Source organism: Diadema antillarum, unplaced genomic scaffold (genome assembly GCF_040938485.1).
Source record: "Diadema antillarum isolate AM-2024a unplaced genomic scaffold, OU_Dant_1.0 seq00001915_RagTag, whole genome shotgun sequence".
Taxonomy (NCBI): Eukaryota; Metazoa; Echinodermata; class Echinoidea; order Diadematoida; family Diadematidae; genus Diadema; species Diadema antillarum.
The window spans coordinates 35,001-101,865 of NW_027272578.1; the positions used below are offsets into that span (position 1 = coordinate 35,001).

Sequence of the window (66,865 nt, forward strand, 5' to 3'; positions counted from 1 at the left end):
TCATAGGAGATCAAGGGGTGCCCCTCTTGGGGGCAGGGGGGGGGGGGGGGGGGTTGGTTGGGAAGGTCCAAATGGGGACCTGAATTGTACATTTTCATCTTCTTCCTGAAAACCTCATGATGTATTTTCATCAAACTTGGCAGGTAGCATCCCTAGGGGGTCAGGATCTCAATTTATAAAAATGGGCACCATGCCCCACCCAGAGGGCCCCAGGGGGCCCCAATCCCCCCCCCCCCCCCCAAAGAAAAATTAAGGAATCTTAAAAAATTTGGGCCCTTATTGTACAGTTTCATCTTCTACTTGAGAATGCCTGGTCAAATTTTGGTAGAGCTGTGAATAATTTAGATTAGTGACTGTGTGAAAGGTGAACTTGCGATACTCAGGTGAGCGCTAGACCCGCGGGTCTCTTGTCTGTGGAAGTTTCCATTAAGATTGACCATTTCATTTCTCATGTATCATTTTAAAAAGCAGTGATGCTGTGGTTTCTTGTTAAACATAATTCTAGCGAGCTCAATGTACAAGTATAATGTGTTTTATGATCAGAAGATTTCTGAGTTCTACATTGTTGTATAGATGAGTGTACGGTATGATTTGTCTGCAGAGCAATCAATTACTTTTGTCACCCTTAATGCATTCTATGGAAGGCCTACAAGTAGCCTTTTCACAAGGCTTTGTGGCTTAGGGAGGAGACTAACTCGCCACCTGAGCATTGAGATAAACGAGTGGCGCAGCCAGGAGTTTTTTTTTTTCTTTTTTTTTTTGAAACCTGATATTTTTTTTTAAATGCCTCTGCCACAAAGTGTCGCTGGAGGCAGTATGTTTTGGGGTTGTCGATCTATCCGTCTGTCCGTCCGTCCTTCCATCCTTAATCGATGTTGTGGACAGCATAGCTTAAAAAAATCCTTGTCAGGTGTCATCATATTGCTTGGCATATGTAAGCTGTATGTATTAGTGGACAACTTTGGGTGCACATACTTAACCCTAATCAGGCTGGGCTTTTTTGGCTATGCTATATCTTGGGGGGGGGGGGGATTCCAAAGTCAAAGGTCAAGTGGAATTTCACCTTTTTTTTCTGTCTACATCTCAGAAATGCATCATGATTATTTTGAAATTTAGTGCATGTTCATGTACTGCCTGACATTACATACCCTGAGTATTCTGGGATCATGGGATCAAAGGTCAAGTGTCAAAGGTCAGGATAAAATGCTAAAATTGTACTTCTTAATGCTGAAATTACACCTTTTCTCCGTAACTTGGAGATTACTCAATGCATAAACTTAATAAAACTAGGGATATACATGCAATTCCTGAATACTTACTATCTTAAACAATTTTGCTATCCATCCGAATGTCACCTAGTTCAAGGAAAGTAAACACTCAACACATTTGTGACAGACATGTCATGGTATTCCCCACCCCCCCCCCCCCCTTTATGTGAAACTGTCATCTCACATTGTGAAGACATACTCTAGACATACTGGGAAAAACCATGTATAATTTATAGCAAAGGCATACCAGTTGCCATAATGACAATTCTATTTTTTTCCCGTTTTGCACATTCTTTTATGTAAGTAAAAAATGTATGAATTATTCTTGTGTTCATAAGTCAAAATTCCAATTGGTATGCTAATGAATCATGTGCCAACACAGGCAGCAATGGCAGCTGCTGCAGACAGTGCGGGCTGGTCTAAAAAATGAAGCAAGCTGCTGATATGCATTATGGTCTTATGCATATTGATTATATGCTGACGTCATTGCAAGCAAAGCAGTTTCCGATTGGTAGCTACCTTTTTCATAGCAAAATTGATGAGAAACAGGGTTCAAAATATTAAAAGAAATTCATGTCTGGTTCCATGAGGCTTTCTGGCTGCACCACTCGGTCTCGTGTTCACTCGTTCCCTTGCTGGCTATGAGGTCTTGTGAAAAAGTCTATATATGGTACCATGGGTACAGGGAAACCTCATTATTAAGAGGTCACAGCCCCCTCTTATAACAAAATGAGTTTTTGAGGACCCAACTGTTTATGTTACTTTATTTCAGTACAATTAGAAACCTGACACATGTATAGCAAGATAATTGTGATGGTTTGTGAGTCTTCTTTTCAACAAATTCTCATGTATATATGACATGGAGAAAAGTTCATAAGGATTGATTTCACAAATAATGTGCTCTTCAGTCGTAAATTACGCAATATTTACTTTCCACATAGTAATGCCGGGAATGTCTACATTATGAGTAGGTTTTGCATATCTACACTGGTATGTAGGCTTGAAATATATTCCATTGATATGAAGAATTTGAATTATATTTGTTAGATACAGAGCAAGCATCAGTGAATTTGTATGGGCTTTGATATGTGCAGTTCAAAACCATAATGCACCATGCCTCAGTTATTTTGATAGAGTATAAACTACTACAATCTTTAATAGAGTGTATAAACAAGTGCTAAGATATCCCCCCCCCAAAAAAAAACAAACAAAAAAAACCAAACATATATATATATATATATATATATATATATATGTATATATTGTATATACGCTGTATGTCATTACCGCATTTGTCCACCTTTCATTTATTTGTTGATGGATGCCTATTTTGAAAACCTAATTGCTGTCTGTGATGATTGGTCAAGATGACCAGAGCAAGATGAGCTAATATGGGTATCTTGATTACAAGTATGAACCTTTGTTTTCCTAGGTGTGAAAGTCGGGGTAAAAAGTTTAGGATTTTTTGTTTTACTGTTTTTTGTTTGTGGATGAAACAATTGGAAAAACAAAGAATTAATTTTGTGTGATTTAATACCTTCACCAAAAGGCTAACTTTTAATGCAGGTGGAGGTGACTTGTTTCTTCAAAAATTTCTGCCATTAAAAAAAAAAAAAAAATGGGAATGAATTTTAATGAAAATTTAAGCTGGGGTCCTAAACTATGATTTTACGCCAAAAACAAAATTAATCTGCAAAGGAAGGGTGTAAGAAAACTACAGTATCTGAACCCTGGATTGTTTTTTTCGTTACGACAGATATGTAATAATGAGATGGGGAGAGTTTCAATCTTGACGACGTCGTTACACCTCAAAGAATGCCTATCTTATAAGATGCTTGCTTAAAAAGAAAAGGAAAACAAAACAAAACAAAATAAAGCAAAACAAGGCAACTTTGTAACGATCATTGACCACTGCCAATTTAATCTTTTGCTTTCTTTTTGTAAAGTGCCTTGATTTTTATACTGCATTATATAGTTGCGTGATATTTTTTTGGCAAAGAAGCTGCCCTGGCATCGACCTGTACTTTCTAATTCACTTTCAGGTGATTATAACCACTCAGTATTTTGCCTTTTCAATCGCAACAATTTTATTGTTATATTTTTGTACAAAATCAAGAACCGCTGTTTCGCAGAATCTCAAAATAAAGTGCAAATATAACTTTAAATGTTGAAAATCATTTTTTTTTCAACAAACTTTACTGACCTCATGACCTGTGTTTCTATACGCGTAGTATCAGAAAGCAATGCTTGCTGTCTATATTTGTTTTCCTTTTACATATTGTATTCTATTAAATATATCGATTAGTTTCCCATATTTGGTGTGTTTTCGTATGATTGTGTATAAGTGGTCTTCATGATTATTTCCTGTCCGTGGTTGTGTGATTGAGAGCGTCTTACAGTATGTGACACGAAGCTGGCCGAGGCGTGATGACGAATGTTCGATTATGGGATGTGTGTTAATCTCTCAAGGCTTGAAACAAACATATACAATCCACACACTTATGTACACAGAAATCGCCAAACTAGAAACGTGGACAAAGTAGCTTGGAAAAAAGGAATAATGGTGCGATGAAAAAAGAAATTATACATTCGGTGTGTGTCAAGGCTGGCTAACACAGTACAAACTAGTGTACTTGCAGTCATGTTGAGGGGAAACAAGGGGGTGAACATACAACTATAGCGTTGCAAATTTTCACCTCGAAGACATGTACTACCATGGGTCAAATGGAAAAGCTTTATCCAAAGAGACCCCGTACAGTGTATCCATTCCCCAATTTGCCTAAATCCAAATTAATCGAGAAGGGTATAAGTACAGTGTTTTGTTTACTTTGGGGGATTGAAAAAGAAAGTCATTGCATAGCTAAATCATGAAAATCATCTGAAAAAAAAAATAGACCTCCATTACAGAATCGTTAAAACGGTTCAAGTGGCCCCGTTGTGGCAACAAGACGTAGCTGCAAAGGCTCCTAACTAAGAGTGACTTACTAAATTCCCAATTTTTTTTCCCTTCTCTTCGGAAGTGCATGTAGTGGTATTCAAACTGCGGGAATTATTTTTAGACCTTGTAAAATTATTGTGCATGATTATGTTTTTAGGTGGTCCCCAAATACATAACTGTATTTAGGATAATAGCATACCAGAATCTTGAGATTGATAATGACCACTATATGGACGTTGATTTAAATGTTAAATAAATATGAAAGTGTGACCGCTAAGCACTCCAAATCTTCTCTTCTAATCGACCGTCTTAAAATGGAAAAACAGTAATTTACGTTTGAGTTGATGTCCCATTTCCCAGGTCTGAGCTGGAACTCAAACGCCATATTATGTTTTTAACGGACTTTGGCGATGCGCATTTTTTTATTTTAATGACCTTTCAAAATAATGGTCTAAACCACCTGCTGAATGACAGCATTCCTGCACTTGTTTTCCTGATTATGTACGGTGTGCATATGCTATATTCTCTGTGAATCTTATTATTTTCAAAGGAATTACCACTGTTACAGATCATATAATCTCCATTAGCTCTCGCTCTGAAGCCATTGTTCATCATTTTCAATCACAGTCATCTCGTAGTGAGATTACCACATTTATATAATAATAAATAACATGTTCTCGGCTTATGTAATTCTGCCTACCAAGCAAGTACATGCATCATTTTTTAGCTAGGTCAACAGAGAAGATTTCACTTCTTTCAAGGGTCCGTCTGTTTTTATCCTTTGTAAACTTCATACATAGGCGAAAAACAAAATTTGCAAAGTGAAGGGTGAGAAAACTATCTGAACCCTGGATTTTTTTTCTTCTGTATAATGGATTTGTAATAAAGAGATTTGGATAGGAAGCTTTGCGAACTTCAATAATCACCTGGTCCGCCGGTATTATGTATGTACGTGAAAGTTTGTGCACATCTGGTCCATTGGTGCAGAAAATAATCACTTTTGGTGTGTCCATATGAAACGAGCCATTTTTAATAAACGAAGAGTTTGTTCGCAAAAACCGATAACTCCATTTTTGAAGATTTTGAAGTACGGTCTCTGTCATAAAGTACAAAATAATACCTTTCAAATGAAGAGTTTGTTCGCAAAAACCGTAAGTCCATTTTTGAAGATTTTGAAGTACGGTCTCTGTCATGAAGTACCAAATAATACCTTTTAAATGATATATTGGTCACTATAATTATATAAGGGTACATTTTTTTGAAGTTATGGTCAAAAGAAGCAAAAATTTTCTTATTATTCTCTTTATTTTTCTTGACCTTTAATCGCAACTATATCCATTTAGCAAATATGGACTTATCGGTTTTTTTGCGAACAAACTCTTCAAATAATGATATACCCTCCTTGAGCGTAAATACGAAGACACTACTTCCAAGTTTGTGGGTAAAAAGTTATAATGGAAGGCATTGTGATTTTTACGACATGCACGTCCTCTTTCAGCACCTTTTGTAAATTCGCAAACTACTGACCTTTCACACAGTACTGTCCCAATTGTACACAGCATGCTTTAAAAACAAAACAAAAATCAAAACAAAAACAAAAACAATAATTGGACAGCTGAATACTTACATTTTGTTTCTTGTATGTCTTTGTTCTTTATTCATATAACTCGCGTATATATAATCTCATCAAAAACAGTAATGTATTTATCAACACCGACAGAATATACAGGTGACATTTCAGGTGTGTATACAAAAACGAGTCATGTGACTATAGATATCTCACAAATTGATATACTGTGGTTTGCATAGTATTTATGAATTTCGACACAAAGGAGTTGGCATTTACGATGCAATATTGTCTTCTCCTCGCAATTATCCGTCACGGCTAGCACAGTGTGTCGACAATATCATTCACATATAGTTGCATGTATTTCTGTGACTTACCAATGATCCCAACCTGAAGCACCAGCAATTTTTCACCTAATACAAGTTTTATACTTGTCACTTTAATCAGTGCCAACATTCCAACAGGTAGGCCTAAATGATTTAAATGTATAAAGAATATTGCATAATCTTCCAATAATGTTTTATTTTAAATACAAGTCAGTCTGTAAATGCGCTTGAAACTGAGATCTCGGAGCAAATTATATGTCATCAGGCTCTTGACACCTACTATGCAGTAATAGGTTGTTACTATGCAGTAATAGGTTGTCGATTTCAAAATTTAGCTTATTCAACTCATTTTACTTACTACCTTCGTAAGTTTGAAATTTTGAAAAACGAAACAAATAAACACATAAACACAAACAATACCGCAACACCACGACCTGTACCATATTCAGATTATTTTTTTTTCCAGAATGCATGACTGCGGTGATAAATCGAGGTTTCTCTCTCACAAGCAACCATTGCTTCCTTTGCGCCATCGTTAAACAAATCAAATAGATGTTCAACATCTATACATAATGCCACGTACAACTGTCGTATATAGCTGTACATATATACACTGTAGGCTATAATAGAACCCATGAAAACATTCCGTTGATAAATATTTAATTGCTAGGTGCAAAATATCGAGAAGCTTGGTTGTAGAGGACTTCGGATACGTCCAGGGGCCCGTTGCATAAAAGTTACAATTATGGTAACTTTGCCATCCAATGGTAACTTCCATGGAATTCTTTATTTTGATTGGCTGTTGAGCATTGTTGCCATGGTAGTTACCATTGGATGGCAAAGTTACCATAATTGTAACTTTTATGCAACGGGCCCCTGGTGGATGTAATAAGACAGATGTTGAGAAGCACATCATGTGATATCAAGTTCGGTGCTAGTGCTGGTGCTCTAGTGCTATCTCCGCAAACAACTGCCTTAAATCGAGCTCCAACACCGATGATTAGATCAACGCAAGGGATACTGATCATAATTATCGATCTCTTACACTATAGTGTACTTTCACACCATTGTGAAGGCCACGGGATTGCGCTGGCATTATACAAAAAGAAAAAGAAAAGTGATGACGCTTGATTCAATTAAAAAAAAAAGTAGTCTGACTGCCTGGGTTTGGACACATGATGGGGAGGACGGATGCCACAATTTTCATCATTTCTGTATTAAAACAAAAAACAAAAACAAAAACAAAAAAACCCAACAACATACAATTCAGTTAGTAGACCTTCATTTTGCTCCAAGGCTAAGATTAGTAGCCATGCCTAGTTTTCGTGTATGTTCCGCATTATCTATACACGTGCAATATGGATCCATTGGACGTGATGGGTCTCGCACATAGCAACGCTAGTTTACACCAACACCGAAGTTAAAAATGACAAATTTAATAATCCCCATAGAGGATGGTGTTAGCTGCTGAGGAAAAACACTTAAATTGCCGACAAGAATAGTAGAGCTCGGTTCAGTAGATGACTTTTTTTTTCAACATTAATAGCTACCAAAATTACGTCATAATTTTGAGGTCAACCTGTTAATTAACACGGACTGATTCGAACTTCCTATGGGATTATTGCTGATGCTAGTGTTGAAATATCACTAACACCAGCGTCTGGCACCGAACCTGAAATCTTTCATTTTATTTTTCTAAAAGAAGCAACAATTAAGAGCCTTAATATTATGCACCTTAAATAAAATGTTTTGCCAAAAAGCGACTCAAAGGTAGGATGAAAACGTGGTGCAGTGACATTTCTTTTCTACAATTGTATGCCAAATCGTATAGTAGTAAACACCCCACATGAGTGTGTAATCGTACACTGCAGACACAACACATGGCATCGTGACCAATACTTCAGGTATATAGTAATCAATACAATAAATTCAGGGCTCCAAAAAGACAATGACTTTACGTATGTTCTGGTAGGTCTGTCCACAAGGCTACATGTCGAATTTGTTTATTGCTGTGTATAACGAGTTCAGGTAAAAGTATAACAAAGCAGTTGGGTCGCATATCTAGAATTTTTTTGGAGACGACGTTGTTGAACAGATCTGTCTTTAATACCCACACTTAAAATAATGTTTTTACCTCTGCTTCTTAAATTGCAAAGTTTTGGAACATACCGGGAAATAAATACTATGTAGATGCTAGCATCAAGAACTCACTTTAAATGAGCTGAGATAAGCACACACCTTGAAGAAAGAATACATCGAACACTATTTATGTACTCTATTGTGACGTATGTACTTCTCCGTTATTTTTCATCCATCCGTTCAGGTGTTTCAAGATGTATTGATTTAACATTACAATGTATCATAAAACAGACAAAGTTTATTGACAAACATTGGGCAGAGAGGGAGCGAGACATAGAGAGTATACGGGAGAGAGAAAACACACTATTATAATAGCACAGGGTCAGCCCGAACAAACTAACAAACACATATACAAATACAAACACATGGTTATACATACACAAACACATACATACAGAAACAAAACCTATCAATATTCCGAATCACCCTGCTCTGTTAAATAATTTGCACTACATGAACATGAAAGTTTGGTCGTATCATATATTTCTTTTTATGTGTGGTATCATTATACCGCTCTCTTACCTACAAAGTGTACACCACAATTATCTTAAAACGTAGTCGAAGAATCTATGGGGTTCATGGAGCACTCGTTGTTACTATTGCCTAACCATTTAGACTTGATAGATGTTGTTTTTGTAACCAACCAGTGCATATGTCTCAGTCACGCTGAAAATATAGATTGGAATTTGCAATTTTCTGAGAATGTCGATCTCTTGCATGGAATTCGTGACAGTGTAACTCTTACGTGGTTTTTATCATGTTGAAATAAAAACGACATGTGAACAAGCGATAAATACATGGCCAAGAACAATAATTTTGGCATCATTATGTGCAATGATGTCTGTCCCATAGCTTAGCTTATATAGCCGTACCAGCCACACAGGGTTATACCATGTATACTGTGAATGTATTCCTGGAATGTGCATCGTTTTCATTTAAAAAAGCAGGAATATTTGGCACACTGGAAAGTAAATAAAATAATCACATTTTGAAAAAAAAAAAAAAAAACCTCACTCCATTTTTCTAGACATTGCTAGAAGAGAATGAAAAGACACCATAAAATACACTGAATGGTATTCATGGATAACTCTAAAATTTTTCGTGCAACATAACATACAGTAATTGCCGGCTAGTATGTTGAAAATATTACTGAGACTCCGGGAATAATTGCTTCTAATTGGGTAAATCTCTGGTCAGGTATAATACGATTAGACAATTTGAGACTGTCAACAATAATGGGCACTCTAGATTACCGTCATTTTCCGGTGTTCGTGTTTACAGTAACAGCTTGATAACAGGTAATTTAATCCATCAATACACACATAATCCAAGGAATTTAACAAAATAAAACTAGATTAAATAAATAAAATAGATTTCAAAATTGATGCTTTCAATCTCTCAATCTTCTTTCGTGACGGCTAACAATTATAGACATCATCTTCGGTGCTTCCTTGAAGAGAGAAGCTGACACGTTTTCTCGCCAGTCCGCCGTTCGCTACCCGCCTCAGGCTCGGTATCTCCGCCTTCTCTCTAGGCCCCGTCTCACTCGAAACCTTTGAATTGTCATCACCCTGTGACTGTTGAGCCTCTGGCGATATCTCACGCTGGTTCTTCAAAATGGAGGTGCCGTTCATTCGTTTCGTGTCGGCATAGATGTGGCTTGATCCTTTCTGCAAGCTGCCATTTTGATTGGCGTATGTGAGGTTTTCATTGAGGTCGGCTCCTACAGTTCCGCCGCATTGCACTCTGGGTAACACTGCCAAAATATTGCCGAGGAGTCTTGAAATCATACTGACAATTGTTCTCGACATGTCGACGCACGATGTCGAGTTTTCAAGGGCCCATCCAATGAGGGACGCATTCAAACACGTCCCTAGGAGTGCCGTGCTGACGTCACAAATTGACCACAGAGCCAGTGTCACGATGACAAGCGCGATGGTCATAGACACAAAAGCGAAGTACATCATAGATGTCCATACCATTAACAATGCCATATCTAGTATTGTTCTAGATCCTTGATTATCAACACCATCGGTAGAATCTACGTCAGTTTCAGTGGGTTCATATTGTGTTATGATGTCAGGTTCCTCCTCCTCCTTCTCATCCTCTTCGCTTTCGAGATTGTCATTTGTTTTGATGATGTCGGCAAGGTCGACTTCCTGGGCGTTGGCCAGCGTTCTCTCGGTGTCGAGTGTTTTCCTGATGATGTCGAGTCGACGGTATAGCTCGAGAAACACGGGACGATCTCGGGGATCCATCTGCATGTTGGTATCGTGAGAGAGAGAGGAATGACACAGATGATGAATAGGTAGGTTTAGATCGTGGTCACCCTGTTTCATTTAGCTGATGGAGAACAAAGAAAGTCGGATTGTGGGAGGGAAGAAGGATGAGGCTAAAATAATTACAATGTATGTATAGGATCGAGGGGAAGACGCACTTTGGGGCCAGGACTGACTGGTGGGTCGAGGTGAGGAAAGAAACTTTCTAGTCTGCTGTGGATCCGTTCACGTTTCTACTTGCCGATAATGGCGAGATTTTCACTTGCCGAAAAGGAAAAGTGGTCCTCATTGAGTGGCATACAGGGGGAGCCTGGCTTATTGTTATCAGAGGCACTTCCAGTACTTGTTTCAAGTTTATCGAACACTCCTAATCTTAAAGCGAAATATTTTCATTATTATCTCATCACGCTTCAGAAACACTAATTACAATGTCTTTGCACTTTGCCCTGTCATAGGGAAAAGACGATGGGGGAGGAGGATTAATTTTGAAACTCTGCACTCCTTCTTCTTCCAATGAATCTTAAAATCTTTGCACTTGTTCCATAAACTCACCGAGCAACAATCCTCAGCAATGTCCAGGAAAGGTTGCGGAATACCCGGACAGATCTCTTGAAACAGCTTTAGGTCCAGCCCAAATTTCTGCAAGACGAAGGAGAAAGGGAGAGGTGACCACATTTATTCGAAGAACAAAAACCTGAAGGCAGATACACCATCTTACCTTGCGCCACAACAGTCTGAGATGATATCATTTTGAAGACAATGCATTTCGTGATGGACAGAAAAAGATAATACATGTAGCAGTTTTGGTTGTATTCATAATTAATTTGTTAGTGTTCATACAGACTGTAGGCCCTATGTCGAAGACTAAATTTGTGACAAGCAGCGTCCAGCAGGTACACAACAGGGGACGACGATCAAAAGCTGCAGACGGCCCACGTAATACGTCATTTGAAACCTGTCATATTATTGTCGAGAAAAGGCATTTGCGTATGAATTTATAAAGAGCGCCATCTACTGCCAAAGATTTGCTTGAACTTGAAAGGGTGGTTCATTCATTCATTCATATTTCACATATTGGGTATTATATCATATATATCACAGTATACAATGTGAACTAAATATTGATATTTTTATTGCCTTAAATTGAAGGTAACTTTGGGATGGAAAAAGGGGAAATATGGAAAAAATACGGGAAAAACATTAGTTTAGCACAATCATGAAAACTTGGATAGAAATAAAGAAAAAAATGAATAAGAATAAAGGAAGTTATAAAATCGTGGAAATTTGCTAATTTTGGGCAAACATTTCTCTGACAGTTGATTTATATGTGCCAATGAGTGAGCTGATGATGTCATCACCTTGCGATTCTCAACTGAAAAAACAAACAGACAAACAAACAAACCTTCATAGATGGATGTTTTAGAGAGAGTGCAAGGTTCTCGTCTTACCCCTGTTCTGGGGAGATAATCCGGACAAGCCGATATCCTGGCGACGATCTCACACACTACGATGCCGAATGAGAAAACATCAACTTGTCTGGTGTATTCCTCGCCTCGTAACATCTCGGGAGCCATCCAGTACGCCGCACCGACCACCGACATCTTGCGAGGTATGTCCATGCAGGCCGAAGGCATAAGGTTTGGAGCCGAGAGGTCCGGTTCGGTCCACTCATTCTCGTCGCCTGCATCGGGCGTTCGGGGTGAGTTCGGTGGTGGGTTTGGCATTACACCGAGGACGCGAGCAAGCCCGAAGTCGGTGAGAACGGCCTGGAGAACGTTGTTCGGTTTTTGTCTGATCAGACAATTCTAAAGTCGGAATAAAGACAACATCAGAAGGTCGTCAAATGATTCGTCACTTTCATTCTCACGAACTCCATGAAAAAATAGATTTTAGGATCAGATTAATATATTTAGTCCTAAAATATGACAGAACCATAGATATGCCAAAAATCAATTTCGTGATGTTGTTCACATTTACTCCTCAAAGATGGAAGAATAAAATTACGAGAAAGAGGAAGAAACTGAAAAAAACCCAAAACAACAGGAGTGCAAAAGGAAAAAGTATGTTTATCTTTGAAGTGATCACGAAAGAAAGATGAAAAAGGAGAACGAGGAAGGTTAAGGAGTAGGGAGAGCAGAAGAAAAAGAAAGAAGAAACAAAGGAAGACAGAAATGATAGAAGATAAGCGGAAACAGGAGATGAGGAAGAAGAGAAGAAGGAAGAGGAAACCAGGAAGAAGGAAAGGGAAGATGACCAGGAAACCAACATTACCCCTGATGTGAGGTCGCGATGACAGATGTTCTGTGAATGAAGGTAGGTCATCCCACGAGCGATGTCCGTTGCCACGTCACCTTTCTGTCGCCATGACAACGCGAAGTTTGTGTCCGCCAGGATGTCCGTTAATGCCCCACCCGACACATACTGCAGAAGATTTAGGGACAATGTATGATGTCGCTTTCAAGTGACCTTAACCACACAATCGTATTCAGAAAAGTTTGATGGACTGTTTTAAGTTAAATGGAAGCTGTTAATAATGATCATAGATATTATCATCATTATCAGATTATGCTCACAACTACCTTTTTTATCATTACAATTACAATATACCTTGCTATCATAAACATTTCCATAATTTTATTGCCATCGGTACAATTATGGTAATTGTTATCGATCGTTATAATTTCGGCTAGAGTCTAGAGTTTTAAAGCGCTTTTTCACAATGGCATGATGAATGAAGACCGCTTCACCTATCAAAGTATCATCGATGAATAAAGCGTAAAACCCTCTTACATACATTACATTTTGTCAAAGGCGAATTGTGATTGTGCAGATCTACTGTTCTTTTATTTCACGCGTGACTACAATATGACACAATGCATTAATATCTTAATGTCTATTACCTCCAAAACCGGATGAATATGTCCGTCCTTGACACAGGCCCCCATGTACCTGTTCATAGAAATGATGCGAAAATAATATGACGATTGGAATAAGAAGGATAAGACATGATTGGTAATAGGCAGCTACTGTCATGGTTGAATAAACACGATTTAAGTAGAAAAGCTGGGAAAGAGGAAATAGCTGCCACCGCAAGCATTTTATGCGACTCTACACGTTTCTGTTTTTCATATTTGGCAAATCTTTTTTTTATTTTTTTACTTTGGCAACACATAGGTAAAAGATCGTATTCTGGACCATTCTGATCGCACATTCAGCAGTTTGTTCAGCTATATAAGTGAGAGGTTTTTTGTTTTGTTTTTCTCTAGTCACGGTTACTATGGTTACAAGAAAGGCACCGTTGATGTATGAAATCATCCTCGATTTGGAACCTATCAGAAAGCTTTACATAATTACTATGGTTTATAACAAATGCGTGTGGCTACTGTTACTACTAATATCTGTAGTGAAAATGGTTTTTCAGGTATTTCACCACTGTCTCATAGCCAGACAGTTAGAAACTTTCCTTCTTGTTTTCATTATCCGTTTCTTATCCTTTTACCATGATATCTTTGTGTGACTTTGTGTGAATCATTGTGAAATCAAACGAAAACGTTTGACGCTGCCAGGAGTTATTTTCTCACACCTGGCAGCGGGGCTTCGATCCATGAACCTACCTGACAACATTCGGGTGCTGGAGTTTGTTGAGCAGCTCGAGTTCCTGGATCATCTTGTGCTGGTTGGCGCGCCAAATCTGCTGCTTCCCAACCTTCACCACCATCACCCGCCCGTCCGACTTGTGGCGGATCTGGACAAGAAAACATCAGACACAAAAAAGATGACCAACTGTAAACGTTATGCAATTGAAATCTATTTTCTTTTCATGGGCAATGTGTGATGCGACGAGTTCAAGAATTGGTCGTTTGGCAGATTATCCCAAACAGTGTTGTCTGCAGCCTGAATCTACTGTCTCTGCACACCACTGTCAGTCACACAGGGAAGATCGAAGTGGAGAAATCGGTATACAAAATAAAAAGTTGCCTTCCGCCCTCTCGCGGCCAGAAAACATCAGGCTAACAAAGGGGGGGGGGGGGGGGATTTTCAGAGGATTGTGTATTCCTATGAGCGTGAGTGTAAGGGAGGGATGTGTTTGTCTGTGTGTGTGCCCTGGAAAGGGGGGGGGGTATTCTTTATTGAAGGCGTTTAATAAATTGCGACCCATTTTTGCTTATTCAATGCCACAATCATGCGGACCAATGATCCTTGAAGTTATTTCCATGCAAGGGAAAGTCTCGGGGCGATTCATTATTCAGAAGATTATCATTAAATAAATGATCACTTAGCCGTGAACAGAATCGTTTCCTGCGGTGTAATTTCATGGAATGATTTAACATGAGACAAATTGATGGACGATGCAATTTATAAATTATTAATCACTCCGTACATTTTTTTTTTTCATTATTTATCCACCCATCTATCCATTCTCTTTGTCCTCCTCGTTCTCAGGCTGTCTTGCCACTTCTCTGCGGCGTTTTCTTTCTGTTTTCTCCCTAAATACTACAAATATATTCTGTATATGCGTCAGATTTTCCTATCAGTGCCCTTTCTTTCTTTTTCTTTCTTTTTTTGTCCAAAGCCTCTTTCCTCCTTTTTTTTCACTCTTCTCTCTCATTAATGGTTATCCTTCTGGGAGTCTGGATGTTGTTTTTATTTGCTGTTGATTTCCCCATGGAAAATGAGCCGCTGTCCATTTCAGTTCTTTTGAATTGGAGTAACTACGTCTGCGAACTTTTTCTAGACTGCATGAGGCTGGTGGCTATCATACCAACATACACCCCCTTCTATTCGGAACTTGCTCAGCGGCTCTGTTTTCTCTTAACTCATCATCCCACGACATAATATTAGCTTCTTGAAAGACTGTAAAAACGAATTCATTTTATATTGCGTTTTAGTATCAGTCAATCCGTTCAAGTTTTCATGCGACATGAGAATAAAATTCTCAAATTCAGCTTTGATGCACTGAACGTGTTAAATACCTTGCATCTAATTCTTTCAACATTCACACTTTAAATTCCTTGACCACTGCATCCCATTACAAATTTACAGACTACAGAATGAATGCATTTTTAGCATGTCACTGCCGCCGAATATAACTTATATAGCTCAAGTTGACAATTCCTGATGCAGTTCCAAGTATTATCTCATGTCTTTTTCAATCATAGCAATATCTTTGTTTCAATTAGAGGGAACAGAGAGCATTACATGCTCAAGAAAACTTATAATTATGTGCAATGTTCAATGTGTGATGAAATTGAGTGCCAGGAAGATATATTTCCCGTCTCCTCTTTCTCTGGGAAAGTTTAAGTCAGATGCGACGTACAGTGTCTGTCTTCTGATTAACCTCACTCTCCCCATGGTGTATAGTCGAGAGGAGGATGTGTTTGTTGTCATGGACACCATCCTCGGAAGAGACTGGCATCGCAGACAGCGAATAGGAGAAGAGGTGAAAAGTGGGGCGATTGATCGATTATAAAGCCTTCGAGAGAGGGACGAGTGTCGTCTGGCCCTTTGGGATTCCTTTCCCATACAAATCTCCTTCATGAACTCCGCTGAATACTCGTGTGGAGTCACCAAGGTAATTGCGATCATTTTTCAGTTTTATTTGCCCGTAAAGTTCTCGCCTCTTCCAGGCTCTCCACACCGACGAACAGTTTTCCATTCGTGTTTCTTTGTCGTGGTGTAAATTGGAGCTTGATTTATGTCGTGAAACGATCTTGTGCGACGTGCCATATCTTCCGCGCATTTTGTTACATATGCAGTTGTTTAATTCAGTTCATATCAATGAATGTCTCTTTTTTCCTTTTAAAATGGCGTTATTGGTGACAATTTATAACTCATCGTTCAAACAGTCGGCACTTTTATCGCCTCGCAAGAGCAGATGTTCCTTTAAATATTTACGAAAAATCTGCGACGGCTATCTGAAGGAATATTGACGATCCATTCAATTACTTTTCAAACAGATTACTATTTCGTCTTCTTAATTATTTTCTTTACTAGCTTTTTATTGTTCTTCCCTTCTCCTTTGTTCATATAATTCTTTCATTTTTCCTCCTCCTCCTCCTCCTCCTCCTTATCAAATCATCGTCATCTTCGTCATCCTCATCATCGGCATCTCATCTGCAGCAACTTGTTCTTGTTCTCCCCTTCTCCTTCTTCTTCTTCTGCTCCTCCTCCAGACCATGACTCTTTCTGTTTCTCTCTTTATCATGAGCAACTGCTTCATGTATGTGATATTAATTCTTACATTTTAAGTTGGTCATAACAGAGGGGATAGGCGCACAGCTTATGTCAAGCCAAAAACATTGGTGTCTTAAAGATTTGTCTATTTTCGAACGATGAGAGAACGGTGCAGAGAGACGTGCCAGGGAGTAGAGTGAAATGTATACAGCTAACCTTAGCCCTGGATATCAAGTCACAGGATGTATAGAGATCTTGGGGAAATCCGGATCCTTCCATCTCTCATTCTGGTTCATTTTTATTTGTGTTACAACTGAAGATACACGAGCGAGGGGGGGGGGGGGGGGAGGGCGTGCGAAAGAGATACTAGTAGAAGGTGTGTGTATGTGTAGGGGGGGGGGGGGGGCTACGAGAGGGGGAAGAGAGGAGAGGAAGGGGGGAACCTATGCCAATCATTCTTTTTGCTTTATTTGCTTATTTTTCAATCTTCTTTTCCATTTCCCCCATTGTTCATTGCTCTGACATGGAAATAGAACTCGTAGAAGGCGAAGGAGGATTGTACGATAACATACCGTTGGATCAATAAAAGATATGCACTTTTTAAAACATTTTTAAAGTGGTCTCAAAATGTTCTGCCAGGTTCTTCATGCACGATGGATTAAATCATATTAAAGAATGCATGCTATCATCATATTATTGTATCATGGGTTGCCAAAGGGTCAAGCTTATAGCTTATTATTGGCTACCGGGTAATTCATAACACATGTACTGTAATTGTGTCACAAATGTATTTGTAATCAAAATTGTTGAAATTGTTGAAACTAGCTATAATGAGTTTCATATTTGCATATATTACGTTTAATTATGTTGAAAAAAGATTGTAAATGATGCCATACGGATAATGAATAAATCAAATCAAATTACCTTCGCAATATACAGGTATCATAATCATTCATATAATTGTAGGGTAGTTAATACAATTACAGTTCGAACTATATCGTTACTTCGAAGACTCGCTATCCCGAATGTTTGTTATTCCGAAAATGAAATATGATTCTTAATTCCGAAGATTCGTTAACACAAAAATGCAATGTAGTTCGCTATTCCGATATTCACAAGGTTATTCGTTATTCGAAAAGGTTTGTAATTTCAAAGGTTTGTTAGCACTCACCTTCTTTTCTTTTCTTTTATTTCTAAGCATTTTCGGATTAAGGAACCTTCGGCATAACGAATCTTACTTTTGTTTCTTTGTTTTTGAATAGATTTAAGGATTAAAGAAACTTCGAATTGACTGACATCACCTAGTAAATACTTATTTAACTAGAAAAGCACTCTGAGAGCGCAGACCTCCGCCAAGCAGTTACAAGCATGATCTTGCTCTTCCCAAAGAGATTTTTTCTCCTCTCTACCACTGGGGTAAAGCTCTTTGGGCTCATCCATAGAGATCAGTGATTTCCACCCAAAGGTCTACATGCTGAAAAATGAGCTGCATGCTTGGCGGAGGTCTGCGCTCTCAGAGTGCTGCTCTAGTTATAAAAGGAACAACCCCCCCCCCCAAAAAAAAAAGAAAAAAAAAGAAAAAAAAAGCAGACTAATATGCTATGCCTTGTGACGTAAATTATGCGTTTGATGGAGTGGATTTAAAAAAAAAAAATCACAGCCTCACTGTCTGTACGCCTAGGTTATGCAGTAATCATATCACTCAGCCAAACTGGTTGAAATTTCGTCTTTTTGTTCTCTTACTTTCCCTGAGTGCAAAGGTTCGGCAGAACCGCCGATCAGCTCTGAGAGGATTAAGATGTGCGAAAAGGAGCTAACCAAATACTGCAACACATTGTAATCAAAATGGCTATTTGTATCGAAAAAGTGCAAACGACCTCTGTAAACCTCATTATTCACTTTGCGTATGAGTTAGTGGCCATCAGATTGCGATGTATTGCGATATATTGTGCGGCCCTTTTAATGTGGGATTTTTTTTTCTTTTTATTTTCAGGGTTTATACATATAAGCACCAATTTGATTTGTAGTCATGCCTAATGACCACAATTCAAGCCGACAGTGTATGCAATTGTCCCGGGTGTTGATTACGAAAGTGTAAATACTGCTTACTGATCCCGCAACAATATATTTAAATAATTTACCCGAAAGAGTCGTGAGATTGTTTTTTCGCACACAATATAAGTGATGGTGTACAGGATTGACAGTTTGTAAAAAAAAATAATAAATGCTTCATGATCGAATGTTTCATTCGTCGAATTTGGTACGTAAAGATTCAACCCTGTATGGAAAAAAAAAATCTCAAAGAAATGAAACGACAGGATATGTCTGAGGTTAACAATATTCTCTGGAGGCATATAGTCAATGCTATAAACAGTCCTTGTATTATTTTATAGTAAATTGGTAATTAATTTCCTACATATTGATACGAAATGGGCAAGAAAACAGTAAAGAAGATTGCCATATTATAGCAAGGCTTCATGGCTTGGCCGACAGTACAGCCCCAATGAATGAACAAAAGGAATATAAAAATTTTCATTTTCATTACTTCACCTTATAGTCATTATATTCCGAAGGGAAAGGCGCGCATAATCATGAAATTGCACATATTCCCTGTTTCTACAGGGAAGTATGTACAGGACGAGTGTTTGGGAGTGTGATTTATAGGTTGTAATCGTTAACCACCGAATTTGTGTCAGAATGTACATAATCACGTGTGCGTGCGTGCATCGTGATGTATGTGCTACCCCCAATAAGACGCCATAGTCGTCCAGATAACACCACACTTCGTCTAAAGATGATGAATTACTTTCAAAACAGCGACTTTGGAATTTTAATGATGTAAATTCTTGCATTTCAGTCCATTTCATTTTTTTTAATCTTTAGAAATTTTATTACCATCTTCGTGAAAGCTTGCATTTTTTTCTTTTTTTTTGCGGGGGGGGGGGGGCTCTGTTTCTGCGACTTTTTTTTATCGGGTGATGATCGTTCTCTATATATACCAGTATTCAGAAATGTTCCAGATATAAACGGGAGCTCACACAATTTTTTTTTTTTTGCAGGCAAGAAAAGGGAGGAAAATACAATCGATTGGCTCCATTTCACGCAAGATGATGTTGTTGATGAGAATCAAAAAATGCCAAGGGCAAAAAATATTTGATGATCTATTATTGCTGACATTAAGGCTGTATACTGGAAGAGACATCTGTTTGCCAGTGAAGGGCATAGACAGGATCCATTCAGACAGGTGACCTTATCACAGTGCTCTGGCGGATTGATATTGCAATTGAACTGAGAAAGATCAAGGGGAGGGGGGGGGGGGGAGAAGGAGCGAGTTTATTTGTGTTGTGTGTATGCATGCGTGCGTGTGTGTGTGTGTGTGTGTGTTGCGCGGAGGCGGTATAGGCAGGTAGTAATATACCGTGAAATATTTTCAAATTGCTAGTTTGTTTTCATTAAGATGATTCCACTGCAGAGTCACTGAAAATTGGCTCCGAATTGGAGCTCTAAATGGAGACTCGTAGCTCCACTCAAATCAATCAAGCTCTGGTTGTACCATCGATTTATGGACATGATCCTTTGACATTCCAAATTAATGCTTAAAAAAAAAACTACATGAATTTATAAATTTCTTACCAATGCAATACACCCCAGATGGACACATTCAATGTAAGTAATAAAATCAAGTAGGCCTATTATTTTGCTGCTGCATATTATTCATCCAAGCGATTGCGCTTCCAATATTGAATAAAAATATTGCTCCTGCATTAATTTCATCCTTTTGGTCATTGCTTCTTCGAGTAGACCTATAATAACAATCGTTGTCTATCTTAAATGAAAGCTTGCCTTTCACTCGTAACTCAGCCCCGCATAATCCTTTTCTGTACCTGCATGGGTATCCTGCATCTAACATTTTTATGTAGAGTCAACCAAAAGAATGCCAAACTTTATTACGTGCACATGATTGTACTTATCGAAGTTTGTTGTCATTTGTATTCGTTTATTTCTCGGTACATGTATTATAGAGAGCAAACTGATATGTGAAAATTATCACCGAGATTTAAATGAACGACTGGAAATGGAGGAGTTCCGCTATGATAGTAGTCACCACGGATACTCACAAGATGTGTATGATGTATATCGGTTCATGTGTTGGAGCACGATACTTAAGTCTTTAAGGACCACTGCCATAATTATACCATTGCTATTGTGTATCGTACTCTCCCATTTGATTATGAAAGAGACCCCTTATTCAAGGAACACGATTGACCTATGCGTGTATGGTAAGATGTTATTTATCCTTTAATGCATGGTTTATAGCTTATAAGGGATACTCCACTGCGCTCCAGACGATATCGACGAGCAAACATGATATGAAGCGTAACATATGGGAATAGAGTAACTATATAGCAGCACCGCAGATAAATGAAAAAAGAAATCATATTGCTCGAAATATATGCTTGAAAGAAATATACTGTGGTGCCTCAGTGATGTAATATCAAAATCATCGAATCAGCTGAACAGATCCTCTCAAATAATCAGAGAAAATAATGCCAACATCATCTTTGCCACGATTCCAAAGCGTATAAAGATACCACCCGGGCGCCCGATCGAATTCAGGGTTTGCAACCCGTAATATCGGTTGAATATCGTAATGAAAATGTCTTGACGTTGTTGTTGTTATTCTTGTTGTCATTGTTTCTTTTTTACGGTGACGGTGACATAACAATTATCATCATAATCTTTATTTCATCAATTCATCTACCACGACTAAGATCCCGTCTGAAAAATGCTGATGTCGTTTTATTATTTTGTGTAATAGGGGAAAATATTGTAAGATGTATTCTGATGGGACAAGCTGACAAGATTATCTACTTGACCCATCACAGTATGGGTCTGATCTATTCGAAGTTAGTTTCTCGACAAACTATACAAGATACGTACTATTCAAGATGCAGCCTCATTGTTAGGAAGTGCCAATATCGAGAGTAACACCGACGAGTGAGGGTCGTTAGGTCGTCAAAGTTTTTGACGTCATAGACGAATTAACCAATAACACTTCGTGAGAAGCCTAACTTGGCAATAATCGTCACATCGGAACAAGATAAGCTGCAGTGTCATGCAAATTCCCCAAATTGCGTTTGACATCCACACGGTGATCATGACCGATTGTGACAGGCAGATCATGGGCCTGAATATGTGGAGATTACGATTGGATTTTAGAGAGATTTGTACGAGATACCAGCAGGTAAAAAGGAAGCATGATACGGGAATCTAGCATGTTTCAGAGGGTAAACAGCCCCTCGTTTCGCGTAAACAGGAAAAGCGCACCAGGCACGTCCCTCGAGAGAAAACTAGTGTCCGAGGGTAAGCTTATCCCTCACTGAAAGCAAGATGGCGGAATGATGGCGGGGCAGCGACCAGCCGAGACGTAAATAAACCACCGCTTTTTCTCCAGGGTGTCACTGGAAACTCGGATCGCCTTGCACGGCTGCAGACGACAGGAAGAGACTGAGATTTATCTCCCTTTCAAGTTTTCCCGCCCATACGTACCTGCCTTGGCCAAGTTCAAGTGCCTCGATCGATATGAACAACAGCAGAGATGATTGTATGGGATTACGGTCCTAATACACATGCTACTTTAAGAAAACAGGATTCACTTGTTGCAGTGAACTGTTGCAATGTTGGGAGACCGTTTTTAATCTCTCTTTTACGATAAACTTAATAATAACTAATACTTGTATCTACCAAATTAGACGCGCATATCAAAATCGAAGAAAAGGGAGTAAAATTCGCGCGTCTCTACTTGGTTTTTGTTTTTGTTTTTTGTAGAACGACCTTGACTTATTTGAAAACAGACAGACACATAATGACATTTTGAAGGTATGTAAAACTTGGAAACTTTGGTTGTGTAAAAAGTCTTCCTTTTCAATGATATTAGTTGACAAGGTGGTAATAAACTGGGATATAATTGTAAAGATTTCCTGATGACGCGACATTGATTTTAAGGGCCGAAACAAAAATTGCCCAATCTGACTTTTACAACGCCTGCCCATCAAACAATTTCAACTGCACTTACAATTTGAATTTACTTTGCAGGGTTATGGAAACTTATCATAATCATACTCCTTTATTCAATATACGGCAGACAATATGCGTGACATACTGTCAACATTGCAAAGTGCAGTAGTTGATCATAGGGGAGAAACGTGGGGTGATGCACTCATTAGACTGTGCATTATACCATCAATGTGTGATGAGAAAATGGAATGTTCCATTAATAGAACGTGCACCATCATTCCAATCTTGCGTGCTGACAGCGAAATGGCGACGCGCGTGCGTCATCTGATCGCGGTTGTTGTCATGCATCAACATCAGATCTGTAGACGAAGTGAACAGGAGAGATCCAACGTGCTGCACAATGTCTCCTTCCATGTGGCCCTGGGATTAATGTTTGTCTGTCTGTCTGTCTGTCTCACCTCTCATCAAGTAAATAGTCTTGGATCAAAACTTTCTGTATTATTGTCCTCCAACGCCACTACATCCTCTGCCAAGGCTAATTGGCATGATATAATTATGGATACATTGTGCTATGCGAAACAAAGCAGACAATAGGTGTAGACTTTGTGTTGCGCATTGATGTACAAAGAAAATCTTGATATTGATATACCCCTATAACGTCTATCCCGGAGCCCGCACTTGTTTTTCATTCGATAGTAAGCATGGTCCACAGCTATTGAAAACAGAGACTTGCGGAGGTCAATTCCAGGTTTGACTTTAAATAGATAACCCTTAGTGATAATGATTCTGAAAGAGATGATTTATTACGAGTGATGGGAGTCAACAGTAATGAACACCTATTACATCAAACAAATTAAAGGTCCATTTTCAAAGGTGGTGTAAGTATTTTCCCGATGGGGCATAATCATCACTAAAATGAACATTTCAAGTGAGCAAATAATAATACCGCAACAAAAATGAACATTGATCTTGTTTTGATACAACATGAGACCATTTGCTGTGATCGTGATCGTTATGTGATTGACCTTTCTATCTGCTCCAAAGACATTTGTCACATTCGCACACTTTGTTCAAAACGCGACAAGATTTTTCAAATTATACTAAAAGCCACAGAGCTGGTTACAAACATGTTCTTATAACCAGCAATATGCGTTGGATTCCCACTATAAAGGTACTAACATAATCATGTTGCATATAGATTGTCAATAGTTTCTATATGCATATACTGTTCTGCTTTATTCTTGTATAAGCTGTACTTTCATGAAATTATATTGGAACAATCTTGTCAATTGATAATTTCAATCTTGTCATTATATCGCAACTGCTGCCATATTATATCAGCAAATGGATATTGAAAACAAGTTGCACATTGTAATTCTCAACGATTCTTGAACGATTGACAAAAAAGCACACACACGCACATATAAACATACACAAGACATCGTCTTCACAGACAGAGGAACAACATCCAAGGAAATTGACGCCCAATGTATGCATATTACAAAAAAAAATAATAATAATAAAGTCTTGATTCACACTTCAGGAAGGACAGAGGGATCATTCTGTGTGACATAAAAAAAAGAAAGAAAAAAACTAGCAACTTATTTTGGTGTTTGTAAGCCTGTTGAGTCTATGATAATCATATGGTTGAGAAAGCGTGTGCGGGCATTTGAAGTGTATGTGAGAATGTGTGTGCCAGGTGTGTTTGTACGTGCGACTGTGTGCGTTGCACGTGTGTGTGTAAAGAGTGCAATGCAAGAAAATGCATAATGATATCCCACAGTATTAGACAATGAGTAACCAGGAAGCCACTACCGCAGAACACGGTGCTGTAGAATCTTTTGCCCTTCATTTGTAACGTGTTGAGTCCTTTGAATTTGACAGGATGATGTGACATTTGTCACGTCGCCGCGCAGACGACACACGGAAACGAAAGTGAATTCTTCAGGGCGGGAAAAACCCAGCAGAGTATCGAGGAGTCTTTAAAGGCAAGAATCTTCCGTTCCCCATACCCTGAATATGAAGGAAACGAAAATCTTCCAATCTCCGTAAATGAATATTTACCCCAAAACAAACTTTTTATTCTCTTTTTTTTAATGAAGTCAGACACAGAAAAAGAACAATAAACAAATTTTCGTTGAAAAGGACTGCAAGTTTCAATAACATTTATCTGTCAATAAAAGACGGTCTCCCTACATCACAATAAAATGATCGTGGTAACGTGATTATATTTTCTGCCCTTTTCTGGTATCTTTCCTCTCTTAATTGCTCAGTCATATGAAAATATACCATATAGTGAATTTCCATGAACCTTTCGAAAGAAAGGTAATGACATGTATTAACTTGGAAATTGAGAAAACAACATTTTTGGAGATATTCTAAGCAAATTTGTTTTTCTTCACAAATGTGTTGCTCTTTTAGGAACATTCAGTGAGTGGAACTCGATGGATCTTACGCAAGTGACGTCATAGAAGACAGCTCTTCGTGTCTTCGTACGATGCCATGTTAGATCACGCAAGGATACTACAAATTATTATCCCCAATTTTCTAAGGGATTTGTCAGTTTTCGCTTGAAATGTCATTGTTCTATTGTTGTAACGACCATAGTAGCATACCTCCCTACTTGACATTCACGTTACACTGTACACATCGTCTACTAGTAATTTTGAAGTTTCGTTACATTATCGCTGTGAAATTATCATCAATCAAGGAAAAATATGAAAAGACCTACCCTCATGTCTATAAAATTATAAACATATAAGACTTTACTTCACGGGATCTGTTTTTCTTTCTTCACATGACAGACGTAGCCTGTATGTTGTTCGCGTCTACGTACAGGGGACTTTCAACAGAGTCTTGGGACAATGATACCGAGATAACGTGAAATACATCGTTCATTGTGTTATGTTTGTCACGTTCAAAGTACGGTATACGCCAGGTCGTCGGTAATAATGACAGCATTTGCTGGTATTTCGACCTCTCGCAGCTACAAGCCATGAAGCGAATGCTGGTATACTGTAACATCAATACCGACTCCTCTGAGTTGTTTTAGTTTCACCTCACAGCCTTCGTATACAATGCTAAGGTCAGTGGCACTATCGAATTTGACAATTTTCAACAAATATGGCAAGGGCTAACGGGTGATCAATATCCACATAAACCCCGTAAAGTCATCATTCTACCCTGACGCTTTCTTGGATCCGACAAGCGTAGCTCTCTGTTCTCCATGCATCATACATAGGCCTGAACCATACCCGATGGATCTGTCTGATTACAGGGACAGTTAAATCGTTACAAGACGGGGGTCCCGTCTTCGTAAAAACAATAACATAAAAAACAAATTACAAAAATATATATTGTGACTACATGTATTACCAAACCTGCCATCCACCTTTCGGCTCTGCTGAGTGTGATAAACTAGATAATAATGAGAGTATTAAGCAAGATAACAACTTTGACAACACTAAAGATATCCTGAAAGATATCATCTGTCGGTATAGATGGCAGCCGCGAAGGAAGTAAGTATGAAATTAAATGAATGAATTATTCGTTTATCACACGTCATGACAACAGTATGAGAGTAAACTTAAAGCGTTTTGCGGTCATATCAGCGAAAGTCATTGGTATACATAGTGTATCTAAGTTCAATGTCAATCGTTAATCGAAAGCAGTGATAAATTTTAATTAATACACTCTGACTTCTCGGGAGGCTCGACCTTACAAATTAACTTCATCTTATAGATATAATCTGTCAGGCAAACTAGAGGCTTTTGTTGTTTTTTGTGTTTTGTTATAATGATACAACTAGAATAAATGTACTTCTGATTATTGCCAATATAGGTTTTCGTCCTTCAAATCAACGCTGTCCGTAGTGAGCAGATCAATCATGATGGTTGTCATATTCTGATTTCTACAGCTTATAGCCCAACCTCGCAAAGCACAGCGAATCTTCCTAGGGAGGGATACCCATGGAACGATATACTTCATTTCTACCAATTTACGACTAAACGCAAAAGCAGGGTGTTCAATGAACGACGTCCAGGGCGCCTTCTGAAGACATCAAGGACAATACGAAAGCGCTTCGCGAAAATCCCACTCGGCTGATATTACTCTCATTCTCCCGCCAATAAAGCGATCCTATTCCTGAGCCTTTTTAGCGAGGGTTGTACGGCGATCAATACTGCCCAAGGTTGTTTTTATCAAGGAAACTGCCGGTAGGTGTCGTCACTTCCTAACGTGGATCGCGCCAGAGGTCTATTCGACTTTTAGGGGTTGAGACAGCTGCGCACTGTACAGTTTGAGAGCTACAGTTTTTGCCCAATCAAGACCCCCCCTTTTTTTTAAGTATCAACCGAGGAGTCTTCCACCAGTGACGTCACAGTTGTGTGGTCAGAAAACGTCTTTTGAGTCCCTCCCCCCCCCCCATTCAAAGCAAAACATAAAAAACCGAAACAAATAAACAAGCACACAAAAATACAACATAAACAAAACAAAATTAAAACAAAACAAGTGTTTGAAAATCTCAAAACTTCATCATTGATATGTTTATTGTATGTATACGCGCAGGTTGCCTATGAGAAAAGCACTGACGTTAAACTGCCCATTAGATCCCATCGTAAATCTGAGAGGTATAACTTGACAATATTTACCTTTCAGCGCAACAAATTACTCGGGATCAAAGAAGGTGTAATTTTGATAAATATCCGGCGCCTCAATTTCCAGAATGCAGAGGTAAGTCCGTTCTAATCGAATCCTTGTAGGAAATGTTTGCTATATGAGCTAATAAAACACTTGTCACGAGTTGGTGAAAGTCGAGTTTCCATACCCATTAATGTCTGGCAAGCAGACCTTCTTTTTTGAAGTATTTATGATATATCTCATAGATATATAATAATTATTGTGTCCCGTCAATGGAGTACTTCAGCCATATGAAATTACAGACGTGCACACAAAAGCACGTCCTCACTATCCACTCCCAACATGATAAAACTGTAACTTGTAGAGTACGAGATATCGTATCATGATCACATCTCATGGAGTATTAAAGACAGACCTGACCAAGTTGACAAGTTCACTTCGGTTGGAATCATCCTGGCGCATCGGTCATCAGAACGAAGATATCTATTTTGACCTTGTCATGCCCAGCGGACGATATTAATTCGGCTCCGGTAATGACATTAGCGGATTAGGGAGCGTAAAGGATGTATCCAAAATTACTCTCGTTTCCTGTCATATTAGAGAACATGCGTTTGAAGAAGCCAGATTTCTCATTCCACCATATTTAGGAGCGCTTGGAAATCCGTGACCCTGGATAGAATGTGGCATCATCTTTTCAATGCTATTTGGACAGATTGTGAAATTTGTTCATATTGCAATTACCTCTCTGCCTCTCCCATAATTATATTCTTTGCAAATAAAAAAAGTACAACTGTAGAACTGTCGATCACACACTATCCGCAATATCTCTACCAAATTTAGCGCTGGAACTCGATCGAAAATTATACATTGTAGGGGCCAATTAGATTGAACGGTTATATTATTGTATCATTAATGTCACAGATCTGTTGACACCGTGAAAATAGCTCTTTTAACCAAGAAACAGTAATAAAAAAATAGAAAGTCGACAAACATGCGGAAGACAGTGAGAAAGGGGGAGGGGTGTATTTCCGACAAGAGCACTCACGTAGAAAATATCGAGACTCGCGACATCGTTCTACTCTGTATCAAAATTCCAGTAAATTAATGTGAAGGAGTGTGCACATCACTTTCTCACTCAAAATTTGCAATTCATCTGGTGATAGCTTTCTAGGCATGCGTATTTTTTTTTTTTTTTTTTTTTTTGCTTCCTAGAGTCAAATGCCGTCAGCATCGCTTGGTTCGGCTTGAAAATATTCTGTTCTTGGTAAGCACATCGTGCATCCTTCCTGCATAATGACAATGCCAGGCGCCATGATAAATAGCTCTACATGAGTTACTGAAGCTATGTACCATGCGGCTGCACGTACACTGGTACTGATGAAAAAACTGATGCCATGCCTACTTACATGCATTTTTATAACGTATCAACAAAATTAATCGTCGAACACTGTCGAAGCGCCGAAAACGCGATAGTGGATGCAACTAAGCGTGATGACAATGGTGATAAAGGGGAAAAAAAGGGAGGGGTGCTCGGAGCGAAGATTCCAGAGCAAAGGGGGTTCGTTTTTCTTGTTGTAAGGCCATTATACTTCAAATATTTCCCTTGATCAGTGAAAATTTGCATAAGATGTAGAAGCAAACAATACATACATTGACACAAAACCAGACAGCAGCTCTAGTATTAGTAAAACTAATTATTAGCATTCATGACAAAAGGCAAATTATATCAACACCAACCAAAATAAAAAAGCTATATCTATATCAACAATGAACTAAAGCCGCCACGTCAGTTTAATTTGAACAAAGTCACAGACCCCTTTCCCTGTAAAAGAAGAAGAAGAAAGAGAAGTTGTTATTTAAGAAGAAGAAGAAGAAGAAAAAGAAGAAGAAGGAGAAGAAGATCGAGAAGAAGGAGAAGTTGTTATTTAAGGAGAAAAAAGTGGACAAAGACAACCACAAGATCAAGAGAAACTGTGAATCACATCCAATCGTCGATGCAAGTGCCATGTCATGCTGCATCTTTCTAGCAAAACAAATCTCTCACCAAGGGTTTGCGGGTTAGCCTTCCGTCGACCTGACGGAAATTCGGGGATCATGCCCCTCTGAAAGAAGGGTCCGGGTTCAGCTGTTCAGGGTACCGGGAATGGGGGTATGCGGAGTCGCGGAAGTTGAAAACTTTTTTTTTTTTTGGGGGGGGGGGGGGCTGTTGTGGGTTTTTTTCTATGCAGAAAAAGACTTGAGATGAATAATTCGTCTGATATTTCGGGCCGAAGCTGACTCTCTCTCTCTCTCTCTACTTTCCGCAGAATTGTGGTAAACAGGAAAAGAGAGGAGCAACGTACCGAGGGGCATGTAGGAACCGTAAGTGGGTCACCGGTGTACAGGTGGAGAGAAGGGAGCTTGGGGGTGGAGGGGATGAGAAGGGGGGGGGGTGGAGAGGGGAAGCTGATGAAAGCAAGGTACATGGGGCAATCTTTCAGTCACAGATAAGAAAAACCCGACAAAAGGGAGAGGAATCAAGCACAGGAATGTTCTCTACATTTTCTTTTTCTCTGTATCATGATTTTTCTTTTAACTTGTAAGTTGTACTTTAATTCATTGCGCAGCGTTTATCATATACGATGTCATTGTATGCAAGGACTATACTTGTATAACGGTCAATGGCTGAGCAATTTACTGTAATCACACGCGTTGAACGAAATGAAATTTAAAATCGCTATCATCAACATCATCATACTGGTAACAGGTATACTATAATGATGCGAATGATAATAGTGACAAAATACATACATCATGATCGTTCTTATTATGATTTGAATATTAGTTTTTATTCTACCAAGGTTACGCCTTTTAAGAATAGAAAAAAATCGGAAAAGGTGTTCACCATCTATTTATTAGGCACGAATTTGAACGTTTAATTGCGGCGTAGCTACAAAACATCAAAGGAGAAATACAACGTCATCTTTTAATGTGTACATGAGCGTGCATAAGTGGACTGAGTATAAGCCCATAGCACATTGAGGAAAAGTTCATACATTTTGAGCTTTACTAATACGAAATGTCCTTCGTGGCCTTTTGTGAGGGAAACATCGATTGGTGAGTCCGAAAACAGATCAAGGGGGTGTTTCATCAACGTTTGTCAGCGCTGACAACTTGAATCACCATAGTAACAGTCAGTGACCATCTGGAGCATCTCAGCCAATCAAAACCAAGGATTTTGCTGAAATTGTCAGCGCTGACAGTTGTCAGTGCTGACAAACGTTGATGAAACACCCCCCTGGAATGTTTGCTATTTATGGACATTTGTTTTCTTCTGAATCTCGCTTTAATCGTATAGAGGTTTTGACTTCAATGATTTCAGCGTGAGATAGACAAAAGAAACTTTCTTCGAAATAAGAACTGCACTGTGTGATAGCATACAGCGTTCAATCTGAGTCGATTCCTACCAGACCTGCCTCATTTAAACTTCCCCTGGTAGCGAAGAGATGGGTTCAACAACAACAACAACAACAACAACAACAACAACAACAACAACAACAACAACAACACCATCAACAACAACACCACCAACAACAACACCACCAGCAACTACAACAACCACATGAAGAATTGGGACAATGACTATTACAACTGCTACCACCACCACCACTACTACTACTACTACTATTGACTGCTACTACTCTACTTCTACTACTACTACTACTACTACTACTATTATTACTCTAGTACTACACTACGTTTACAACTACTACGACTGAACTCCCTCCCCATTTATCGATTGGAAAATGTGTTTCATACCCATTTTATGTGCAGGCATCTAGTTTATTTGCTATTGATAAATTATGAATGACGTCAAGTAACAGAACACGTCGAATGTGATATTCAACGAGCATGTCTCGAGCGGAATTAACCCGCTGAAGACTAGTGAGAAGTATACTCAGGCAGGTGTCTATAGGAAATGCGTGCTTGAGCAAAAGCAGGTCGTCGTCAAAGGGGTTAACGGATCAAACTTTTGTGGGGCATGATGCTCTGGTTTGTGTTTGTGGATAAAATATGCAATGGGAGCAAAACCGTGACCGCTAACGTCTACAAATTGTTCTCCTTGAGTACGTTCGGTCTCCCCTGACAACAGTTGTCATGGCTCCGCACACCCTGGATTGATGGTTAACCAAAGGTATTCATCTCTGCACGTGTCTTACCAAGTGTCTACTGTCCTTTATGCTGTCTACCTCAACACTTTCATCAAATGTACAGACTACTTCCTTCCTTTGCCCCACTGCGGAACGATTTTCCAAATAATAAACGAAACAAACAAACAAACAAACAAACAAACAAACAAACAGACAGACAATCAAACAAACAACCGCAAGTTTTATACAACTATAATAGCAGTCACCAACAATATTTTAATAATAATAGGGCGAATATTAACTTCAAAGAGCATCGACGATTACAGACTGATTTTTCAGCAAGAGTGCAAATGAGAATGACGATATTTTTCATAACATGTAAGTAGGCCATACCTCAATGCTTGTCTGATGCCATAGGTGTGTGTGTGTGTGTGTGTGTGTGTGTGTGTGTGTGTGTGTGTGTGTGCGTGTGTATGCGTGTGTTTCTAACTGGAGAGACACTATTTTCATTGTCTGAATTTGCGCTAACATCAATTCTTTTGTTTTTCAAATGACAAATTCATAAAGAGAAATGAGTTAAACGAGAGCGTGCGAAATAGAAATACAATATACATGTAGTTATTGTACTTTATGTAGCAATACAACAGGAAGACGCCACTCGGTGGTCGGTAGCGGCGCTCTTTATGGACTAGAGTCTCGTTATTAAGACTGACCTTCCCCTTTGAAAATACCGGCTGATTAAGCATCGCGTAAACAGTGACACGATGACCGTATCGTGACGTGCGAACGACGAAAGGGGAAACAATAATTTATCATGCCACATCTGAGATTTCAGCCAATATCAACGTGAACATCACAAGCGGTGGAAAGGGCCGGGAGGGGGGGGGGGGGGGGGGGGCGGGGGGCTTCCCAAACTGTGGAAACCTTGACCATTATTAGAGTAAGGTGCAGAAAATGAGCTGCATTCCTAGAACCGTGCTCCTGTTGATGGCAGGTGTAGAATCATTAAAAATGCCAGACAACATCCCCAGAGGCAACGATGGAGAGAGATTAAGTGATACTTTGAAGCTGTAACTCCACACGCTATTCCAGATGGACATGTAATATATGGACACGGGTCATTACCAACGGACATGGATATCAAATCATTATTTTGGAACGGCTGTGGAAGAATGTCGGGCCTTTAGTCGAGTCCAGAACGCTGCGTCTGTGTGCTTGTATGCGTGTGTAAGTCTGAGACCCGAGAGTTCGTGCCAGTGCAGAAACTTATGAACGAGTGTGCAGGGTTGATGGTGTCTTGTGTGTGTGTGTGTTTGTTTGTTTGTTTTTGTGTGAATCTTAGCAGATGTTTAGAATTTATGCAATATATAAGTACAGTGTCGGTGTGTGTGTGTGTGCGTGTGTGTGCGTGTGCGTGTGTGTGTGCTTGCGTGTGTGTGTATGAGTTTGTGTGCAACATTTACCAAATATTGTAATTATTTTTATGAGCATGTGTGTGTGTGTATGTGTGGCTGTTGAAAATAACGGATTATGCGAAGACAGTTTGCATGGATCCATGTTTGGAAGATTTGAAATTTATAAGTTAAGTGCATGTATTTTCCGTATGTTACCATTCTAGCACAGATGTTCAAGTAGCTTGAATGGAAATTCTCCTCAACAAACACCAATCTGACGAATAGCTATAAAATATTAACGAAATAATGATCACGTGAAGACGAGTGAGAAATATGCATGCGCATGGTTCGCTCATTCACTATCGAGTACCACGCATGCAACATCTCTTCTGAAATAATACCATATGGGATGTTGCTGTACTCGAAGGCCAACGCCCTCATTAAGTTTGCACAAAACACAGGTGGTCATCAAGTCCTATTATCATATTGTGCTTGGTATATCACAAGAAAGACACGCACATGGAAAACTACAGCAAAAACACGTATAACAAAAAGGAGATGTGCTATTGGCGAGGAAACACACTACCTGTTGTGAACGTTAAAAGATGTTCTTGTTCCCTTTTTAAAACAAAGCAAAACAGCATCCTTTACACCAGCATGGACTGGCGCCATTTTCAATGATTTCATACAGTATGATGATGACATCATGATATCCCTATGCAGGAAGGTAATTAGCAAGTGAAAACGCTTATTTTCGGGCAAAATTCGTGTTGTGAGGTTTGTACGACGGAATGAAAATGACTGACTTTTCTAAGTAATTTATCAAAATTACATGATAGTGCACTTCAATAACTCCCGCGTGACAAAGAAGGGAAAATTAATAATGACGGTCCCTCAGAGAGTGTTTTAGTTGATTTTTCTATGGTATCGTTTAGAAATTAAGCGTGATATTGTAAGGTATCATGTACAAGAATAAGATTTGTAAAAAATAGATAACACACACACGCATGCACACAAACACACAAACACACACGTCAATCGTTAATGGCAGTTTTACGTCTATTCATTTAACGAACTTCCAAATGGCGCTCCTATGTAGCATTGTGCACTAATAGGGTAGGTATAATAGGAATAGCAAATGCCTTCGAAGCATTGTCTGGTGTAGAAACAACTGTCTTTAGTCCCAACCATTTTGTTTTACTACACTGACTGAAGATTTGGATTTGTCATCCCAAAAGGCGACTGGGATCCACCATCAGTACGTACACTAATAGCAATCCCACACCCACACTGTGAAGACGCTATTACTACGACACTCACCACTCCCGCCAAACCACGACACATCCAATTAAAGGAGAACTCCGGATGATTTTCAGACTCTTACATTTGAACATGTATATACTGGTTACAAGTCTGCTGGGTATACAGCGTTCAGAAGTTATAATGATTGCGATGAAGAATAAGAATCAATGTTTTAATTTAAAAAAAACCCCACAATGAACAAGGATGATGACGTAGCAGCTTCACCATTATGAGTGGGGGGCTCAAGGAAGTAGAACAAAAGAAGAAAGCATACATGAATTCTTCACAGGTGTACTTGTCATGCAAGCAGTATTGTAACGGAATTGTACATTGCTATTTTTCTTTTGAAATATGTGAGCCTCCTACGTTATCATCATTGTTCGGTGTATTTTTGTTTCTAAGTATTGGTTTCTCTGCTTAAGGATCATAATAAATTCCACAAATCTCTGCATGGAGCTGTCGATTTATGTACCAGTGCTATATGATGTGAAACTATGAAAATTGTCTGAGCTTCCAAGAGAATGAACAGAACATTCTTTTCCAAGAGTAGGTCCTACGGTATCTCGACAAAAAAGAAAAAAAAGAAAAAAAAATCTTTCTCAAGGACCTGTCTACATAGCAGCACGTTTGATTTGTTCATGCACCGGAACACTCGCATTTCACGCTCATTGCTCCTGAACTTTTGTATGTGGGGGCCCGTGTGTGTGTAAGTGTGTGTGTGTGTGTGTGTGTGTGTGTGTGTGTAAGTGTGTGTGTGTGTGTGTCGTGTGTGTGTGAGATTGTGTGGCAAATAAACATGTATGGCTTACTGAGTACAGCAAACCTCATGCTGTTCCTTTTGTTGAAAAATGTATTGAAATCTTGCAAATTTTAAATAAAGGTGCCTGACTATATAGGGGGTATGAAAATAGAATAGAAAAGCAACGAAATAGTCAAGACCCAATCAATAAAATATCCTGGCATTCAACTCTGCATTCTTCACACTCACACACAGCTAAGGTCAAAAGTCATCTTATAAATTCTAGGTCTGTTCGAGTCTTTTTTGTATTTGTGTTTGTGTGTGAGTGTGTATGTTCCTGTGCGTGGAGATTGCTGAGTAGATTCGTTGTAAATAAAGGCAATAACTTGGTACTGGCGTCTCTATTTCTCACTCCATTACCTTTTGCAGAATTATCAATCATCTTCTATTATTTTGTTGAATGGCACGATGGAGGTCTTGTTTACAGTGTACAACAAGTGATACCACCTTAGATGACCTCTGTTTGTTATTCTTGATACGTATTTTTACTTCAATCAGTTATAATTCTCATCAAAATAAGAGGGGGAAATTTTTAGGTCAAATCGTCTGTTGGCTGCGGGTCATAGATGAATCAAAACTGATGCTGACATCTGCATGAATACACGCATTATTTGAAACGTGCAAAGCGAAAAGACTATTCTCTGAGTACAGTCTGTTCCTCATCAACATAATGACAATAAACAATGAAGAAAAAAAGAAACACCTAAGTTGATATCAGCTTTTACAAGCATTATCTTAGAGCGTGACAATGACCTTTGCATGGTTTATGGCTCTTTAACAAGCAACACTTCAAACAGTGTCTGGGGTCAATTGTTCTAGAGGTCATTTTTACAAAAATCACTTGTTGTTTATTCATTCTGTATCCGTAAGCAGCACAGGACGATTATAATCATCGAGCTGATACTTGTGTTGTTTTCTTCTTTTTTCAGTATCTTTATTTGCTTACGCTGTTTTCTTCCATTGCGTTCAAACATTCAACGTGAGCTATTAGTACGACAGAGCAAGCGCAAATCCGCTGGCAGTGTGTGTGTGAACTGGCGCCTTTACGCTTCACACATTATGAACCTGAAAACGACAATCATTATTATACTCAGTATAGTTACGGCTAGTCTGTTAACCCGCTCCATATGGGGACCTGGTTGCCTGCGTATTAAGTCTATGGGCATTTCAGAATTAGTGTGGAACGGGTTAATAACGATTGCAAGTGCTTTGAGAAGTTCTCCTTGCTAATATTCCAAGTTCCCTTACCAACAATCGACCACATACATGACACAAGGACTTTAAACAGCAGCCATAGAGGCTCTTGGCAAAAATCGCTCAGTAGATGATGCATGATCAATACACAACGACAATTTTCCTACACGGAAAAAAAATGATTTGTTTCCCATACGCTTCCTTATTGCTATCTCAGTACTACGGTCTCTATGATTTTGATGACGTTTTTAAAGACGCTTCAAAGATTGCAATTTCATCGTGGAACTTCATGAAATATTTGAATAGGCATTATCTACTCCGTAATCCCCAGTTCATGGTAAATGTAATTAAAGCAAAAAATGATGTAGAATATTTCTATGACCAGGGCCTATTCACACTGTTCTGCCGATAAAAGACAGTAGTACCGTGTGTGGCTCAATTTGAAAGCTAGATATTAACCTAAACAATCGCAAATTGAGTATGATCTCGAACACTCACCAGTGCTCACTTTCAATCTTTATTTTCTTAGTTTATCTTCCATCGCAAAATGTCTTATACCTTCGTTTGATCCTTTCCCTTTTAGAATGTGCATCAGTCTGTACCCCCATAAAACAACACACAAAACACACACACACACACACACACGTGTATATATATATATATATATATATATATATATATATATATATATATATATATATGTAGTGTGATGATGCTGATACTCGTGCCGTACGCCTCTGTCATCTTAGGAAGAATTATAGTCGAGACAATGTACAGATGTAAGGATGACAAAGGATGTCGCATGAAGCCGACTGGTGGGAAGCTTTCGACCTTGGTCTTCTTCAGCTTTGAGTTACTTGGCTGTCTTGTGGCTGTCTTGTGGCGGGATGACATGTATATATACATATATACATATGTACACACACACACACACACACACACACACACACACTTTAATACCAGGGCGATGTGATGTACAGTATGATGGATCGTTCTCCTCGGAGAATTCAGACACTGTCTGCCATTCGGCGTTAAAGGAGACCTCCGGATGATTTTCAGATTTTTACATTTTTCGAACAACTATAAATTAGTTAAACTGAGGACAGAGTTTCAGGATTTGTGGCAATTGGGATGAAGAATAAGAATATTTTCAAAATTTAGAACAAATTGCAATGAACAAGGATGATGACATGGCAGAGTCACCATAAGAATGCATGAGTTGGGGCTCAAGGAAGCAGAACAAAAGAAGAAGGCATGCATACATTGTACAAAAGTGAACTCGCAAGCAAGCGGTATTGTAATAGAATTACACTGCTACATTTTTTAAATATGTGAACCTCCTATGTCATCATCCTTGTTCAGTGTAATTTGTTTAAAGTTTTTCAAACAATTGTTTTTCTGTTCAAGAACCACAATAAATTCCCCAAATCTATACATGGAGTTGTCGATTTATGTACTACATGATGTGAAATTGTGAAAATCGTCTGGAATGTCCCTTTAATGTCTCTTGTACAACATCCACGGATGGTATTATCCCCCTGACGAATAAATCGGCGCAGCTGCGTCAAACTGTAAGTCATCAGGAAATGGATCGTTATTTTCAAACGACCGTGATTATTATAATTTCTCTCTTTACCTTTCATGTCACAATATCTACATGTCTTTGTGGAGGAATGTGTATGATTTGTAGGGTCAAGTGCATCATCTAAAATTCCCGGACCGGCGATAATCAGTTCTTCTCCCGAATAATAATGTTATTTCTCTTTGTCTCACACTGCATTTTCATGACAAGGAGCATTCCACCATTTACAAAAGAAATACAAACATTGGCCTAATCAACGAATTCAAAGTATCATTTTCCACAGAGCAGACATCTGCCCTATCTCAAGCCCAAGTTATTTATTCATCTAAGTGTAAGATATACAATCTTCAAACCGATGGACGAACGTTGACCATGACGAGCCACAATAGAATCAGATCAAAGTCTGACTGAAGACATGATATGCTATCGCACCATATATTCAAGGATTGTTTGAGGGTTTTTTTTTTTGCTTCATGTGTGTGTATGTGTGTGTTTATGTGTGCGTTTGTGAAATGTGTAACGTCTGCAGCTGAAATCTATTCTATTTGCTAAATAATGATAAACAGAAAAGTTCAAACTGAAATCTTTGCATGACACCACTGACCCTGCACAGTCACGGGCTGAAGCGAGGTTGTCTGCCGTCGACATGGATGGCTAATTGATTGTGAGATTTGAGTCTCATCAAGTCGTATGTGACAAAATTGATTAGAACTAAACAAACTCTGAATTCTCCTTATATATAAAGAACAAATTAATGAAATAAAACTTGCCGTGATATAATGTCTGCATGTCCTTTTACCCTCTTGAACAACGCTTACTCTTCTCATGCACCGCAAAAAAAAAAAGTTAATACCACTCTGAAGCATTTGCAATACTCCAGCCAAAAACACCGACAGTTAGTTGAGTAATTGCAGTATAGTGAGATAAAAAGGTCAAAATATTACAATCTAATTAATCAGTTATGAAAAGCAATTTAGTGCTCACGGCTAAAAACTGATTATCGTGAGTTAATGTCACTAAGTGCTAGGACGACTAAAAATGTTTGGTCTGCTTTATATTTCAAGGAAGATAAAAAAAAAAAAACTGGTTCTAACCTTGTAGACATCTGCGAAGAATCCTTCCCCGATCTTCTCCGCGTCGAAGTCGTCCCAGAAAGCCAGCAGACCTACGGCAGCTCGCAGAGCATAGCAGCTGCTTCCTGGTCTCGGCTCCGGGCTACGCCTGGGCGACAGCGGCGGCATCGAGTCGGGGTCGTCCACGTGCACGTGCAGGCGAGGATGGTTTGAAACCGGCGAGTCAGCGGCGGGCTCGCAGTCGGCCAGGGATGTGCGACCACCACCCGAGTCCCCGGCCTCCACTCCAAGACCCACAGGACGCATCTTTATCAGAATTCGCTTTGTAGAAGTACGTTCCACTTCGAAATCATGTCCGCGGTGTATCGTCCTTGTACTGTGACTAGCTCACGTCTGCCGCTACACTGGAAGATACCATTTCCATCCACCTGTAAGAATCGAGATATACAATGTATATTAATGGACTTTAATCCCACCGGAACAATTAAGTTATGAAAGGATACTATAGTTGGTGTGCCGCGCAGGTGGTGTCGGTGATAAATAAAAACAGTCTTGCATAATCACTCTGCGGAAGGGTACTCGCAAACAGTGAATTCATGGCGACCGAATGCACACACCTGGATGTTCTTGCAATACCTCGCTGGCGTTGGAAGTACAAAATGGCGACCATTGGACATCATTAGGTTGATTTGCTATCCATATTATACACTGTATAGGGGTAAACGTATACGCTATCAAACACATAGCCAAACACCCACACACACACGTAACATAATAAAAGCATGGTGAGACATTCCAAGGCGTCAATTTGATGAATTGATATCCTCGGGCCTGACCAAAAAACCGCCAGAGTATAGCAGTTCATCCCCACCCCCATTCTATGAAGAGTCGATCTTAAACACAAGTTTTATGATGTCACGTGTACACTGTCTAAACCCCCCTCTGCTAACCCATTCCCCTCCCCCATTCTTTACTCCTAAATACCACTTTTGTGACGAGTTGAGATCAAAGTCTCCTCGCTCTGCTTTCAGTATTTGACAGATCTTGCGGGAGATTAAAAATAATGTTGCTGATTTGAGCAAAGATATTCTACAGATAAAAAAAAGTAGGATGAGGTCAAATCGTCTTGATATCAGCAGAAAATTCGGGTGGGGGGGGGGGGGCTGCCACCACTCGGTTCACGAAACTATAACCGGACTAAAATGGGGATGGAGTTGAAAAGTGACTTTTATCAATGTTCATCAGCAAGTATCAACATAAATTATTGCTTGCACCTCTGGAAATTTATGTTCAGTGCGTGTCGAACATAACAATTATTTGACAGCAATCCACAGACACTGCATGTGTATGGCTACTTCGGGCTCAAATGCCTCGTAATTCTCTACACAGAATTGAGCGGGATTCTGTAATTGTTTTAATAGCGCATATTAGATCTAGACATAATTCATACACATAAGCAGGCAAGCACGCACACCCACACATCATAGTCATGGTAGTATACCCACATCTTACAGTCATCGAAAAGTACAAAAATCTAATTAACTCACACCCAATGATAACAATTATATTTCTGACATCTCTTTTCAGTATGAAAAAAAAAACAACCACACACCATGATTTAATATTGCTGGTCTTACCAGCATCTAGCTCCAATCGTGCATAAAGCTATAATGTACTGAACATCGCTCGACAGTGATGATGCTAAGAGAGGAAGACCATGCAGTATGTGCGTCAGCCGAGATTTGGAAGATCAACAGCACTCAGATGATACTCTGTTGCCATGGTAACAACTTTCACGTTGCTAAGTAGATAAGGAGAGGATAGGGCGACGTCCCAACTCTTGTGACTCACGGAGGAAGAGGTGTTGAAAGAAAGACAACGTTGGAGAGAGAAGGACAAAAAGAGACAGAGAGAGACAGAGAGAGACAGAGTGAGAGATTGAGACGGGGGCGCAATCCCCTGACAAGGCTTCGTGAAGTGTGGAAATGTTGGAAGGGAAACGCAAATGTTTGTTTTAATATCGAACATCAATCAGATGTTCATCGCAGAGCGATGCGCCCAAGTGCTGTACGTGCCCATAAGCCACATCACGTGACTGAGTCTCATGAGCGAAATGCGTAGCCAGGCATCATCCCCGAATTCCCTTCTGAAGGAGGTACGTCAGCCTAGCGGTCAATGCCCCAAGACGTTACACACGATCATAATAGGTGTTGATAGGTAAAGAGACATGTTTCGTATCATCTCCCATGCCCATATCTACGTGACAGGAGAGGGAGAGAGGGGCATACCTTCACGACCTTATATATGAGGAGGAAAGTAAGAAACACACATTTCATAAAAAAAGAAATATCCCTGTCATACCGTAGGCCAGTCATGTGTCTGCATGCTATTTCAGATGAATTTAACGCAAAACAGCCTGGAAGAACAAAAGAACAAAAACTTGAAGCGTGGCTTTGTGCAAACACTAAAAGGACACGACTGTACTGAGGAACATGGAATCAAAGAAGTGGAGGAAAATTAGTGGAGTGATCGCGATTGGTTCTACAGTCTGTCCCCATCGATAACTCTTTGAACGACAGCAATAATGCCAGCTTAAAGTTCATCTCAAAGTCAGATGCCTTCTTCCTTAACTGTCAATAACAGACAATGCTTGGAGTATACAGAATTGGGTCACTGCTGTCTTTAAGAAGAATGATCTTAAAACACACACGCATCAGTGCCTGAACTCAATGAGACTTAGCACCCTAAATCGATACAGTATAGTCCAAACTATAACTCTTCAAGCAAGGACAATATGAGAAAGGGGCAGAATCTGAAGTGAAACTTCGCGGGGTGCCCTGGCCTTATGGTCATTTTCCCACACTGCGCAAGGAATTCAAGACAGGATTCTTGCAATGGGGAGAGGAAAAGGCTAGGCTGACGAGGATAACGAATGGCGTCTCTCATTCAAAATTGAGCATATCATTTATATGTTGTTGTAGCTGTGATTTTGATTTTCATGACATTTTAAGGCCCCTCGCAGCATGATTAGTCTTGCTCAAGCCGCTCTAACGTGTCAGAAATCCATACGAATCACAGACACGAAGCCTTGCCAAAAGTCTTGTGGTACTCCCTTCCATACATCTTTCAGGTCACTAGATAAGCACAATAGCAACAACCCGGTTGGTCCTCGAACTTTGTACGATGACAAAGATGCCATGATTGTTTACGATAGGTTGCTCCATTGACACTTCTCATCGGGTAAAGTGTATGGATGTGATACACTTCTGAGAAAGGAAGTTATTCCCTGTGTATTTACTCATCTTTGGATTTTTATCAACGACAGTTTTTGTCAGAACGTAGAAAAACAAACAAACATACAGACAAACGAACAAAGACCACGTAGAGTGAAATTCACTCTCGTAATCAATCGTAATTCTTCGATGAAGTAGCCAACGTCAAATCAATGTTCCATTGCTTTCTGGTAGTTGTTGTTGTTGTTGTTGTTGTTGTTGTTGTTATCACTGTATGCATCACTCGCTGTGTTAAAACAATGAAATACAATGTAGAAAACAAAACCCGCTAAAATATAATTTCATGCCAAAGCGGGTAAAGAAATAGTACGCCTATGAAGGAGAGCTAAATTCGACCTGCACTGTAAGCCCTATTTAAGAAACAATTCAAGAAATTTAACATCTAAATTCTAGCTCTTGTTTTCAAAGTTTGGGCAAATGTTCAAAAGCTCTTTCGCTTGAAAATTGTGGCGTGATGCTGTCGACGAAGGTTTTCCTAGTTCGGAATAAAAATTGCTCCGGAATATTTATGCGTACACTGATCCGGAACAATCCATTAACTTTGGTGTTGCTCTTATTCAACATCATGGAGCGTTCCGCTTTTACAGATTGCTGTTCTTTGTGCATTTTCGTCTTGCACATCCCCCCTGAACATATTGCCAGGAAACTTACCTCTACCTCCATCTCAAGTATTTTCGAACATTATTTGCTTACACGACCTGGGTTATCAAAAAATATTCCTAAAAAAAAAATTTTGTGCCTTCGTGTGTGTGTGTGTGTATTCATTTCTTGCAATACTTTTCTAATAATTCTAAAATGAATTCAAGTTTATTTGATAAAAATTGGTTACGAAATACCTGAGACATCCAAAAACAAAGAGGTTTTAATAGAAGGTGGGACCCAATCTTTCATTTACACCACTTTGTTTTACTTTTTTTTTTGGATATCTCAGTCATTTCAAAACCGATTTTCATCAAATAAACTTCGACTTCCTCTTAGAATTATCATTATGCTCTTGAATATTTCATCGCAGTGGTTTCTACTGATCACGCAATAAGTTAAAATCTGAATCCCCCATCTAAACTAAAACTTACCATCCCTCAGAGAATATTCTTGTTTGCATATCTCACGAGGAAAGCAAACCAACCAACAAACAAACGCGCAAGTGCCCATAGCATTATTATCTCTATTTCTTTCACCATAATTACATCCTACATTACCTAAAATTGCTAAAAGCTTACCCGTCAACTCTTCAAGAGTAGCAGAAGAGCTCTTTAAAACATCAAAGAGATAACTCAACATTCCGAAGGTCAAAGACAAAATAAACGAGCGGCTGACCTAGAAAGCTTGATGCGACACGGAAGTCATCGATTTTTTATGCCAACGCAATTAAGCGAGATGGCTATTATCCATGATGCACGTTTCCAATTAACTATAGTATGTCATAATCGTTAGACCTAAAATCATCCATTAATCGACGCGCTCGGGAAGATTGCCTATATACCATGGAGATGATGCAACACACGTATCACTTTTGGCATGTTTCAAGTTAAAGACACTTTCTTACACTGCAATGGCTTAATTTCATTGGATGAAAATGCTGAACTTTGCAGACTGATGATACTCAAATTGATGAAGATCCACTCAAACATGCAGATGGTTACCAATTGTCACTGAAAAAAAAAAATCCATGAAGGAGCATCACCATTTTATCAGTAAACATTTCCGAAATGGTTTATCCTAACGCTACTTTTTTTTATTTGATATCATATTCAGCACAGCAAATTCGGTCCCTCAACAATTTTTACTTTTTGCAGTATTCAACTATCATTTTCAACAGTAACATCAACAAATTCAGTGTAGCAGAACATCAGAGACAATGAAATGTCAGAACATGGAGCTCAGATCATTAAACTAGAAGCGTTGCTAAACAGACCCTTTAAGCCCTGATGTAATTCTCTTCAACTCGACTGACGAAAACTTGTGCCAAGCGGCGCTAGATAGGAATAAATCATAATCACCTGACATTATTATATAAATTCTTAAAGCTAGTGTATATGGCCCGCGTATGGAAAAGTACAATTAAAGGGACATTCCAGACGATTTTCATAATTTCACATCATGTAGTACATAAATTGACAACTCCATGTATAGATTTGTGGAATTTACTGTGGTTCTTGAGCAGAAAAACAATACTTTGAAAAACCTTAAACAAATTACACTGAACAAGGATGATGACATAGGAGGTTCACATATTTCAGAAATGTAGCAGTGTAATTCCATTACAATACCGCTTGATTGCAAGTTCACCTGTGTATAATCTATGCATGCCTTTTTCTTTTGTTCTGCTTCCTTGAGCCCCAACTCATGCATTCTTATGGTGACTCTGCCATGTCATCATCCTTGTTCATTGCAATTTGTTCTAAATTTTGAAAATGTTCTTATTCTTCATCCCAATCATCACAAATTCTGAAACTCTGTCGTCAGTATAACTAATATATAGTTGTTCAAATGTAAAAATCTGAAAATCATCCGGTCTCCATTAACATTGATCCCCTAAGAACAAAAAACAAAAACAAAACAAACAAAGCAAACAAATAGGCAGAAGAAAACGAATACAAGCACACAGTATTGATACAGAAGGGGGGGGGGGGAGGGTCGTGTTTCAAAGGGGATTTGTTTGCATCATTGATTAAGTTACAAATACATTTTATTTAAAAAGGTCTGAAGTCAAAGAGTGAAATAATGAGGAATAGAGGAAAACACGTCATGGCAAATGACATACCTATGAATAGATGATATAAACAGATATTTAATTAGTTATATGGGTAATGACTACAGTGAAAAAAGACAAAATAATTGTTTGATTACTATAATAAACATCATAATAAGAACAATTTTAGGTCACTGTCTATAATCGCGAATTGATATTTCTATTCTTTCCCTGTCTTTGATCATAGGGCTGCGCATATGAGCACGAGTACAATCCAAAGGCTACACTGCAAGCAAATTTTCAGGATGTTTTGGCACACTCAGATTCGAAGACAAAGTATTATCAGAAAAAGCGAAATTGAAACTGAAAATGTCCAAAACATTTCCCCGCAGACGAATCATCCTTTCCATCGTAATAAAAGAATATCATTTTTTTCGCAGAAGCGGCATCGGGATAAAATTCCATTACATTTCGGGAAAGCTGAGAGGATTATAAGCATGATTAGGAAGAAAAAAAAAGCATCTGGAAAGGAGAGATAGCGATTGTCAAGAGCTAACTAAAAAGTCTTGCTCTTGATACTCGTATTGGATTTTCCAAGCGAGATTCATTGCCAAATGTCTCCATGCATATTCAAAATGATTTTTATTCCTAATTTTGATCGATATTTTCAAAGTAGAAAGGCGATATACTGCCTCTATTGATTCTATTTTCAGTACATTCTAGAGCTCACGCAGATCCTGCTAATATCAGACGCCAAGTTGCGTTTTCCAAGAAAAAAAAAAACGAAAACAAAACTACTTCGAGTGTCATCAGGGGGAAAAAAGTGCAATATGCATGGGAAGTATAGGAGAGTTGGTCGTAATGCCTTTAAGTCTACGGCGGATTTGTCTTTGCATATCTTGCCGAGGATTTGCAATGACCGAAGGTATACATTCCTTTGCTACAGATAAAGCAAGTACATTGTACTGCCATCTTTTCATGAATTACATAATGATTACACACAATTCATTTATGGACGTTGCATGTTGTGTCTGTTGTGTAGCATATACACGACCGAGAATTAATTTAAGAAAATAGGTAATAGGAACTTTTTTTTTTACATTTTTATTTGGATCAAAAATTTGTATCTATAGCAAACAGAAAAGGGAGACTTTAGACCAATCCATACCAATAGTTATTTATATAATGACTATAGATGCATATATAAAATTTACAATTTTACATTTTATAATTTACAAGTGTATATAATATATATATATATATACATATATATATATATATATATATATATATATATATATATATCTATATATATATATATATATATATAGGTGAGAGGAAGGATGAGACGAAAGACGTAGCTTGAATCCTCAAAGTTTGACTTTTATTCTCAAGCTTTCGGGCCCTGCCCTTTATAAAGACTGAGGATCAAAGAAATCGGACGAAACTCACTATAAAAGAGAGAGAGAGAGAGAGAGAGAGAGAAAGAGAGGGAGAGAGAGAGAGAGAGAGAGTGGGATGGAGTGAGAGAAGGAGTGGGGGAGAGAGGGTGATTTGAAAATGGAATCATATATCATATATCATTTTGGTATATAACTTGCTCGGGTTCACATGTATTTTTATATCTATATATTGACTCGGAAATAAACATTGAATTAAACTGAATAATATATTTGGGTCATCTTCCTGAAGCTCATAATGTGTCACAAGAATGACGTAAATATTATTCAACACTCTAAACACGTGAAAAAAAAAATCTCATTCATGTTCTACTTCCTTCGTTGTTTTCATCGTACACGCATGAATCACCTTGTACTTGCACATGCACATGGCTACTAACTTCAGCCCTAATTCAATGAGATGATCGAGGCCATGTTCAGAATGTTGTCATCACGGTACCTTGTCATCAATGCGGACTCCCGCCCAACACAATTACGTAAATGCGACAAAGTGCAGTCTGTATTTGCACAGGTGCTCCTCTGCGTATCATGAGTTCGTACCCCATTGCCTATACATTACTGTAGTAAACCCCATGATTACTTCTGAAATATTCGTCTGGTAGTATTATGTAAAAAAAAAAAGATATAAAAAAAAACAATGCAGAATCGTTATCAGCCACTTTAAAAGCCATACTTAAAATACGCCTTCGAGTGTCCCACGGAGCGGGTGGACTTAAAAATAAAAACATTATTTATACAGCAGTCTGAGGTAATTCTCCTGTTTCATCGTTTTTGGGCTATTGTACAGCTTTTAATCTTTCATATGCATTTAATACAAAAGTGTATAATACTGATAGTATCTATTCCTAGAAATATGAATCACATATGGAGGATACATCTACAAGTTCATAATGCCTCCTCCATACGTGTGATAACAATTTCTAGGAATAGACACTCAATTAGTCTCTTACAGTGATTTATGTGACTTATTACGAATTCTGACACTATGTCACACCATATCCATCTTTGCGGATGTATTCTACCACACTCTGGAGAGTACTTGCAGTTACCGCGAAAAAGTCTAGAACGAGAATGTGATTTTGATAAATAAAAAGAACCACACTAGAGGAAATTACCACTCCACACTAGAGGAAATTACCATTCCAGACATCATTGTTGTGCAGGAGACGTTTACAGCGTGTTTCATCAGCATACCATTACCTCCTAGCAGGTTTTCCACTTTCCATAATGATTTTCCTGCTCCTGATCAGCTCCCTTCCTCTCCATCTCGTTCTCTCTCCTCTCTTCCCCCTTTCCTCATCCTCCCTCTCCCTCTTTTTTTCTGGAGGCACCGCTGCAATTGATTGAGACTTGCCGACTATGTACGCCGTGCAGAGTCATATTAAACGAATACTTCGAACACATATATAGTTGTCTGTGTATTTTGTGTGCCTTCCCTGCTCAATTATACTTCGTCAACACCAATGTGTTTGTAATTAAATATCTATCTTTCCCTCAAATAATCCGCTCAGCTGTTGCTCTATACACTTATTGTGTCCATTGCAGCCTGCCACGTGTATGAGGTGACGGGTTTGTTAGATTTGTCTGTCGGTGTGCTGACAGCATTATCGACCATTTCAATTTATCTCGTGTGCCGAAAATAATTTTCAGTTGATGGCATCACACCAGATGTACATTATACGAAACGAGACTAGCAGTCTAGGTTTAGCCTGAGATTCCACGCAGACTACGAAGGGAGTTAACATCACAACCAACAACATTACCGTGGTTGTAATTAGGGATGAATTAAAGATACCATCATCTAAATTAAGTATCATTTGGATAAATGCCTAGGAGTTAGACCAACCATTTATAGTAATCAATTAGCGTACCACTCAACAGGTGCAACACGTACTAAATATCTTCCATAAATTATGGACCTTCTCTTATTATGGTGAACGCGTAGCCTTTTTCTGTGCAGTCTCCCCGTTTTAGTATGAAATGTTTGGTTCCAAAATTTTTAGATTCTTGGAAATCAGCATACAGGCCTATTGAAATAGCTACAATTCTAAAGCAAAAGATGAAAATTGATGGAAATGATATAATAAATTTACGAGGTTTGCTTACTATGAGAAGACAAGACCACTCTTAGTTAAACGTAATGTTACGACTGAATTACATCCATTCTGAGTGCTTCCATTCTGACTTGAAATAATATTCCCTCATCTTTCCTGAAACTATAGCAGACTATACTAAAAAGTATTCGTGTGGTGTGAGCTTGCAAAACGAGTAATTCTAACCCGGATCCAAGTGAAGAGAGATAGAGATACACAGAATAGGGACAAAGCAATGTTTGTTTGTCTGTATGTCAGCCTATTTGCTCGACTGTCTGTGCATTATGAATGTACAGTGCACATAACATATGTTTTCATTATAATGTCCATCTATGCTACAAGGTATGACAGCACATTATAGTATTGTCAGCGAACATACTTTTACGAGTGCATGATATATACACCGTGTTTATCAATCTACTGTATGTAGGCCTATAATCATGTGTGAGTATGATAACATTGTATATGCGTATTTATACGTGTGCAGGTGCGTTTATATGTATGTGGGTATGTATCTCTATTGCATGCACATACTGTATTCATTATGATCCATGTATACGTGTACAGAATGTGTATTATGTAGTGTGTATGATGTATGCATGCATATGATCTATACCCATCTGAAACAAGGAAGTTATCGCTACGACAAAGGAGAGGAAACATTTATGGACCGTGTATGCAGGTAAGGAGGTTGATAGAAAGAAAATAGAGAGAAGGGGGGGGGGTGAAGAGAGGGAGAGAAAGCATGTATTATATTTTATTGGAGAAGGAAACCCATCGGTTTCGAAATGCATGTCCAATCAAAGAGTTAGTTTGGAACTGTGATGCAGTGATATCCATGCAGTATTCTCTCGTTTACAAAGACATCCAGAGAATGTCTGTAGCAGGGTATATAAGGCTTCATCAAAACAGTCAAGGGGGGGGGGGAGGAGCTTGGAGAGGGTAGATAGCATTATGCAGCGTGGTGAGGAGGGTAAAAATGGCTTTGTATCACTTTTCCGACGCATCGAGAGTGCTTTTCCATTAAATCTAAAAACGATCTCGTCTGAAAAAAAAAGAAGAGAAAATGCACCTTCAGACTTTCACATTACCGAGAACAAGTGATATCGATTCCACTGCGCTGCTAAACGTGCATAGCAGGCAGCGAAGCGAGAATTCTGAATATTCGTGATTTCACGCCGGGAGCAACTACACGGATTCGCTATACCAACATTCTGCCTTCCATATGCATTATCATTACGGCTATGAATGCACGAAATTGACATTTTCCTCAGCTCGCGGGTATATATATATATATATATATATATATATATATATATACATATATATATATATATAATACCCAGCAAAACATACAGCAAAAGGTCAGGTCTGAAGCGAACATGAGCACGAGCATTTTTCCGCATTGACCGTCTTTTTCCTCTCTCCCGATAATGATACACCCTGGAAATCGAGTTATCTGTGGATGCGACACCTCTAGGGAGCGACCGAGTAATACGGATGACTTCTGATAACACAGACACAGCAACAATCGAGAGAACGTCAACGTCCTCCAGGTGGAGCAGCTAACCTACTTTCTGTTTTTTTTTCCCCTCATAACTTTACGAGACACGACATCCGTTTTCGAAAGAAAAGATCCTCCTAGCGACACGGGGCAGATCATGGGGCAGCGTTTGTGCTTTTTCACACAGAGAACAAAAACAAAAACAACAACAACAACAGCAAAACCAACATCAAAACAACAACAAGAAGTGTCTGCCAATGACGTTTACAACAGATATGACGGATACACGGTACATGGCATTATTGATTTTTCTCTATAGAGGGGGCATTAATCCGTCATTTGTGATCATAGATACAAATATTGATCTTCATGCTAGGACGAAATGAGCAAATTGCTCTTATTTGATAAAGGTCTACTCGACCAGAATAAACAACCTTCTCCGTTTTCTTCTCCAGGGGTATTTTCTGCTGTGTCAGATAACGCAGATAACGTGTGTATGTGTGTGTGCGTGCGTGTGTGTGTGTGTGTGTGTGTGTGTGTGTGCGTGTGTGTATTTGTGTGTGTGATAAATGAGAGGTCTCGATATGTCAGTAATGTTTAGATTTATCTGCATCTGCTCTTATAGCACTATACATTAAACACCTCTGAGAATTAAATCCTTTGGATAAGTGAACATCCTCATTTACGTCAACACGCTTTCGGGACAATGAAACCGATAAGTGGAACCGAGCAGTGTAAAGGCGGGGGAACTCTCTATTTTATGGCGTGACAAATAGTAGTAGGGTAATCAATACGATGCCCCTTAGCATTACGTGCTATGGCATTACAAAGGGATCTAACAAACGTTTCACCGTTTAGTGTGAATTGGGAGTCCTTGGATGGCAGAATAGAGAACATGGCTTCCCTCGGAATGCATGTCTCACGCTGGAGCACGGTATGTTTATGTTGGAGAGATTGGAGGGGGAGGGGTGGGGTGGTTACATGCTAGAGCATGATTTTTGAAAAGCGAATGTACACTTAGCTCTTTGCGTCATCATGTGGCAAGCGTCAAGTTCGAGGGTGGGGCAGGGGGATGGAAGGAGGGGAGGAGAGGAGGGGAGGAGGGGAGGGGAGCATCTCTACTTCGCCAGGGGATGAGTTAGGCGTTGACACAATGACTAACAGTTCATGTACTTCTTATACTGCGAAAGACTCGTCATCTTGGCAGAGGTTTGTGCATGTGAACTTGGCACAACATCAAGCCATTTGTAACAGGGATTTCCCCAGGACAGCGGACTAACCAACTGATGAACAAACGATAGAGGTCTCCAGACGAGTGGGCTTATTGCATAACTTTCGAACTGACCAGGGTAGACTTTCCTAGGTGGGACTGACCATTGGTTTACACTGTTGGTTTTCTCCCGCAAACACCAATATCCCCCTGTCATCCATGTAGAATCAAAGGGTTAAAGGATGCGTGATGTCAAGGAGTATTTCAACACCTGTCGAATGTTTACTTCCCACTAGCCAAGAATATTATGACATACTGTTGAACTTTGTTCTGTACCTATGCGATTCCGCCATAATAATAATATTGATGTTTTAGACTAGTACAACACCTACAAGTCAGGTGCCGTCGACCAATTCTCTTGACTTAACTGTCGACTGTTGTAAAACTTTTGCGTAACAAATGCTTCTTGCCTGTGGAGTTTAATCATTCTGGCACAATACACTCATTCTTTGAAATGGCCAAGGGGCGATGACTAAAGCTAGCGACAAAGAATTATGAAACGATTGGTGATTACTGGTTAATCTGTTAAGTTTTCTTCTTCTTAGTTTTCTCCTCCTCATCATCTTCCTTCTTCTTCTTCTTCTTCTTCATCACCACCACCATCATCTTCTACTCTGAATCAGCATGCTGAATGGACGGAGTCCTTCAGGCTGTGCTTTTATTTACATGACTGACTTCTTCGCTTTTAAAAGCACAATGTGTGTAGAACAGGGTTTAATGTTATGAGTTATATCGTGGAAATTGCACATCCTCGTTCTTTAGCTATAAACCTGTGAAAATGGTAGAATAAAGAAGGGCGAATCTTTGTTTCTGGCAAAATTAGTCCGTTGCGACCATTCGCGGAAACAGGGAGAATATGACGCAGTGACTCTCTATCGGCAGCCAGTTGGCGTCACAGGTTTAAAGTTTGCTGGGTAAAACGAACCAAGCAGGGAGGTGCACTCACAGACCGAACACTCCAAGGACGCCTTGGTGAAGTTATGCAGAACGATATTCGACCCTTGAGTCTCGAGTCTTGATGGAGTAATCCCTATAGCAGCTGCAAGCACAGCTAGACTGGGATGGGTTGGTGCAGTGGCAGTATGTGATGGTGCACGTGATGATATCAGTATATGTACAATTAAAACGTGATACCGTGGTACATGTGCAAGTAAAAGATGCTCTTGAATTGCAGCATCCTGTCACCAATGGGAGGCTTCATCCATCGGATGGCTGGAAGGGCAGCCTATTGGAAATACCCTAATACCCTAACAGGTATTGGAAAGGTCAAAGTTTTCTGGTGACTTGTCACTTTTTATGCATATCTGTAGAACATCAATAAACGTTTTGTTGTTTAGAGGATACATCTTAGAAGATAATATTCTGGTCATCTTCAGTGCATAACATGCAATGATATGCAAAGATCAATTTCTTCCACTTGGTAAACACAGATCACATCTAAAGTCAGCAATGAATCAGTATCACACTGATAAAAGCACATCGTATGATTATTACATGACGTTGCAACTTGATATTACTTACCCCGTAGAATTTAGTTACACGACTACAAGTATTAATTACTTGTATTCAGCATCCACTGAGGTGCCAATGTCAGGCTGTGTAGACCCCTTTGCCAGCCTCGTGGGATATTTACAGAACCGACTCTCGGATGTTGATTTAGTAGTCAGGAGATATGCATACCCAGGAGCATTTTCTTATCATCCTTAGATAGCGAGCGACCGGAGATACGAAAATAAGCCTCGGCGGAGCACATCAGTCAGAAGATGGCGCGGACAAAACCGCATTCAGCTCTCGTGGCGGAAAATTGCCTCTACATGCATCCTCCACGAAACTTTCGACGGAAATCTCCGTTGTTTTTACACTTAATGGATCCTCTCGCTGGAGCATTGATGAATGATTTTGCTAATCGTTCGGACAGTTCTCCTGCTGCTGCCTCACTGCATGTGGAGTTAATGGAGATCCGTGCTCATCATCAGACCGCCCCGGGGTCTAGGCCGGACGATGGTTAGCGACGCGTCGCGCTGCTGCATAAAACATTCAAGCACTGTCTCGCTGCTCAAAATGTCGATTGACTCTCCTATTATTTTCCAGAGCCTTAAAGCCATGAACGTCGTCTATGTGCGACGGATCCTAATTTTTATTATCATACCGATGACATTACAACCAGCGCGAGGAATACGTACGAGTGACATAAACAGACGACAACTCGCGTATTTCTACTGCGGATGGCGACAGTACTTCGAACACGTACTCGCATTTCTCAAATCCGATCTGCCGCCAGCCGCACTGACGGAAAGTGACGCGCAAGCACGACGTCTTGCTATCAGGTTATCAAGCTACTCGGTCGCGCGTGCTACCTTTATTGCCGTAGAACGCCTCAGCGGGCATGTATAGTACGAAGGTGGTAAGGGGGTAAAATCCGAGGTACTTCGGAACGCATAAGCCCTGTGAAGTGTTGCTATTGTGTTGAGCTTCGCGCCTATATCAGCATGTATGAAGGTCTTGAGGGGCCTGGGTATTGTACCAGTGTCATATCATTGAATGGAAAAAATGCAAGCATTGCTCTGTTTCACACTTTACACATTTTTCAAACGCTTGTATGGTATAGTTGTGCACGCAAGCACACACAAATATTCGTTTGTTTGTTTGTTTTCCATTGATAATCCTAAAAAAAAATACTCTAGAATGAAGGGGGAGGGTTTTACTTTGGCTTTGTAAAAACGTGTAAAAATCCCCTGAATTTCCGAGGGTTCCTCCATTAGATTGCCCCCCCCCCCCCCACCTGCGTACCCCGGCATGCCCCCAGTCACTGTCCAGTTACTCCGCTTGTTTCTTTGTTTTTTCCTCATCGAGAATTTGAATCGCCTCAAACCTTGCCATGCGAATCAGTAATTTCATCCGCAAATTCATGCAATCTATACCAACTGACGTTCATAAGGTGATACCAAGGAATTTCGACACAATATGATTAGTGTAATAATTTCCCGTGGACTTGTTTATTCTGGTACATATTCTCGATCTACGTGATACATTTTCAAAGAATACACCTTGTATGTGCATACATTTTCCCGTGGGTGCGATGCAGTGAAAAAGCACTTGTCTCACCGATCAGAACAACATTACCTTCAACAGAGGATTCATATGTTAGTAACAAGTGGATAGAATTTTTGTTCTTTTAGTGAAAAAAATAACTATAGTCATATTATACAGATAAATAACTTTATTATTGATATTGTTGTAGTTTATCCTGCGGAGGCGATTCCGAGGTACTGAATGGGGGAATTTTATTCAAACATCACTGATGTGCTCTACTAATATTTCTGCATTCACTCAATCCACGTACATTATATGATATACTACAGTGTATTACAAGTTGAACTTCATTCCCGATTAAGATTCACAAACAGACATTTACAGTCTACGAGATGAAATCCGGTTTACGTACAGTTGCACAGATGCACGTCAAATAGCATGTGTTGTTGTTGATAGTGATGTATCGAGTGAATGAACAAACTAGACTGTGTATTAAACTACAGGAGTTTTTCAAGTCACTGACACATGTGGTGAAATCGTCTAAGGTCCTCAAGGCTTTTAATTGTCTTTGTCAGGTGTCTATAATCCTGGTTTAAGGTAATCTTAGAGATGAACCGTTCTCTCGACGTCGTGAATACGTCTGGAAAAATAAAATTCTTTCTGAAAGAAATGATTATTACGCAATGACGCAGGGCGGGATTTAAAAACAATAGAAAATAATGTTGCATGAAGGACACGCACGTCAGGAGTTCAAATTTTGTTGGTTTCGTATTGTTCCATCCAAATACGCAGTCCCATCACTGTAATAACATTCAATGTTTCCAAGCGGATGTTCAGAGCAGACAGGTGAATTATGTTTTGTTGTTGTTTTTTTGTTGGTTAGAGAAAGAGAAAAAGATGAGAAAGAGATAGAGAAAGAAAGAGAGAGGGAAAGGTGGTTTTCATTGACATGTTAATTTATCAGTGTTGTATGTTCTCCCAACAAATTCTTAAGGACACGACAACAGATCAGGAAATATCACGCACATAAGATCAAAATATGAATCAAAAGAAACAAGACAATGTGATCTAACAGCATATTACAGCATAGTGATGATAACGTGAAAATTATCATAATAATATAGACCTCATTTACATAATACCCCCCCACACACACACACACCAATTGCATAGACCATTATGATCACTGCACAGATCAAGGTTTGACCGAATGACCACGTTTATTCGTAGCGCTGAGTATGATTTTAATCTAAGATTAGAGTTGAAGAAAAGGATAGAGCAGTAATAAATCGTATTCATCTGAATCATTTGTCACTCGGTGTCGCAGGAAACCGCTAATACCAAGTTACTTCGTCACACGAGGGACTGACCGCCAGAATGGCCTCTCCCTAATTCACCTCCTGAATCCTCAGCTCAGTATAATTATAGATATACCACGTGTTCTACAATCAACATGGAGCAAAGAAGCTCGACAATTATATCTTGTCAGTTTCTTATAGAGTGTAAACACACACACAAACACACACACAAGAACACACGCATACATTTATTAGGCTCAATACTTAAATCACTGAAATTGAAATGTTGGCGGTCCGAAAATGAAGTGTACTATGGTAGTGATACTAAATAATAGAACGTAACAGTCTATAATGAATATTAGTTGCCAGATCGGACCACCAAAAGGTTATAATGATCTTTGAAAGTTTGATCAATCAGTTACCCCCCCACACACACACACACACTCACACACATGCATATAGGCCTATATATTTCATTTCATTTTCATTCCATTTCTTTATTTCAGCACGTCACATGATTCAGCCAGACGGCTGTTCTTCCTCATGTCCGTGCATCATGAGGTAAAAATGACATACTTTTTTTTCAAAACATATACACATATACAAAATACAATTAAATAAAACAAATCAGAGCAAAAGAAAAAGAAATATTTACAGAAAAGAAATTAATATAGGCTCGGTTTAATTGAAAAAAAAAATGGGGAAGGGGTACAATATCATTATGGTGTCAGATACAAATTTAAACTCCGTCTATAACCGCTAAAAATTGTTTGCTGTTTTACGCAAATATAAATAAATAATAATAATAATGATATATATATATATATATATATATGACATTATATATATATATATATATATATATATATATATATGACATTATATATATATATATATATATATATATAATATACATGATAATCAATCATTGCTTTATTACGGACTGAACTGAAGAGGTAGTAGACAGGGGAAGATCTGATTGATAGAGCTTCCTCTTAAGCAAGATGTATGAAATTTCCTTGCCTTGTTCCATAGGTATGTACTCAAACATACCTGACTGGTTTGTCATGTACTGTCACTTACCGTACATTGTGACTTGGAAGAGAAAAGAACAACAACAAGGAGAAGAGCCGAACAATTTCGTGACACGGAATCGGGTAAGGGGAAATTGTTTCCGTTCTCACACGAGTTCCTCCCGGGATCTCTCAAAAAGCAAGAAATAACCAAAACAAAGCCTGCAGCTGGTTAATCAAACATCAGAACACATGCAACATCCCATCGGCAATGGACGAGAACGTAATGCAACGGAAGGTGAGGGACTTGTCAAAGAAAACAAGTCGAGAACTGAGTAGATGAAGGCTTTGATTTCGCTCACACTGTCACCCGATATGGATACAGGCCATGACAGAGGAATAAATGCCTTATCGCTGCGTGGGTAGTTACCATGGCAACAGACTAGTGTCACGTTCGATTGCTGGGGTCATGTAGAATTGATCGCGTTGGAAATGTTCAAGCGAGGCGTGTAAGAGTCGGGGAGTCTAGGCTGCTTTGTGCCAGGTGTACATGATAACATCGTGATAAACTTCATCTCCCCCTCCCCCCCCCCCCCCCCTTTCTCCCCTGACTCAGCAGCAGACAAAGGCAGCTACGTGTGGTTCAAGTGCAGGGGGACTGAATGATGCGAAGACATTCTATTGTACACTATGTAGCGGTCTACTTTTTTAGGTGGAAATGAATGCTTTATAAGAGTCTCACTATTATCATTATTATTATCATTACTTCTGGGGGGCGTTTCATCAACGAGTTCGTCGGAGGCTTTCACCGACGAATTTGCTATCAGCCAATCAGACGCAAGGATTTACACTGACAACTGTTAAAAGCTAATGAAATCCTTGGTCTGATTGGCTGATAGCAAATTTGTCGGTGAAAACTCCGACGAACTCGTTGATGAAACGCCCCCCTGGCCTCGAGAAAATGGGGGCTATGATGAAAATGTATGCGAATAAGTCACTATTGACCCTTAGCATTCTTAACCTTCATGATGATAGACGTACAGATATAAAATCAGACATTCGTGCGGACAATCACTAAAACTTTTCAGCAGTGGAAAAGAGAAGTCGTAGCAATATGCACTGCCTGACAAATTTGTTGTTATGGAAACTTCGCAATTTTGTTAATGACTGCCATCAATATAGAGAGAAGTCGAAAGACAGAATAGATGACAAAGAGTTTCTAAATGTAACTAATGCGTCAAGCCCATCGACTAATATTTGTTTCATCACCAGTGATAGAATGATGGATTAATTGTTCAGCTACCACTGTCAAGGACAATTCAATTTACAAATGATAAATCCTCGTTGAAGTTCAAACATGACAAGGTCGCATCACATAATGCTACATGCCCAAAGCAATAATCGCTCGTTTGCAAACGAGGGTCTTCCACGCGCTGTTGACGACTTGCAAATGCGTTCATAATTACGTATTGACATAATTGATATAACATGATAAGCCTATATGTTCCAGAGGCTTCCGGAAAATAATTGTAAACATGGCAACGATTCAGGTCTCCTATTTGTAATTTCACAGAGACGTGAAAACAAACCAATCATTTTCCTTTCATACCTGAAAGTTGCAAGGAAGTTATGTTCAAATTCTGATTGCGGGTACTTATAGGGTATGATTTCAACATTCGAAAAGTGAACGGGATAATGCAAATCTACGCTGAGAAAACTTACGGCTCCGCCAAATTTGATAAAGAAAGGCATGCTAAGCCTCAAAACAGCATTGGTGTGTATGTATAGGAACTTTATTTATTTCCGTTTTATTTCAAAAGGGTAGCCCTTTCAGTAAAAAACAAAAAACAAAAAACAAATGCTCTACCAAGGGGCCCTGCACAATAACAAGATCAAAAAAAAAAATAAAGCTAGACCGTCCTTATTCTATTATGATCGCCAACTCTTGATTTCATTCTTTTGGTACAAGGTGATTGGTGATAGGTGTTGGGAGAGTCCAGTCTGTTCACAGGTATAAGACCTAACGAGCTCGTCAGATATAGTCAGGAGGATCCTTATCACTTGCAAGCTATCCGGCTACTATAATATACCGTGCACTCCCAGTTATAACGAACACGGTTATAACGAAATTCAACGAAGTAAAGATTAAGGCCGCAGCATTATCCATTCCATATATTTTTGTTGTTTATTTGTTTGGTTATAATGAAATTTCGATATAACGAAATAAAAATGAAGGTCCCGAGGATTTCGTTGTAACGGGAATCCACTGTAGTAAATAGTATGTGCGTATGCATTTATCTCTGAATTCATTTAGGTGGCTAGTTTTTGGTTCGATGCTTGATTGTTTAGTCAGTTTACATATCAATCTATTCATGTATTTATTCATCTATCTGTTCATTAATGAAATACGCATTCATTTCGATGTTTATCAATTTTATTATGTACACATAATCTATTTACTTATTCACACATCTGTATAGCATAGGCATTTGGCAGAGGACAGGCCAACAGTACAACGGAGTAAAGTATAGATGTAATTAGGTTTACAACTGTAGGCCTACCTTATGTCTGTCACGTTTATAGATCAGCAGGTGGACAGTCATCTAGTTTTCCTGAATATCATTCAGCTCCTCTGAGCGCTTGCATATGAAATATTATAATATTAAAATTGTACAATGTATGAGCAAAACTTAGATATGATTGCCTTCTAAAGTAATTGATATGCATTTATGTTTTTAGTGCTGTGACAAACCAATCTATCAGTGAACTGCACATGATTGGTATGACATAATATTCTAGAAGTTCCAGTAATGTTTTTTTTTTTACTTGTCATGTTGTGTTCTGTTATAATGTGTCGCCAATGTTGTGAGCTGTTCTACTACATGTATATGAGGTATGTGGTGTCTGTTAAGATAAGACACTATACATAGTGATAACACCATTATACATGAAATAAGATAAGAAAATTGACTTTAGACAGAATAATGAAATTGACAGTTTCCTGGCATATAACTTTGCCGAATATTTTATACACTAATCGTCCCCTATGGATAGTCTTGTCCGATATCACTGCACCCAAGATATAAAGAAAAATTGCAATCAACTTATAATAACAATATATGCCTACACGCACTGCAGTCAAAACGAAAACGTACACGCAGAGATGGGCTTCTAAAGACAAACAGAAAGAGACTAGCAAAAGTTTTAGGTCACCGAACTGAACTGATTTGAAGTAAATTGACCGTTCGTCTAAATCATGTCAAATGCTGCACGGTATCAATGTAGAAACGCCAAAATAAAGCATTGTACGCGTATCATTATGTATTACGTATTTTTACTATTATTACTATTACTATTATTATTATTATTATTATTATTATTATTATTATTATTATTATTATTATTATTATCATTATCATTATTATTATTATTATCGTCATCGTCATCATCATCATCATCATCAAGAGCGGTGAGTTTGCTCGGTCGGTAGCGCGTCTGCCTCACGATCGTAAGGGCCCGGGTTCGAACCCGAGTCTGGACTGAGCAATGTTGTGTGTGAGCATACCGTCCCCTCTAGCAAGAGGCAAAGCACTCTGTCCCTCGGATAGGACATAAAATGGAGGTCCCGTGTGTAAGAGAGTAACGACTCATGCACGTAAAAGATCCCGCTTCATTCATTCATTGCAAAGAGCAGGGTGTTTAACCCGGTGAAGTGGTCCCACCTCACATTCAGCTGGACTCCATGGTAGACCAGCTTAACGTAGCTGAATATGGTCTATCCAGCCATCTTATCAGATGGAAAATGAACAAAAAAACAACAACAACAACAACAGCAACAACAACAAATCATCATCGTTGTAGTGATACTGTCAGTATTATTCAATTGATTTATTTATTCATCTATACTGTTATTATTATTTCATGAGTATAATCTGGTCAGTAAATCATACAGTCATACAACATAACATAATCAAAGGCGGGAATACACGGTAGATTCATGATTGCAATATTTTCTGTTTTGAATTTCATCTCTCAAATGCCTGTTTTAAAGACACTTCGTGTATAACAATTTGGCGATAGTCGAAATTTTGCGTTCTGAAATCACACACATTACTGATAGAAATTTGCATACATGTATCTTGTCACGAAAAAAAAAAAACGGCTTGCATAAATCCCACTTTTTTTTTCTTTGTTCCACCAGTACAATTCGAAGGTATTTATAAAATGATATGCTTTTGCTTTGGACACACGGTATTCAAAAGGGGAAGTATATCCTTCAACAACGAGTTATTTTTCTATCACATAGACAAAGCGATCAATAATTTTTAATTATTGACCTACATCCTCGGAGAACATGAAAATGTATATAAAAAATTGCATCATAATCATATTGGTGATAGATCGTGTAGATTTCAAATTTTGCTTTTTATTATAAACGCGATGAAGATTGTGCATTCTCATTTACTTAAGAAACGTTTACAAATGTTACACATGTTTTATATTCTTATGCAGTGTATTTTGTCATCTAACCTACAATGGAGCTTGAAAATTATAAAAATCTTAATTGCGTTTCTCTTTTACTTTTCAGGTATCTCTTTTGCGTAGAGCAAGAGTTTTCAAGCCATTTTTTTTTTTTACAATCTCAACACGACTACTTGATCTTAGTATAGTAGTAGCTGTAGTACTTTTAGTACCTTTTTTAGTATAAGTAATAGTAGTAGTAGTAGTAGTAGTAGTCGTAGTAGTATATAGTAGAAGTAGTAGCAGTAGTAATGATAATGACACTTCAGTTTCATGTTACTTATTTCTATAGCAAACAACATGAACAATATGCATAATATGTACAGATAAATGCGATAATTTTGAACATGTTATGCTGGGGCACATCTCAAGCAGTAAACAAACAAAAAGGAAAACAAACAAACAAACAAAGAAACAAAACAGCTTATTGCATGTATAATGCCCTTATTATGAATGAAAAAAGAAAGGAAAAAAAAAAACTCGGAAAGCGTCGACCTCCGCGGTCAAATAGCTCATTTCCAACCTATAAGTCCTACATCCATAATCATCTGCATAACAGTTTTATAGTGTCAGGTGTGTGACCATCAAAACCATACCAGTCGTCCCTACCTCCAACGTAGTTTCTGGCCAGCAATGACTAAGAGGGTCGCAAATGTTAGCGCGCCATCTCTTGCTGGTTAGGGGACATCATTTATGATTGCCCCTACAAAGGGGAGAAAAGCGAATCCTTTCAAACAAGAAAGACAATTGTTAGATCCACACGTTGATCCAGATCATTACTAAAAACTAATCATCTGTTGCTTCTGTGTCATTTTCCTTACTTTTTGCAGATTAATAACAACAACAAGAAAACAAAAAGAAAAATTAGAATAAAAAAAAAAAACAAAACAAACAAACTTTGCGAGGTTTCCGCCCAATAATTCTTCATATGATCTTTGGAATGGCACAGAGCAGCAAGTCGGCGAGCTTGGTGCCACACTTAGTGGCATCGAGAGGTTTTGCCAGCAGACACTCACCAAGGGCCAGACTCTCTCCCACACAGGCCATCCCTAAAACATGCTCCGTCAGCTGGACTGCAAAACTTAAAGAGATTACAAAGAGACAATAGCAAAAGACGTAAATAAAAAAAAAAAGAAATGTATGGATGCTCTCAAGAAAAATCAAACAAACAAGCAAACAAACAAACAAACAAACAAACAAACAAACAAAAAGCTGTTTAACGACCGCTACTTCATAAGTGCATGTCACGTCAACAATACAGCTGGAACGCAGCTTGAATATAGAAATTCCAGTCACTATGCACTCACCCATGAATGAAACGATGCTTTTATACTGAGAGTGTCTAATGGCCGGATTACGTGAGATCATCTACACTAGCTCGTATTACTGCACTCCCGTTTTTAACGAACATAATTATGCAACACATCCGGTTATAACGAAGTGCAGATTCAGGTCCCTACATCATTGCCCATAATTTGTTCACTTGTTCGGCCATTATATAACGAAATTTCGATATAACGAAAGAAAAACGCCTGTTCCGAGGACTTCGCTATATAGCTAGGGCGTTGCCTGTAAAACCTGTTTTGCTGAATCATGCTACAGTTGCACACTACAAACTGTAAAAAGTATAATTAATGATTGAGTGTATACGAAAAAGAACCAAGCATAAGCTGGATCCCTGCATTACACGTGAAATGGAAAAAACAATTCTCGTAGCCCCATCTGATTACACGATTCAGGAGTGTTGACACTGCCAAATCTCACGACAGGAAACATGTTTGGGATGTCTCGTTATTCCTAACCACAGGTATCTGTTGTGCCCACAGCTCAAACTATTCAACACTTATTAAGTCTTTTGTTTTCTTCTTTTCCAGTTTTCCAGGTTTGGGTGACACTGGGGATGTGACATACACATACACACACACACACACACACACACATACACACACACATATACACACACACATACACACACATACACACACACGCACACACACACACACACACGCACACACACACACACACACACACACCCACACACACACACACACACACACACACACACACACACATACACACATACACATGTTTCCAATAGAATGAGACCATCACAGAGCATTCCCATTATAACGAACACTGTTATACCTCTCGTTACGAGTACAGGTATATAGCGGTCAAATCATTGTCTCTATACAGTACTATCTTTGTATAATTCATTCATCAGCTATGACGAAATTACGATATAACGAAAGAAAATTGTCAGCCCTCAGTTTCGGATGGGGGGGGGGGGGGAAGGCATCGGGCGTGCGTCGCCCTTTAATTTTTGTTACACACACCTTTTACACATACAGTTCATGAAGTCGTCGAGCTGGGTGCGGCACTGAGAGTTATCGCGAGGGTTTGCCAGCAGACACTCATTAAGGGCCAGGCTCTCTCCCAAACAATTTATCCCTAACAAATCCTCCGTCAGCTGGACTGCAGTACTTAAAGAGGTTACAAAGAGACAACACAAGACGAACATAAAAAAGGAATGAGTGGGTGCTCTGAAGCTATTTAAAAACAAACAAACAAATAAAAAGACAGCTACTTGAAAAAGTGCATGTCAAATTAACAATTATACAGCTGGACTTGCAGCTTGAATATAGAAATTTCAGTCGCTATGCACTCAACAAGGAAGGAATATAGATATGAAGTTTCATGAGTAGGAGTCAACATGGTAGGAGTTCATGATGGCCGTCAGGATAAAAGTTAACGGTAATAAATATTTTATTTTTTAAATCATGCAGCCTTTTTAAAGTAATTTCAGAGCAAACCAGACAGTAAGAAAAAGTTTAAAATAGCATAATTATCCATGAGTTTGACAAAAAAAAAACTAAATATTTAAGTAATTCAGTAAAAAAAGAAATGTTTTTATAAGAAAATATTCCTCTCATTCCCCTGAACATTAAAAATAAGGAGACAAGAGCCTTGTTATTCAGTTTTAGTCATCGCTGAAAGGACAGACTTTTGAGCTGTATCTACTCGTACTTCCACAGGAATCACAATCATAAATTTGTATCAATCCACTGAAATGCTGGAGAGAATGGCGAAAATTCTCACCGCGATCACTTCGTATGTAGAATAAAGTACTTACTTGTATGACAAACACTCCAAGGCCTTGTCTCTAAGGTCCTTACATCTGTTCTGCCCATCTTCTGGAAACCTGGAGACACAATCCCAGTACTCCTTAAGCTCTTCCTCGCAAGCATCCCTGAATAGGAATGGTGGGGGAAATAATGACAAATGCTTTACATAAAATTGCTGGAATCATGCATGAACGCTGTTCAATAAAGAGAATGATACAATCACAACTATAACATAATTACACTACACTAGGCAGCTTTAGAACGAAAAATGATGAATATGAACAGTAGGGCCTATACTTACGCTGAATGATTCGGCAGAGGCAATCAATATTATGAGAATATTATCTTCAGTGTGGTTCATTGTTTGCTGAATGGGTTATTTGTATGATATCTTGTAAGTGATTAAAAAGTTGGTACCGACTGCTAGTATCTCGGCATGAATATACTAGTACACGTAGCATTATTCTAATCTTATAAGAGGGTAAATTTGGCTGTCGCTGCGTTGCGTACGTACACAGCAATCATGCATCATTTATACTTAAAGAGTTTTCAATGAATTACGTAAGATCATACTCTACAGTGCACTCCCGTTATAACAAACACGGTTATAACTCCCGTTACAACGAAGAACAGATTCAAGCCCCCAAGTCACTGTCCATAGATTATAACTTTGTTTACTTCATTGCTTGGTTATAACGATGTGACGAAAGAGATTCATTGCTTGGTTATAACGATGTAACGAAAGAAAACTGCCCGTCCCAAGTACAGAGTGAAGGGTGTCGCCTAGTATAGAACGTATTTTTTGTTGGTGTATGGCATTATTTCACACTATAATACAGTGTCCAGAGGTATAATTATAAAGTGTATACGAGAAGGAACCAAACATTAACTGGGTCCTTTTCATTACATGTGGGAAAGTTTTCATGACCCCATGACACGATTCAGGAGTCTTGACGCTGCCAAAACTCATAACAGGAAACATGTCTGGGATGTTTCGTCACTCCTAACCACAAATGTTGTGATCCACAGCTCAAGCTATTCAACACTTTCTAAGTTTTTTTTCTTCTTTTTTTTTTAATAATTATTTCGCTTTCTATCTGGGTGGATAGACTTGGCTGTCACTATGTTGCGAATAGCTACATGTAATCATGCTATTCACATAATACACTTAGAGTTTCCAATGGAATGAAAACATTTACAGTGCACCCCCGATACAACGAACACTCTCGTCACAACGAGTAAAGATTTAGCGCCCAAATCATTGTCTATATGCCATATTTGTATGATTTATTGTTCGGCTATAACGAAACTACGATATAACGAAAGAAAATTGTCAGTCCCACGAGAAGTTCGCTTCAAACTATTCTTGTTGATTCATATCATTACACATACACATCCATACACATTTCCAATGGAATGAGACCATTACAGTGCACTCCCATTATTAAACGAACACGGTTGTAAGAGTCTCTCGTTACAACGAAGTACAGATTCAGGTCCCTAAAACATTGTCTATATTTGATATCTTTGTATTCATTGTTTTGCTTGTAACGTAATTACGATATGACGAAAGAAAACTGCCGGTACCGAGGACTTTGCTGTAACGGGCGTCGCTTGTACACATAATAACCTATTCTTGTTGATGCATAATCGTATTGCACGCTAGAGTGTCCAGAGTATATCATGGAGTGTACACGAAAAGGAACCAAACAAGAACTTGATAGCATCATCACATACGTGCAGTTGCTGAAAGTGCTTATATAGATCTCATCACAGGATGAAAATATAAGCCCTATATACTGTATCCTCCGACTCTTCCAAAACATGAGTGGAAGGAAACATGGTCTACAGTATTAGTTTCCTCATTCTTAAAGGGATGGCATATAATTCCGGTTCAGATGGGTCTTCACGTTTCCATTTTTCTTTTCTTTGTTTGGTAACATAATGAGAAACCTCTTATGGAATATGAAAGAGCATACTATTCTTGGAGGAATGCAAAGTTTGTTCAATGAAAATGGCTTTCGAAAGGGCTGAGATATCAAAAACAAGGCGATTCTAATGAAAGTTGCATGGGTCTCACCTTTTGTTAGATCGGCTTTTTTTTTTACTGTTTTTTTGGATACTAGTTTCTCAGCCATTTCAAGACCGAATTTCACTGAATGAACTTCAAATATCTCGAAGAACTGTATGTTCTTTGAACATCTCATGAAACCTCGCAAAAAGTTACAGCTAACTCCTCATCTCAACCAATGCTATACCATCCCTTTAACAGCAAACGCAAACACACACTCATACACACGCACACACACACACACACACACACACACACACACATATTGGGTATATGTAACACCACAGCACACCACAGCCCCCTGTTCAGAATTTTTACCATAAATCAACATGAAATCGAATACAGAAAAATATTATTTGACGAATCTGTGTCTACCACGACAAAACTATATCAATTTGCAGGTTATTGAGTAATCCAACAGAAAGTACATTGTAACAAATTGACAAACCTTTAACAAAATGGCGTACGGTACTTTATCGTACACCACACGGCACACGCACATCGTCGTAGATGGGATTATGTTTTAGTCACAGCGCTCATTGTAAAAGTTTTACTCACATAATTTCTTCGGGATGGGTTGTCAGTACGGTGCAATACCAAGTCACATTATACTTGTCCACTTTCGGTAAATGTTAACCACACTTTCTTCTGACGTGAAAGAACTTGTTAGA

General features: G+C 38.9%; 1 protein-coding gene across 1 annotated transcript; it reads right to left on the reverse strand.

Annotated features, from left to right (window-relative positions):
- Positions 1–9,087: 9,087 nt before the first annotated feature.
- On the reverse strand, positions 9,088–53,529 carry LOC139713151 (uncharacterized). The gene is made up of 9 exons (XM_071624901.1): positions 52,655–53,529; positions 38,843–39,249; positions 14,132–14,262; positions 13,418–13,466; positions 12,789–12,938; positions 12,242–12,322; positions 11,966–12,130; positions 11,070–11,156; positions 9,088–10,496 (listed from the first exon to the last, which is right to left on the reverse strand). The coding sequence occupies exons 2-9, from the start codon at positions 39,125–39,127 to the stop codon at positions 9,657–9,659; spliced, it is 1,788 nt and encodes a 595-aa protein (XP_071481002.1). The 5' UTR covers positions 39,128–39,249; positions 52,655–53,529; the 3' UTR covers positions 9,088–9,656.
- Between the last annotated feature and the right edge of the window lie 13,336 nt (positions 53,530–66,865).

What these genes read in the sequence shown, in the direction of transcription:
- LOC139713151 (XM_071624901.1), bottom strand. Translation starts at nt 39,127, where the DNA reads ATGCGTCCTGTGGGTCTTGGAGTGGAGGCCGGGGACTCGGGTGGTGGT. An exon ending in ATCGCGACCTCACATCAGGG is followed by an intron (nt 12,323 to 12,788) that starts GTAATGTTGGTT and finishes TTCCGACTTTAG; the next exon opens with AATTGTCTGATCAGACAAAA. An exon ending in ATTATCTCCCCAGAACAGGG is followed by an intron (nt 11,157 to 11,965) that starts GTAAGACGAGAA and finishes TTCGTCTTGCAG; the next exon opens with AAATTTGGGCTGGACCTAAA.